Source organism: Cryptomeria japonica, chromosome 1 (assembly GCF_030272615.1).
Source record: "Cryptomeria japonica chromosome 1, Sugi_1.0, whole genome shotgun sequence".
Lineage (NCBI taxonomy): Eukaryota > Viridiplantae > Streptophyta > Pinopsida > Cupressales > Cupressaceae > Cryptomeria > Cryptomeria japonica.
The window spans coordinates 653,940,008-654,012,096 of NC_081405.1; positions in this window are offsets into that span (position 1 = coordinate 653,940,008).

Sequence of the window (72,089 nt, forward strand, 5' to 3'; positions counted from 1 at the left end):
AAGAAACTCTTTAAACCCTTGATTGAGTTTAAATGAATAATTAACTTGATGAAAAGTGATGAAACTAATTAAAGTTAAGAGATTGATTCAGATGAAGACAAATATTAGCTTGATTTGAAGCGATGAAACTGATATGCCCCTAGTGATTGATTTGATTCAGATGATTAAAAAATCTCAACTTGATATAAACTAATGAAGTTGAGATGCCCCTAGCGATGAGGTCTTATTTGATTGATTTTCTTTAGTTGAAAAAGATTTTTTGCTTGACTTTCGATGAAGATTTAAAAAATTTCTTGACATTGAAGAAGATGTGAGGTCATAAGGACATGAGTATGCCCCCTCGGGAGCGAAATCGAAAGATAGCGAGGGTACGTAATGATAGGCAATTTTGTGCGATGATAAGTTGTTTTGAGCATAAATTGATTCAGAGGAATTTTTGAAAATTTTGCATTGATTGATAGTAGAAATTAAATTGAGATTCAGCATTGAAATTGAGCACAAAGTTAAAGAAAGAGCATTTGATGAAAAGTGCTAAGTGGTCCAAATTCTGAAATTGACTAGAAAAATGATCTCGAATTTCAATTTTGATCCCGAAAATGGAATCAGGATGGTCAAATTAGCTAAGGGTACAATTTTCATGTCCATTGGAGCAAGTTGAAATATTAGGTTTTTGGCTATCTATGGGACAAAAGTGTCATTTTCAATTCATTTTGACCCTCAAAGTTTGAAAATTCAAAAAGCCTTCAATGAAGAAAATGGTGGTCCCTACTCGTCAACATCGATTCGAGCACCAGAGGAGACATAATTGACCTCGAAACTATGAGCCAGCAGTAAGTGATTGATCTTAAGCCTGTTTGTGTTTCCAATTTGAATTTTTGTTATGCATTTTTCAAGTTTTTCACGGGTTTTGGGTTGGGTGTCTCGGTTTATCGTGCGAGACAGGATCCTATCTTGTACGAGAAACTGGTAAAAAATCTTTTGTCATTTGAGCCTATTAGTTTTATCGTTCAGGGGGTACCTATGTGTCCTACGACATGTCTGTAAAAAGACCATTTTGTCATGCAGAGTCTAATAAATTATCGTTTGAGATTGTTTTGTCGTACGACACCTATTCTTGACTCGTACGAGATGTTGCTTCTCTATGTTTTGTCATACAAAAGACAGTGAGCATTTTTGAGGGTGTAAACGTGAAAATTTGATTTTGCATTTGACTTAGTTGGATTTGTGTGATGTTTTCCTTCTCGTGTAGGCTCATTTGGAATGTTTTCTGATGCTTCATTGTTCGATTGTTGCAGGTGCGCTTACCTCCTGTGCTCTTTAGATGCGTGTATCCTCCCACTATGGAATTAGTTCGAGATTTATCTGAGGTTGAGCAGGCTCATGTTGATATATGCATCTTGACTCATCTGTTGAGGTTACCTGATATCCGTGTGAACCACGGGATTCTCACGACGTTGGTAGAGTGATTTCATTCAAAGCATAATACATTTCATTTGCTAGTTGGGGAGTTGACTATCACTCCTGAGGATGTGTATAGGATCCTTCGTATCCCTTTTGCTAGGGATAAGGTAGATTATGATACTGCGTTGTTACCTAGACTATAGGCAGTGAGGAATGTATTCAAGGATCCAGACATTTTGACTCATTCCATGAGTTGGGACATACTTATGAGCAGATATAGTGAGGAGTATCCCCTGGCATGTGTTCTAGCAGGGTTCATTGGGTGCTTTTTGATGCCGGATAGGGGGCAACAGGGTTTCTAGAGCGGATGGGGCTAGATGCTAGAGAGGTTGATAGAGACCCCTCAAAGACTTGGCTGGGGCTCTTGTTTATTGGCCCACATGTATCGGGAGATGCATGAGATCGTATACAGAGATGAGTGGAGCATGGCCGCGGGTGTGTACATTTTATAGGTTTGGACCTGGGAGCACCTTCTTGTTTGTCGGCCCATAGTAGCAGACAATAGAGAGCTTGAGCAGCTGATCATTTACAGGTATGTTGGATATATCACACAACCCCATCTGGGCAAGAAAGACTTCTGGAGATGGCAACTCGATGACTTGATAGCCATTGTATGGAGACCATATAGAGGGTTGGAGCCATGGGATGACTAGCGGCTAGTTTGCAGGGACCTGTTTGTTACACGCCCACTGATTGGGAGGTCACAGATTGTTGTGGAGAGATTCATTGTTTTGTGAGTGATGAGTCAGTATGGCTAGCCCTAGGGGATCTTGAAGGAGTATACAACATATGCTCGATATGCAGATGAGGAGAGATAGGGATGGTCTCCGTGGTTATCATACGTGTTGGCGATGCAGGAGTTGATAGGGTTACACCACCTGAGGTGGGATTGCCTGGATGATGTAGCAGATGCGGGTGTATTGCCCTAGTATAGAGATCATTTTTAGCAGCATCTGTTCCCATGTTTTATAGACCTGGGCAAGCAGGCTCCTCATATTGAGGATGTTGAGGAGGATGCCCCCACACCAACATAGGGACAGGACCAGAGACAAGGCCATAGGTAGGGTCAGGCACAGAGAGATGAGGCTCCGCGACGAGGTAGTGGTGATCCAGGTGCTAGCAGTAGTAGGGTACCAGCTAAGGGTGGGTAGTAGAGGGGTGAGGGTGGATCCCTAGGGCGAGTGGGTGGGATGGAGGAGGAGCGAGCAGCTCCTAGATAGGTGTGAAAGTGGAGGGAGGAGTAGGGTGGAGGTGGCGGTGGATGTGGAGATCGGGGTGGAGATGGGGGTGGAGATGGAGGACCTATAAGAGAGCAGGGGACAGATATTGGATGGTCGATGAGGGCACACCTTGCAGAGCTGTAGTCACAGTTGACAGTGGTGCAGACTCAGCTAGTGGAGCGAGACCGACAGCTAGCCGAGGTGAGGGCTGAGCATGATTGCCAGATCACAACATTGAGAGAAAAGTTGAGAGTAGAGATAGAGTCTCTATGACAAGAGGTCCTTCTCCAGAGCAGTAGGGCAGCGTATTACATAGCAGCGTATAGTGTTGTAGTTCCTGTTGCACAGCAGGTGCAACCCTATTCACAGTGTATGGCCTGATCAGAGGGAGCACGAGCACCTTGACAAGATCCTGGGCATCAGGCTCCTCCTCCTCCACCAAGCGATGAGAGAGAGGGTGCAACCTATATTATTCCTTTTTGTGTAGCTCAGATATTTTTTTTGTAGACACACCCATTTTTTTGAAGCCTATACAATTCTTGCTTCGATGGGAGTTTGTATATGTCATTTGACATCACTTTGTACTCTTATACTTGACATGATATATATACAAGATCTGATTTGACTTCATCATAATTTTGTTGATCCGCTTATGAAATGCCTTTTATATGCTTTATTCTATATGTATGCATTTCTTTTCAACATGAATGTATGAATGCAAATGGAATATGAATGTCTATTTTTCTTTCTTTTCAGATGCAAATAAATGATGATGTAGATGAGTAACTAGAATGAGCAATGCAATTTTTCTTCATTTTTCAGTGCAATAATATGGATGCAATGTTTTCATTTTTCAGTGCAATAATATGGATGCAAATGAATGATAGTAAATGTATAAATCTATATGTATGCAGCTAACATCTCAAAACACAAGTACTCGATCAGAGAAATGATGATGAAAAAGAGACCACTTAGCAAAGAAATAATGACACTCCCGACTCTCGTTCAAAAGATAAAGAGATCATTGTTATTATACTGAAATCACTCCAAATGCACAAAATGTAGGATGAAATGCAAGATGAGATGCAAAATGAAATGCAACCTAAACCTAGTCACTGGACTTTGAAAAAGCTTAAGTGTCATCATTGAGCATTTAATGATTATAGCAGGCAGATTAGAGTTCCTTTCTTGTCATGTGCAATATTAATTATCTTATCCGCAATGACCCTTTTTTCTCATTCATATCCTTGGACAGATTACGCATGGACGTGGATTGCATCATAAAGAAATTCCCTCAAAATAGACAAAGAAATGATATGGAACCTCCCTGTAGCATTCAAATAAGCGGAGTCGAGGTATGTGAGGTGATTCCACCTTGATGTGAAGGCTCTTATCATAGACACCCAGCTAATTTATATGTTTCTAGATCATTGGGATCATTCCTACAACCAGCAAACAAGAAAATATTATGCCCCCAATCCTTGCTTCTCTTAGTCACAATAGACTTCCTCGAGTTACTCAGAGGGATAATAATCGAAAACCAATATAAAAAGATAGCACACAAATAAAATTTTCATGCATATCTCAAACATTTTAGTGATTGTTTTCCATTATGTTGTTTTTCTTGCTAACTCAGTGATAAAACTCTTCAGTAGTCAGGAGACAGGTAACTGACTCGAAGTGGATGACCAGGTTTCACTGACGTAAGGTTGACTTGGTTGATACTGCTTAGGACATGTCATGTGCTCTGTTGATTACCTAAGACTAGGACATTGATCGATTTCAAGCCGTGAAAGTTCCAACAAAATAGGATGTCACAAAAGTGATTGAAATATGTACAAGTAAAAGTAAATGTGCAGGAAAGCGGAAATGCCAACGTTGCATTGATAGATGGAGTTCTTGAGTACAAGAGGTGCCTATTTACCAGGTTTTCACTTGCTTGGAAGAGATGCATATATTTTTTTTTTTACCAAGGTGCTTGTTTACCAGGTTTTCACCAGGGCATTTTCTCTCTTTTTTCCTTTTTTCTTCTATTTTTCTTTTTCTCTTTTTTTTTTGAATTTCTTCAGGACTTTTTCTGATTTTTAGGATTTTTTCAGTTTGTTTTCTGATTTTTAGGATTTTTTCAGTTTGTTTTCTGATTTTTAGGATTTTTTCAGGACGTTTTCTGATTTTTAGGATTTTTTAGGACTTTTTCTTATTTTTAGGATTTTTTTAGGACTTTTTTCTGATTTTTAGGATTTTTTTAGGACATTTTCCACTATAAAAGCGGTTGGAGCAGAGAATATTTAGGTGAAGAATTTATTTAGATGGATGGTGTTAATTGGTTCGCAGAGCTGTTCTCCTTCCGATGTTGAAAGTTGATATGCACCAGAGCCAAAAGTTGCAGTAATGATATAGGGACCCAGCCAGTTGGGTTCAAACTTCCCTTTGTTATCTCAAAACTGTTGATTTTTAGGATTCTCTCTTAGAACTAAGTCACCAACCTAAAATTCTTGGTGTCGAACTTTCTTGTTATATCCTCTGGACATTCTCTTTTGATACACTCTGAGATGATCAAATGCCACTTGCCGATGCTCATCCAGCAATTCGAGCTCTTGCAATCTAGATATTCTATAGTCTTCATCAGTAACAAGACCTTGCAAGGAAACTCTTAGAGATGGTATTTCTACTTCAATGGGTAATACTGCTTTGGACCCATACACTAAAGAAAAAGGTGTAGCCCCAGTAGGTGTTCTGATACTTTTTCTATAAGCCCATAGTGCAGGATTGAGTTGTAGATGCCAATCCTTCCTAGATTTGTTCATTGTTCTATACAAGATAGTCAGTAGGTTTTTATTAGATGCCTCTACTTGTTTGTTACCTTGAGGGTAATATACGGAGGACCAGTGTTGTTTGATTTTAAACTTCTCATAGATTTCATCTAGATCTTTGTTCTTAAACTGTCCTCCATTGTCTATTATAATTGATGAAGGTATACCATACTTGTAGATGATATAGTTAAGAATAAACACAGCTACTTGTTTTCAGGTTGCCTTGATGAGTGGAACTGCTTCTACCCACTTAGTGAAGTACTCAGTGGCAGTGATAATAAATTTATGTCCATTAGATGACGCAGGATATATTTGGCCTATCAGATCAAATGCCCACTATTGGAAGGGCCAGTGTGTCACAAAGGGTATGAGATCCCTTGCTGGAGCGAGTATAAGGTGCCCATGCAACTGACACTTTTCATAGGTTTTAGCAAATTTAATAGCTTCCTTCTCCATGTTTGGCCAGTAGTAGCTAGCCCTTATTAGTTTGCGTGCTAAAGTCAGACCATTCGAATGAGATCCACAAACACCTTCATGAACTTCGGATAATGTGCATTGAGACTCCTCAGTTTCTAGACATCTAAGCAAAGTATTATCTAAACCTTGCCTGAATAGGTTGTTAGCAATAATGACGTACCGTGATGCATTTTGGATTAGGTTCCTTTTTACATTTCGGGAAAGATTAGAAGGGATGACTTGGTCACAAAGGTAAGAGAAAATGTGGCTATAACGAGATGAGTCATGTCCAATAATAGAACAAACTACCTGAGACTTGGGAGAATCATAGGCAGGGTAATGTAACTCTTCCACTAGGAATTCAAAGCAAAAATTAGACTCTTGTAGCTATGGTATAGATGCCAAAGTGGCTATTGCATCTGCTGCTCTATTTGCTATTCTGGGGATCCGCTGAAAGGATACAGAGGTAAAATATTTCTTGAGGTCATCCACCATCCTATTGTAAGGCATCAATTTCTCATCTTTCATCTGATATAGGTCATTAATCTGGTTGATAATGAGTTGAGAATCTCCATAGATGTGTAATTCCACGATCTTCCAGTCGATGGCCAGCTTGATCCCATCTACCAAAGCTTCATATTCTGCAATGTTGTTTGTGCAAGGGAAGAGAAGTTTGTAAGCTTTTGGAATTGAGTATTTTTGGGGAGTAATAAATAGTATCCCAACACCAGAACCATGTTGAGTGAAAGACCCATCAAAGAACATCTTCCATGATTGTTCAGTAAGGTGCATGATTGATTCATCTGGGAATTCTATATGCAGAGGTTGATTGTCTTCAAGTGGAGCTTCAGCAAGTTGGTCTACAATAACGTGTCCTTTGATGGTTGTATGTTCCACATATTCAATGTCAAATTCTATAAGGACCATGACCCATTTGGCCAGTCTTCCTGTAAGCATTGCTTTACTGAGAAGATACTTGAGTGGATCAATATTGGCTACCAGCTTAATAGAGTGTGCCAACATATAATGCCTTAATTTTTGTGATGCAAAGACCAAAGCTAAGCATGCTTTCTCTATTATAGTATAATTCATTTCATATGACACCAATGTTCTACTGATGTTGTGCCAGAAGTGCCCCCAGTGAAGTATCTATAGCTGATATGTACATGATCAATGGCTTACCTTGAATCGGTGGCATTAATATGGGTGGATTAGAGAGATATTATTTGATATGTTGTAAGTGTCATTCACAATCTTTATCCCAGTTGTATTGAATCCCTTTCCTTAATACCTTCGTGAATGGTTGAGCCTTGTCAGCTAGCTGAGATATAAAATGCCTTATGGACTGAAGATGGGCTTGTAGACTTCTCATCTGGCTGATATTCTTGGGTGGAGGCATGTCCATTATAGCTTGGACCTTATCAGGATCAACCTCAATTCCCTTTTTTGAAATTATGTAACCAAGCAATTTTCCTGATGTGACTCCAAATGCACACTTTTTAGGATTTAATCAGAGCTTGAATCTTTCCATTCTATCTAGTATGAGGCCGAGTTCCTGAATATGCATAGATCTCTTCATAGTCTTTACTAGAGTGTCATAAAAATAATCTTCCATGTTTTTATGCATCATATCATGGAAAATAATGGTTATTGCTCTTTGGTAAGTTGCTCCCATGTTCTTTAGAGCAAATGACATAACATTCCAATAGAAGGTTCCCCATGCACATGTGAAAGATATCTTTTCCTAATCTTCAGGTGCTATCTTGATTTGATTGTAACTAAAGAATCCATCCATTAATGAATACATCTCATATCCGGTAGTCATATCTACTATCATGTCAATGTTGGGCAATGGAAAATCACCTTTCAGACATGCCTTGTTGAGATCCTTGAAATCTATGCAAACTCTAATAGATTTGTCTGCTTTTGATACAAGCACTATATTTGATATCCATTTTGCGTAATCTATAGCTCTGATAAACCCAACTTTTAGCAACTTCTCTAATTCAGCCTTGACTAGCAGTGCCACATGGGGATGCATCTTTCAATGTTTTTGTTTGACTGGTTTAACTCTTGGTGTGATAGAGAGATGATGCATGATGAGATCAAGATCGAGTCCTGGCATATCTGAGTATGTCCATGCAAAGTTGATCTTCTTTTCTAAAAACAAATTGCTGAAATCTTTTAACTCTTCTGCTGACAGTGATTGAGCTAAATGAATGATATGCGGTCTCTCTTGACTCCCAATGTTCGCTGACTGATTTGGCTCAATCAATATGGAAGATCTCTCCTGGAAGTGACTCGGTAGTATATCAAGTATCTCACCTTCAAGTGCCTCAGAGAGGTTTTCACCTTTAGGTACGTCCTTTATTTTCTCTTTTTTAGAGTCTGACACCACCACGATGTGGTTTTTGCCATCAGATCTTTTATTCTTATTTTTCTTGTTTTTGCAACTAAGATACTTGATATACGCTTCAGTCATGTTCTCACTTTGTTCGCTAGTGGAAGAGCACATGGGTTCAACTGCATTGAGATAGGAGGCTAATGTATAGTCATTGGCAAAGGTAGGGACATTCAAGGGTTAGTTATAAAGAGTACAATCAATCAGTTCTAAATGTATTAAAGATAAGGTTGGAATAGGCTCAAGGGAGTGTACGGTACTATCATCATGACTTCGGACTGACCAGTCAAGTTCTAGAAGACTACCTTGCATATGTGTCTCGAGACCAGGAAGAGTTACAACACGATTATCAAAATTCATGTTAGTATTTAGTGGACCTAACCCAACTGACCTACTTCTAGCATTGTCACCTACTTCAGACTAGACTACTACTATGGTGTGACAGTAGACAATATCTCATCATTCATGACAAAGTAGTCATAATGCATTGTTGAATAGTTGTTGTTATAAATAGAGCTCCTATCTGAGTCATCAAAGTCATAGGATGAAGTTGTTGACTTATCTTCAATTGGATTAGTAAAGGTATATATAGTATCAACACCCACATCTTTGATGCTGCAAGTCCCTTCGTGATTTGGTTCATTGATTACTTGTATTTGACACACTTGTGAACATAGCTCTGATGATTCCGTTAATCCCTATCATCTATTCCATTCAACTTCTTCTAGACTGATGACTGGTTATGTTGTTGTAGCCTCTAGTTCTTCTTATGTATTTCCGTACCTGACTTGTCTTATTTCATTAGAAGGGTTGGTAGGTGAAGGAATTGCTTGTGTCTGATCTTTCTCCAGCTATCGTTCATAGTCTTCTTGTCTCCTTAGTCTGATTTCTTCTATCTCCTTTTGCATTCTTAGGTGTATCAACTCTTGTGCGTCATCTGTGATATCATTAGATTCTTCAAGGGTTTTTGTAGTAGATGTATCTGAAATATGGTTTGGACCCCACTCATACTCATTTGAATCAGTTTCTGAATCCTCTGTTAGTTGTCTACCAGTATATGTGACTGGAACTTTTAGTGGTGCAAACAAATCTCTGATCCTATATACTTCGTCTCTCATATCCTCTAGGATTGCTACTTCCTATGGTATTACAGCCGATACAACTGGATCTTGACTATCATCTGTTTCCTCTTTCTGGGTGAGCAATCCTTTCTATTCATTGTCACACTCTTCCTGAGTTTGTTGGGTATTGATCTCTTGTATTGTTAAAGGTAGTACCTTTTTCTTCCACTTACGTTGATGGTGAGGCGTGTTCTTCTAATCTGATTGCCTTCTTGGATCATATCCCAGTCTAGCTTTATTATTGATAGACTTAGTTTGTAACTAAATGGGTTCAACAATACCTTGTTGATGCTTGCCTAGAGGACCAGTACCTGAATATCCCATGTGTTGAAGCATCTTGTATCCTGGACCATATTGTGTCAGAGAAATCTCACAATGTCATATTTCTTTGCTTGCACTGTCTTCTTTGAAGAGCGATTTGAGAACATCATCCTCTTCTATTTCACCTGCAAGAGAAGTAGAGGATTGTATAAAGGTGCCATCATAAATGACTTTTGGAGCTGAATTTTGTGGCTTCATAACTGGCTTTGATGGTTTTCCCGACTGTATTGGTGATGGAGGAAGAGACGTTAGTGAGAGTATACACTCTATCTTGTAGCCATCCATGCCAATGTTTGTGATTTTAAATTTCTTTTCTAAATCTCTCAGCAAAGATTCTGGACTTTCAGCTGTAGAAGTTGCTCTATTGTTAGGAACAAAAGCATAAGCACCCTGCATTAACGCATTGCAGGTATAGCTTGCATCGGCCGTAATACTGACTTCAACTCCATTATGACAAAATTTCAGGAATTGATGATACGTAGATGGTACTGCTTTCATGTCATGAATCCATGGCCTACCTAGTAAGATGTTGTAGAAAAGAGGAAGATCCAAGACCTGAAAAATGACATCTCTTTTCACAGGTCCTACTCTGATTGGTAATAGTACCAGACCCTTAGAAGTTCTTTCTTCTTCATCATAAGCCTTGATTGTTATCTTCTTTGTTGGATCAATAACATTTTCAGAGAATCCCAGCTGTGTCAATAGATTGTAGGTACAAATATTCAACCCAGTGCCTCCATCTATCAAAACACGTTTTAACACGGTGTTTATGAATCATGGCTTCTATGTGTAATGGCTAGTTATGTGGGTGACTCAGTGAGTTATCATCTTCTTCAGAGAAAGTGAGGTAATGAGGTGAGGTCAAGTGACCCACCATAGATTGAAACTAATCTATGTCTAAATCTTTAGGGACATTGGTGATAAGTAAAGCCTTGTCTAGAACCTCTCTATGAGCAGAAGAGATCTTATGCAATTCCAAAATGGAGATTTGAGCATTGGTTCTCTTCAATTGTTTGACAATACTGTAACTAGGAGAAGATGATGAAGCTAGTTGTTTTGATTTGGACGCGATTGTGCCTGTTTGTCTATTTGGTAGATTTGATGTTGTTTGATTGAACGTTGAGGAATTAGCTCCTAGGAGTGTAATTTTCCTTTGAGTGCGAGTCACAGCATTAGCGATTTGTGCTTGATTTTGGTGATCTTGGACTATGATCACATTGCAATGTTCAGTGTGAACAGATTCAATCATGTTGATCATGTTATCGTTGCTACTGTAGGTATAATTGACTCTAGCTCCTCCTTTGGATTTTGAGGAATCTCCTTGTTCATACGTTGGTAAGGGATCTTTAAAGGCCTTATGATCAACATGTATCACGTGATTTTCAACAACGATCTTGCCTACATCAATGAGATCTTGGATTTCATGTCAGAGTTTCATGCAGTTGTTTATATTATGCCCTTTGTTCCGATGGTAGTCACAGTATTCGTTTTCTCTCCACCACTTGGGTCTAATTTCTGGGTCATTTGGTCTAGAATTGTCTAGTAATTTTATCAGATTATTTGCCAATAAGGTTTTGAAAGCTGATTCATATGACTCATCTAGAGGAGTAAAATCACATTTAAGCTTTGAGACCCAAGGTTTGTCTTTAAACCACTCTCTTGTTTTCTTTGGAGGATTTTCCATTGTAGTTTCAACTACTTTGAGTGCTTGTGTGCCATTGGCCAAGTTAAATATTGTGGATTTTGTTTTTGCTTGGACAGTATCTACCACTCCACCGTTAACAATGTTCTTGTTGCTATCTATTCCATATTTCCAGTATTTGCTCTTTTCTTTAGAGTTAGAACCTTGTTGTGTTTCTTTCCAAAGTGAGATATCTCCCTTTTTGATAAGCATGTCTTCCATTCTGAGGGCGTTATCTACCATTTTGTTGAATGAGGGGTGTACTTGCATCTAGACACTGTACTTCAGTTCAGGGACTAAGTTGTTGACAAAGATATCCATTTTCTCAAGATCTGGGATAGCCCGTGAATATCTAGAGAACATCTTTCTCCATTGTTGGAGGAAAGTGAGAAAGGGTTCTCCTATCTTTTGTCTGGTATTGCAAAGCTCTATCATGGTGACTGGGTGATGAATGTTGTATGAGTATTGTTGCAAAAATAGTTGGATTAGTTCTTCAAAAGTTTTTATCCCTTTGGGTAGGCTTGCAAACCATTCCATTGCTTGACCCCCTAAACTTATTAGGAAAAGACACATGAGATATGTTTGATCATGCATGAATTCCATACAAGTGGCACAAAACTCTTCGACATGATCTTGAGGGTCTGAGGTACCATCATATTTGTCAAATTTTGAGATCTCGATGCGTGAAGGAAATGGAGAGATGTAAAGGTTTTTGTCAAATGGGAATGGGCATATTGTGTCTAGAGAGTATTGTTTTGGCGTTTTATCTCTATCTTCTATTCTTGTGACCGCAGTTTGTAATGCTTGCATTTGTTTGCTTATTTTTCCCCATGGTGTTTCTTCCTCTTTAGCAATGAGGGTCTCCACATTATAACTAGTAGAGAGTTTGGCACCTTGCTCTCCTAATTCTAGGAAATAGTCTTCTTTTTCCCTAGCCATGATGACCTTCATTATTTTTCGGAACACTTTATCATTCTGACACTTAAGTATTTCATCTTCAGGAGGTTCAAGGAGCTCTGATTCAGTTGAGGAATCACTATCAGTGGCATGATTACTAAAATCATTGTGAGTATCTCGTTTACTAGCTTCTCTTTCTTTCCTTTCTCCAGACATGGTGTGAGATTTGAGCTGGCCAAATATTGGTATGTCGTAAACTGGTATTTGTGATGAGGACGGTTTACTTTGAAAGAGGTTTCCTATGAAGAATGGATTCTCGTTAAGTGAGAAGGGTGTTTCTTTCTCTTTGTCTATTTTACTATGTGAGTGTCTAGTTTGAATAAGCATTTGTAACCGACAGGACCGAGAGCAAGATGTGTTGCAGAAGTCAAGATCAAATTGTAGCTAGTAGTTCGTTTAACGTAGTGATTTGAGGGAAGTAACTTAAGATCTAGTCTGGTTTTAGGAATGATCTATCTTGTGTAAGACATTATCTAAGTTATCTTAGGTTTGGTAAGATGTTTGTTTGAACTAGGTTAAAGATGATCGACAAAATCGTGCAACACAACGACAGAGGTACACTATCAAGGTTGTTTATGCTCAGGAGGATGATAACCCATTTTGGGCTGATTGTAAAACTGTTTTGGACAGGTTTTGATTGTTCAGGACTGACAGAATCAAAGACTCATACATCTATATTTTTGAAACTGTACAATAGTATAATAGGCTCAGGACGACAACAATTCTATTTCGTATGAGTTGTTGCCTAGTACCGTACGACAAATGGGTATGTCCCGGATGACAAATGATTCTATTCAGTTTTGTCTTGTATGACATAGGATATGGCTCAAGATGATAGACTACTAGGTCTCGTATGATAGAGGATTGGGCTCAGGACAACAATATAATATATTCGTATGACACAGGATTTGTTGTAGGACGACAATTCAGTAGACTCATATGACTGTTCACAGATCAGAGACTAAAAATTCTGGGTTTTTCAATGACTGGATAAGGCAACTGAACATGACCAATTTTGAGGTGGACTGATTTCTGACCAGGATAGAATAGTTTTTGACACGGATAGAGTTTTGATCACTGAGTTTGTTGATTTGTGTTCTCTAGTTTTAGTATTCCAGTTTCAGTTTGGGGGATGAAAACACACAAAATACGCAATATGAATAGCAACTCCAATCACAACATGCAAACACTCTGGAAGTTGGCTTAGAGAAGAAAACCTTTGTTTGTTGACTTAGGTGCACACCCAATAGCTAATTAGAATACAGCCATTGAGTCTCATGCAATGTATTCTCAACACCGTATTAGTCGACTCCAAATGCTAATGGGGGCACGATACGGCAAGTGTCTTGGGAGAGTTACTATCTCTCTTGCACAAAGATTATCAACCTTTCGGGGGTGAATCAGGTAGCTTCTATTTTTTATCGGATCTAGTAAGGGTTCCATTCAGCGCGTCGAGGTATAAACTCAATTAAGAGGTCTCCCAGTCTTGAAAACCAAGGTTTAATATACCCGAAGGTACTGAGGAGAGCTATTCATGAGCACTGTCATTGACTTGATTTTTATCAAATCAAGTTTATTTTATAGTGGGTTGGAGTACTTGGTATTTAGCCATTCCCACTTAGGTCATTCCCCTCTCACCGTCCATAAAGGATATAGAGTTATTATCTCTTTGGGAGGGCAGGCCTGCTAAAGATGTACAAATCTCAAACAAAGAAAAAGCCTCAAGGGTCTAGATTTCTGATTGTCTTAGAAAGACAAGAGCATACTCTCCTACCTCTCAAAAATTTTCAAAAAGACACAAAAGACAAATTTGTTCATTTACCCAGATAGCAAGTTAAGTGCCTAGAAAAATTAAGGAATACACAATGTTTGATTGATTTCTCCTTAGGCAAGCTACAAAAAACAACGCATCAGTAGTCATGTTGTTTTTTTTTGTTTTTTTTTCTTTGACAGGTGTATGTTTGCTCGATAAATTCTTTGACAAATGTCCTGCAAGAAACTGGTTAGGCTGTGAAAATATCAGGTAGACAGAAAATAGTTAAGGGTTAGCGTTAGCATAATCAAAATTTAATCCAAAAAATCCTAAAAGGTAGTCTGTTTTTAATCTATCAGAAAAAATCACACGACAATCTTCATAAAGAAGAATGACAAAAATCTTTTATCGTACGAGCTATAAATCAGCACAGAACGACAAAAGATATAACTGCTGGCAACATAGCTTTATAACAAATAATGAAAGATTGTTGTCATTTCAATAAGGATATTGAGAAGGTTGTTGATGATTATGGATATAACTGATTAAAGATGTTTACTATCTTGATATTATTATTTTGTCATTGATGTCAAGAAATTGATTTTCTAATTCAGTATGATGTTGCCATATCTTGAGAAGTATGATATGAAGAATATAAAGATGTCGGTAAAAGACACAGGAAAGAATATGATGAATAAGGGGAAGAATAAGGTATTCAATGGGCAACTAGTACCGAGTCAAACAATGATGAGATTATGATGTTTTAGATTGTTTTAACATCATACATATGTTGTAAAATGTAAAGGTTAATACTATACTATGTTATCAAGCAAAGAACCTAGTCGGTAAACCCTAAGGTTATCGCTATCAGTTAATGAAGGCGAAATGTCTACCGAGTGAATTTTAGTATTCACCGAGTTGTTACCAAGTTGTAATCGAGCTATAACAGAATCCATTAAATGTTTACATGCGGTATTTAATGAAGGAAGCTGATGAGCTAGAACTGATCAATGATTGGTGAGCCGTGAATGAAGTTTGTTAATGAATCTAAGGCAATGAAAAGTCGGCATGAAGATCTACAACTCAGATTGAACCGCAATACCCTAGCACAAGTTCCAAGAATAATATGCAAGTTCTAAGGTGGGGTAAAATGTTTTCAGATCAAAAGATGCATTGAACCTAGACAAGATTGAAGATCTGATGGCTATTATTGATCATGGGAAATGTGATCAAGGAGATTAAGCGGTTACCTGATTGTTTATAAATAGGAAACTATTGATAAACAATGTATGCGGGCAAGTGTATGCACAGGGATGCTACATAGTGATTACCGAGCACAGGAGCTTGAAGACCTATTAGAATAATAGAGTATAGAATCCTAGCAGATAGACAAGATTAGTTCTATGTCTAGATTGTATTGAACAAATAGGAATCTACTTTAGCATTTTAGATGTGAAGTTGCAGATAGATTTTATTACTGTTATTTTGTGAAAGTGACAGAAAATCTCTTAACTGAGTGGACTTAACAGTCTTATTTGTAAAACCCTCTAGCAAGGTGACATTTTGATTGAATGTTTGAAATCCTTTAACAAGGTCACTTCTAACAATGTGAAGATCCTAACAGATCTAATGGAAATCCCTTAACCAGGTCACATCTAGCAATGTGTTTGTAATCTTTAACAGGATTTTCTTTTAACCGAGCATACTCTAGAAGAGTATATTTCTTAGTGGGTCCAAAATCCCATAGTGGTTTTTCCCTATTTGGGTTTCCAGGTTAAATCTGGTGTTATGAGGTTTATGATGTTCATATGCTTTTGAGTTTGCATGTTTGACAGTTTTGGTTATATTACTGATATACATGTTACTGAGTTTGAATCTGATGTTTTTAGGGATGATTAAGTTTGTATGATTCACCCCCCCTCTCATCTTGTTGACTATTGGATCTATACTTATATTAAGTATCAGAACTATTAATTGGTATCAGAGCTTTGGACTCCAGAAGGAAAGTTTAAAGGCACTTGAGTTAAAGATCCAAAAATGTATAAGAGGGATGCACCGAAGCTGAACAAGTCAAGTTTCTCTACATGGCAAAAAAGGATGAAGCTACATCTATCAGGAGTTGGAGAATATGCCATATACTATCTAGAGAATGATTTTGTCACACTGAGCAACTATCCATTGACTATGGAAGAGATAAAGACAAAGCAAGAACATATTCAAGCAATGATTGAAATAACATCTTCATTGACCGATTCAGAGTTTAATGATCTAGAAGGCTACAATGATGCAAAGGCAATGTGGGATAAGCTCATATCAGTATATGGAGGAGATGAACATGTTCAAAGAGAAAAAGTAGATAGTCTAAGAGGACAACTTGAATCTATGAGGATGAATGAAGGTGAGAACATAACTCAATATAGTACAAGACTAAAGGAGATTGTCAATCAAATCAAAGGAGCAGGTGGAACTATTGAAGAAAAGGATATAACAAGTAAGTTGTTAAGAACCCTTCTACCAGCTTATGCAATCCGAGTCTCTACAATTAATGAATTGAGGTCTATACCTAATATGCCAGTTTCTTTAGATGCTACTATTGGTAAGCTACATGCATTTGAGTTAAGTAATTTTGATAACAGTGGATCTTCGGTAAATAAAGTTGAATCTATATATAGTTCTTTTCATCTTGATGAATCTAATGATTTCAATGAAAGAATGTATAAGTACTCTGAAGGAGATCACAGTGGAGCAAGTGAAATACTTCATAAGAACATGGAGGCAGTACACAAACTATATGAGGAAATCAGAAAGCAAGAAGAGTTTGAAGCACTATTAGCCAAAAGGTTACTGAGAGGCAAAGGTAAGTATAAAGGAAAACTACCTTTGAAATGTTTGAATTGTGATAAGATAGGACATATGGCTTCTAACTATCCTGACAAAGATTCCACTGAAAAGAGAGATTACTAAGATGACAGACAGAAAGATAACTATCACAGAGGACACCGAGACTTCAAAAAAAGAGATAGAAAGACTGATAACTCAATGATGAACCACTAGTACTGAACCGATACTAAGAGGGGGGGGGTTGAATCAGTACAAACACAAATACAATCCAAAACTGGTTTGACAGCAAATACTCCAAATGACTGATAAACAAAGATGTCGGTAAAATAGAGTGCAACCGGTAACATCCAGTATAGCTCAATCAGTCATGAACCGGTAACTCAATAAGCTTTTCTCTTAGCTCAATACCACATTATCATAATATTCACATGCATGAACTAGTAGACTTAACCATCAAATCTTCACAATAGTGAGTTCAATATGTTTTATAGACAGGCATTAAACATAGAACCTTCATGTGCTTAACAGATAAAACAGAGCATCACAAGACAAGAGCATTACACATGACACACATATTTTTCACGTGGAAACCCAACTAGGAAAAACCACGATGGGGATGAATACCCACAAGCTAATTTTTGAACTCTTTAGAAGTCCACTCTGTTAGGAGCCTTGTCCGGTTAAGAACATTACAATAGGTTTTGGTAGGAACTAATCCTGTTAAGGATCACCCGATTAAGGGATACCCGGTTAAGGGTTAAACCCAATAGGGTCACCTTGTTAGAGGATTTTAAGAACTCAATAGATGAAAGGATCTCCTAAGCTTCTCTAGCTTCTCTGAACTCATTAGCCTCGAGTTACCCAGTTAAGGGATTTGAAACAAGCCGGTTAAGACCACCCGATTTAAGGGATTTTGAATCAAGCCAATTAAGGATACCCTTAAGGGATTTTACAACTGTTGAAGTGGTTAGTGATCAATAGGAATTACAATGATCTATTAACAACACTTAATGCTAATGTAGATCCGTTTAGGCTCCTCTTTTCCTTTTGCACATTCACTTTGCAGGTATCTCTTCTCTCCTTTGGTCTGGCAAGAATCACATATCACTTTCCTTGGATACACACTCACAACTTTGCCAACGACCTCAGATAGAAACCCAACATCGACCTTATAGGAAACATACAGGTCGGTAGAAAAAACCCTAAACCCTAAACTTGTTAGGTTGAGAAATTCAAATGGTTCAATCCTGACCGTTGAATCATACTGCATTAAATGCACTAGTCTTGAATCGATCTCAAGACATTCTCCATTGTCCATTATCCACCATTTTCATGGTGGCTGATAACCCATCACGCGTTATCACCATTTGACAGACTTCACACATTCCCAAGGTAGATAGGAATAGTCATCTTTATGCAAGATCCTTCACGCACACAGAGCTTACATGGCAACATGATCTGTCCTCCATCATACTACTAGCTTATCACACAAAGATCACCGATTGAGTCACACAGACTTGAGGTATTCCAACCAGAAACCCCGAAGTGGAAGCTGCCTACCAACCGGTAGTCATACAGTGCTTCCATGTGCCGGTTTCCATAATTACATGCCGGTTCACCTTGAACAAATGTGTCGCTTCACTTTGGCATATACTGGTTCACACCTATGCCGGTTCCTCTTTCTTCACTTATCACATGTGCCGGTTCACACTATGTCTCATATTGACATCAATGACAACATACAATATCATTATGTCTTCATGTCAGCTCACATAATGCCAACAATCTCCCCCTTTGGCATTGATGGCAATATACAAAACATATCTTCTTTGCTTCACATCTTCTCCCCCTTTGACAACAATGCCAAAGTGGAGGTACAATCATCACTGTCTCATCATGTTGCTCCCCCTGAGGAGTAGCATCCATAAACACACCAATCAGCCAAAGATTTGTCTTTTCAGTACCTGAATGATGTGGAACACTCACTTTTAGTTCCCTTCCTGAAGGGGCAAGACCCCTAATTCACCTCTCAAATGCACAAATGTTGTCTTTGGAAGAGGCTTGGTGAATATGTCTGCTAACTACTCCTTACTGGACACATGCTCTAGTGCAATCTCTTTATTCTAAACCTTTTCCCTCAAGAAATGATACTTAAGCTCAAAATTCTTGGTTATAGAATGTAAAACCGGATTCTTTGATATATTGATAGCACTTGTGTTATCACAAAATATACTTACCGATTCAGATACAGGGATCTTGAAGCCTTCCAGTACATGCTTCATCCAGATTGTCTGAGTGCAGTTCATGAAAGCTGCAACATACTCCACTTCCGTTGTAGACTGAGAGATGCAACTCTACTTTTTACTCATCCATGAGACTAGTCTACCACCGAGAAAGAATGCACCACCAATTGTGCTCTTCTAGTCATCCACATTATCGGCCCAATCAGCATCTGTGAATACTTTCAGATTGAAATTATTGTTGTATGGGTACCATAATCCATAGTCAATTGTTCCTTTTAGATACCTAAGAATCCGCTTGACTGCACTCAAGTGAGATTCTCTTGGACTCTTCTGGAACCTTGCAGTGATGCCAACTACATGTGCAATATCTGGTCTGCTATGCACTACATAATGCAACTTACCAATCATTAACTAGTATTCCTTCTCATCAACCAGTGCAGAATCATCCTCCTTTGTCAATTTGCAACCGGTCACCATCGGTGTACCAACTGGTTTGCTATCTTCCATGCCAAAATTCTTCAACACCTCTTTGACATATTTGGACTGAGTGATGAAGATTCCACCTTTCATTTGCTGGATCCGTAGTCCAATGAAGAACTTAATCTCCCCTATGAGTGACATCTCAAACTCTTTCTTCATCTCATTAGCAAACTCATGACTCATCTTGTCATCTCCTCCAAAGATAATGTCATCAACAAAAACTTCACAGATCAGAATCTGATCTTCTTCAGACTTCAAGTAGATATTTCTATCTTCACTTGTTCTCTCAAATCCAGTCTTCACAAGATGGGAATTTAGGTGCTCATACCATTCCCTAGGTGCTTGCTTTAGACCATATAATGCTTTATGTAGCCTACATACCATGTCACTGTCTTCAGATTGGGTAAACCCATCTGGTTTCTCAATATATACCTCCTCTTCAAGTACACCATTTAGGAATGCAGATTTTACATCCATTTGATATACCTTGAATCTCTTAAAAGCTGCATATGCAAGAAGCATATGAACTCCTTCCAATCTGGCTACAGGAGCAAAGGTTTCCCCATAGTCTTCACCTTCTTCTTGAGCATATCCTTTGCATACCAGTCTGGCTTTATTCCTGATCATTGTGCCATCCTCATTCAACTTATTTCTGAACACCCATTTGGTGCCAATGACATTTTTATGCTCTGGTCTGGGTACCAAGGACCATGTACCATTTTTCTCTATCTGGTCAAGTTCTTCTTCCATTGCCTTGATCCAGTCTTCATCTTTATGAGCCTCTTTGAATGACTTAGGCTCAAATTCAGAGATCATACATGAGTTTTCTCTAATCTTTCTTCAGGTAAGGATTTCTGCATCCTTATCACCTATGATCTTCTTGGGATCATGATTCAACTTGACATACCGAGGAATGGTCTTAACTAGTTCTTCTTGCTTTTCTTCTTCATCCTCATCTTCATTAGTATCAGCATTCACCGGTTCAGGAACACTGTTACTGGTACTAGGTTGACTGACAACCGGTTCCCAGAAGGTTGCAACCAGTTCATTTACAACTTGCTCACTACTAGTTTTCTCGGTCTTCTTAGAGGATTCATCAACTCTTACATTGATGCTTTCCATAATTCTCTGAGTCCTATTGTTGTAGCACTTGAAAGCTTTACTCTTGGTGGAATATCCTAGAAATATTCCTTCATTACATTTAGCTTCAAATTTGCCCTGATGTTCACTCCTCTTGATGTAACATTTGCTACCAAATACCTTAAAGTAGTTTACCACAGGTGTCTTACCAGTCCAATACTCATAAGGAGTTTTTTCCTTACCCTTTTTAATGAGTACCCGGTTCATAGTGTAAACTATAGTGCTCACCGCTTCTCTACAAAAGGTGTGAGCAACCTTTCCTTGGATCAACATAGTTCTAGTTGCTTCAACCATAGTCCGGTCATTCCTCTTTGCTAGGCCATGCTGCTATGGAGTCCGAGGGGTAGACAATTGTCTCTTGATGCCAAATTCTTCACAATACTTGTTGAATTCACTGGAAGTGAATTCCCCTCCTTGATCAATTCTGAGACATTTGATCCTTTTACCGCTTTCCTTCTCCACTGATTCTCTGAAACCTTTGAATTTCCCAAAAGCTTCAGACTTGTCTTTCAAGAATGTGACCCACATCATTCTTGAGCAGTCATCAGTGAGAATCATGAAGTACCTATCACCCTGCACACTTCTAGTTTTCATACGACCACATAAATCAGTATGCACAAGATCAAGCAAGTTGTCAGCAGTAAAAGATTTACCTTTAAAAGTTGAGGAAGACATTTTCCCCAATTGACATTCTCTACACAAGGTATTATCTGATTTGCTGAGCACCGATAACCCTCTAACTGCCTTGATCTTACTAGCCTTTACAATGTTATCAAAGTTCACATGGAAGAACCTCCTATGCCATATCCAGCTATCATCAAGCTTAGCCATAAGACATGTACTTATATTTGCATTCAGATGAAATAGGTTACCTTTAGTCTGCATATCGGTGGCTACCAATTTACCATCGTTACCTTTGATTCTACAAACTCCATTCTTGAATTGCAGAGTGAGACCACTGTCATTTAGTTGGGCAACACTTAGAAGGTTGTGTCTGAGACCGTCAACCCAATACACATTGTCAGCACTACTCTTTCCATTCAAGGAGATGGACCCTCTACCCTTGACCATGCATGGTGCGTAATTGCCAAAGTGAACCACACCACCATCATACTCTTCTAGGCATAGAAACTTTCTCTGGTCACCAGTCATATGGTGAGAACAGCCACTGTCAATGATCCATTCATTGGAATCATTAAACTGGGAGACAAGAGCCTTCTTGTCTGCCACATCTTCCTTTACAGCAATGAACACAATGTCTTCATTCTCTTCATCTTCTGATTCCTCATCTATTACAAAACAATTTCTCCAGTTTCCTCCTTTGAATTTCTTGAACCTTTCTGGTTTATCCTTGTTGTCACTATTAGGATAGTTCATAGCAAATGTCCTATCCGGTTATAGGAGAAACATTTCAAAGGAAGCTTACCTTTGTATTTACTGGTCCCTATTGGAAATCTCCTGGCAAGAAGAGCTTCAAATTCCATCAAAAACTCTTCATCCTTCATTTCTCTGTTCTGATTAGGTTCCCCACTAGTGCTAGCCTCTTTTCCTTTTCTGGAAGGTATAGCAGAGGCTTAAAAGGTTGATTCTATCTTTTGAACACTACCATCAAAACTATTCAGCTCATAGGCTGTCAACTTGGCTATGATGGAGTCCAAGGATGCCTTAGACTTGTCTATTGATCTCAGCTCCTGAATAGTAGCAACCCTTATTGCATAGACCGACAACAGGGATCTTAGGACTTTACTTACCATAGTGGAATCTTCTATTTTGCCACCTACACTCTTTATTTCTCCAACAACTATTTTGATTCTTATTCCATACTGTTGAATGGTCTCTCTTTCAACCATCCTCATGTCTTCAAACTTTCCTCTCAAGCTCTCTTCCTTAGCCTATTTTACATGCTCATCATCACCATAGATATTTTCAAGAGCATCCCATACTTCTTTGGGATTTTCCTTGTCCTAAACATCAATAAACTCAATGTCAGATAGACTACTGATAAGGGCTTCCATGACTTGCCCATTTTCTTGTATCTCTCTCTTTTGGTCATCGGTGAGAGTACCGATAGGAACAACATAGGAACAACATATACATTTTCAACATAACTCCAGTGTTGAACACCCATGCTTTTGATGAATATCTTTATCCTGTCTTTCCATATACCAAAGTTTTCCCTGTTGAACTTTGGACCTTCCCTCTTCATCATTTGGCTACGATCTTTTCCTCAAGCGGTTAAGCTTACAACATAGAGGACCTGGAGCACTCTGATACCAATTGATAACTCAATGATGAACCACTAGTATTGAACCGGTACTGAGAGAGGGGGGTGAATCAATACAAAAACAAATATAGTTCAAAACTGGTTTGACAGGAAATACTCCAAATGACTGATAAACAGAGATACCGGTAAAACAAAGTTCAACCGGTAACATCCAGTATAGCTCAATCAGTCATGAACCGGTCACTCAATAAGCTTTTCTCTTAGCTCAATACCACATTATCATAATATTCACATGCATGAACTAGTAGACTTAACCATCAAATCTTCACAACAGTGAGTTCAATATGTTTTATAGATAGGCATAAAACATAGAACCTTCATGTGCTTAACATATAAAATAGAGCATCACAAGACAAGAGCATTACACATGACACACATATTTTTCATGTGGAAACCCAACTGAGAAAAACCATGGTGGGGATGAATAGCCACAAGATGCTTTTTGAACTCTTTAGAAGTCCCCTCTGTTAGGAGCCTTGTTCGGTTAAGAACATTACAATAGGCTCTGGCTCTGGTAGGAACCGATCCTATTAAGGATCACCCGATTAAGGGATACCCGGTTAAGGGTTAAACATAGAGGGTCACCTTGTTAGAGGATTTTAATAACTCAATAGCTGAAAGGATCTCCTAAGCTTCTCTAGCTTCTCAAAACTCATTAGCCTCGAGTTACCTGGTTAAGGGATTTGAAACAAGCTGGTTAAGACCACCCAATTTAAGGGATTTTGAATCAAGCCAGTTAAGGCTACCCTGTTAGGGGATTTTACAACTGTTGAAGTGGTTAGTGATCAATAGGAATTACAATGATCTATTAACAACACTTAATGCTAATGCAGATCCATTTAGGCTCCTCTTTTCCTTCTGCACATTCACTTTGTAGGTATCTCTTCTCTCATTTGGTCTGGCAAGAATCACGTATCACTTTCCTTGGATACACACTCACAACTTTGCCAACAACCTCAGATAGAAACCCAACATTGACCTTATAGGAATCATACAGGTCGGTAGTAAAAACCCTAAACCCTAAACCCTAAACTTGTTAGGTTGAGCAATTCAAACAGTTCGATCCTGACCGTTGAATCATACTACATTAAATGCACCAGTCTTGAATCGATCTCAAGACATTCTCCATCGTCCATTACCCACCATTTTCATGGCAGCTGATAACCCATCACGCATTATCACCGTTTGACAAACTTCGCACATTCCTGAGGTAGATAGGAATAGTCATCTTTATGCAAGATCCTTCATGCACATAGAGCTTATGTGGCAACATGATCTATCCTCCATCATACTGCTAGCTTATCACACAAACATCATTGATTGAGTCACATAGACTTGAAGTATTCCAACCGGAAACCCCGAAGTGGAAGTTGCCTACCAACCGGAAACCCCGAAGTGGAAGCTTCCTACCAACTGGTAGTCATACAGTGCTTCCATGTGCTGGTTCCCATAACTACATGCCGGTTCACCTTGAACAAATGTGTCGCTTCACTTTGGCATATACTGGTTCACACATATGCCGGTTCCTCTTTCTTCACTTATCACGTGCCGATTCACACTATGTCCCATATTGATATCAATGACAACATACAATATCATTATGTCTTCATGCCGATTCACATAATGCCAACAAAGACATGCCTAATAGCTAATGAGGAATCCAACGATGATAAATCAGATGAGACTGATATAGAGGAAGTAGTTTATGTGGCTATCAAGGATGGATCAAATGAAGAAAGGTATGAAGACAAAGCCCTAATATCTCACATAAACACTAATGATTCTTGGATTATAGATAGTGGATTCTCACATCATATGATAGGAGATAAACACAAGTTTGTTATATTAGAAGATTATGATGGAGGCTATGTTAGATTTGGTAATGATGCACCATGTCGAGTGAGAGGTAAAGGATCTATAACACTTCTTGATAATGCAAGATGCAATGATGTTTATTGGGTTGAAGGTTTGAAATACAATTTGTTGAGTGTAGCACAGCTAAACAACATAGGTTACCGAATAGAATTTCAGAAGGGAATTGTCAAAGTTCATGACAAGAATGGAAAGTTAGCTGCTATCGGGACACAAACAAAAGGTAACACATTTCACCTTGACTCAACTCAGAACAATTGTTTGCATGCAAAGTTAGATGATATCTAGTTATGGCATAAAAGGTTTTGTCATGTCAATTTTGATAATTTGATCAAAATAAGTAAGAAGCATAGAGTAAGAGGTCTACCGAGTCTTGAAAAACCTGAAAATGCTATGTGCCGAGGATGCCAGATGGCTAAGATGACAAGATCAAGCCTTACAAGTAAGTCTTACACTTCTAAGGGAATTTTAGATCTAGTGCACACTGATCTTTGTGGTCCTATGAAAGTTCAAAGTTATTATGGTGATAAATATTTCATATTATTTGTGGATGACTATTCAAGGATGATGTCAATAATGTTTTTAAAAGAAAAATCAGAAGCTTTTCAAATGTTTAAATGGTACAAGGCAAGAGTTGAAAATGAAACAGGAAGACAACTGAAATGTCTTAGATCAGATAGAGGAGAGTTCACATCTGATGAGTTCAACTTATTTTGCAATGAACATGGTATTAAAAGACAAGTCTCTGCACCAAGAACTCCACAACAGAATGGAATAGCTGAGAGAAGAAACAAATCTATTGTGGATTGTGCTAGAACACTGATGATTGAAAACAAGGTGCCACAAACATTTTGGAGAGAAGCAATAAGCATAGTAGTTTACACCTTGAACTGAGTTCAATTGAAGAAAGCTACTCTGAAGACACCATATGAAATCTGGTACGATAAGAAACCTAATGTTAGCTATTTTAAAATCTTTGGAAGTAGATGCTATGTTCATAAAGATGATAGAAATGGCAAATTTGATCAGAAAAGTGAAGAAGGAACATTTCTAGGTTATTCTTCTAGAAGAAAAGCATTTAAATGTCTGATCAAATCATCTAACAAAATAGTAGAAAGTGCAAATGTGAAAATTGATGAATTTGCAGAAAGAAATGATGAAGGAAATTCCAAGGAACCAGAAAACTATGATGAATTTGTCTATGTTCAACTGAGAAGTCCTACCGAGAAGACTGTTGAAGAAAATGAAGATAATATCCAGTTACTGAGTGATGAAGAAGATCATATAGAGCCTACCGAGCCTGTATTAGCCAAGTATGTCAGAAGACATCATGCACCAAGTCAGATTATAGGAGATAAGGATGATCCAGTGATGACAAGGAACAAACTGAGATAGAACACATGTTTGATATCTAAATTTGAACCGAGAATAGTGAAAGAGGCATTTAACAGTGAAGATTGGATAAATGCTATGATAGAAGAGATTGATCAAATCAAGAAGAATGACACATGGACACTAATCCCAAGACAGAAGGATAAAAATGTAATCAGTACAAAGTGGATTTTCAGAAACAAGCTAAATGAAAAAGGAGAGGTCATTCGGAACAAAGCAAAACTAGTTTGCAAAGGTTATGCTCAAGAAGAAGGAATTGATTATGGTCAAACTTTTGCACCTGTTGCTAGACTTGAAGGAGTAAGAACATTGTTGGCCTATGCTACTTTCAAAAAATTTCAAGGTATATCAAATGGATGTCAAATCTGCATTTCTAAATGGAATATTAGAAGAAGAAGTTTTCATTGAACAACTTGAAGGATTTGTTGAAGACAATAATAAAGATCAAGTATGTAAATTGAACAAATCTTTATATGGTTTGAAACAAGCACCAAGAGCATGGTATGAAAGATTGCACTCTTATTTGATTAAGATTGGTTTTATAAGGACAAGTGAGAACAACAACATGTACATGAAGAATGATGAAAATGGAATACTGATCTCAGCCATATTTGTTGATGATATTATATTTTGTGGAAATGACTCTTTATGCACGAACTTTGGAAATGAAATGAGCAAAGAATTTGAGATGTCATTAATCACTAAGATAAAGTAATTTATAGGTTTATAGATACTGCAACTGAAAAATGAGATTTTCATTACTCAATCCAAGTACATAAAGGAAATCTTGAAGAAATTTGGAATGGAGGATTCAAAACCAGTAAGTACTCCTATGACTACCAACTGTAAATTATCAAAGAATGATGAATCTGCATCTGTTGATGAGACACTTTACCGATCCATGATTGGAAAGCTACAATATGTTGTTCACAGTAGACCAGACATAGCACATGCAGTAGGTATAGTTGCAAGATTCTTTGCAGATCCTAAGGAAACACACATGACAACAATCAAAAGAATTTTTAGATACTTGAAAGGCACAGAGGATTATGGCTTAGTATATCAGAAAGGAAATGATTTTGATTTAAAAGTTTATACTGATGCTGATTGGGCAGGCAACATTGATGATAGAAAAAGCACAAGTGGAGGAGCTTTCTTTTTAGGAGAAAGACTAGTGAGTTGGCTTAGGAAGAAACAAGGATGTGTTTCACAGTCAACAACAGAAGCTAAATATGTTGCTGCAACATTGAATTGTACCAACATTGCATGGATCAAACAACTGTTTGAAGGTATAAATGAGAAAGTTACCAAGTCAGTAACTATATTCTGTGACAATACTAGTGCCATTAACATTTCAAAGAATCCTATTATGCACTCTAAGACAAAGCACACATCTATCAAATATCATTATCTTAGAGAAGAAGATCAAGAGAAGAAAGTGGTGTTGGAGTATGTTAGCACAAAGGAACAAATAGCAGATATCTTCACCAAGCCACTACCAAGGGACACTTTTGAATATCTCAGAAGTAGGTTAGGGGTACTACCCCTATCTTCTACTCACTGACCAAGTTTGATGAAAACATCAATCCGATGACTCTAATGAATATCTTTTGGGAGTTGGTGCTGATTTATACACTTTAGGATGTTTTTTGAAGGTATACAAGAAATATTATAGGGAATAGGAATTGAAGACAAATGTTTTGACCGAGACTCAGTTGATACACAACAGCAGGAAATAACTTCTTACAGAAAGTAATTATGTTTTAGTTCTTTACTTTTTGGCATTGTTGTCAAAGGGGGAGAAGACTAATATAGAGGAAGAAGACCTATCAGGGGAGAAGACTAAAAGAAAACTGAGCAGACTACAGATTAGAAAGAAGACTGAAACCAGGAGAAGTCTAATGTATGGGGGAGAGCATTTCAGCATTTCAGAATCATAGTAATCCAAATCTTTTAATGTCAAATCAATTGGTTTTGCCATCAATGCCAAAGGGGGAGATTTTTGGCAACATAGCTTTATAACAGACAATGAAAGATTGTTCGCATTTCAATAAGGATATTGAGAAGGTTGTTGATGATTATGGATATAACTGATTAAAGATGTTTACTCTCTTGATATTATTATTTTGTCATTGATGTCAAGAAATTGATTTTCTAATTCAGTATGATGTTGCCATATCTTGATAAGTATGATATGAAGATTATAAAGATGTCGGTAAAAGACACAAGAAAGAATATGATGAATAAGGGGAAGAATAAGGTATTCAATGGGCAACTAGTACCAAGTTAGACAATGATGAGATTATGATGTTTTAGATTGTTTTAACATCATACATATGTTGTAAAATGTAAAGGTTAATACTATACTATGTTATCAAGCAAAGAACCTAGTCGATAAACCCTAAGGAACCTAGTCAGTAAACCCTAAGGTTATTGCTATCAGTTAATGAAGGTGGAATGTCTACTGAGTGAAGTTTAGTATTCACCAAGTTGTTACCGAGTTTTAACCAAGCTATAACAGAATGCATTAAATGTTTACATGCAGTATTTAATGAAGGAAGTTGATGAGCTAGAACTGATCAATGATTGGTGAGCCGTGAATGAAGTTTGTTAACAAATCTAAGGCAATGAAAAGTCGGCATGAAGATCTACAACTCAGATTGAACCACAATACCCTGGCACAAGTTCCAAGACTAATATGCAAGTTCCAAGGCGGGGTAAAATATTTTCAGATTGAAAGATGCATTGAACCTGGACAAGATTGAAGATCTGATGGCTATGATTGATCATGGGAAATGCGATCAAGGAGATTAAGCGGTTACCTGATTGTTTATAAATAGGAAATTGTTGATAAACAATGTATGCAGGCAAGTGTATGCATAGGGATGCTACATAGTGATTACCGAGCACAGAAGCTTGAAGACCTATTAGAATAACAGAGTATAGAAGCCTAGTAGATAGACAAGATTAGTTCTATGTCTAGATTGTATTGAACAAATAGGAATCTGCTTTATCATTTTAGATGTGAAGTTGCAGATAGATTTGATTACTATTATTTTGTGAAAGTGATAGAAAATCTCTTAACCGAGTGGACTTAACAGTCTTATTTGTAAAACCTTCTAGCAAGGTGACATTCTGATTGAATGTTTGAAATCCTTTAACAAGGTCACTTCTAATAAAGTGAAGATCCTAATAGATCTGAGGGAAATCCCTTAACCGGGTCACATCTAGCAATGTGCTTGTAATCTTTAACAGGATTTGCTTTTAACCAAGCATATTCTAGAAGAGTATATTTCTTAGTGGGTCTGAAATCCCATAGTGGTTTTTCCCTATTTGGGTTTCCACATTAAATCTGGTGTTATGAGGTTTATGATGTTCAAATGCTTTTGAGTTTGCATGTTTGACAGTTTTGGTTATATTACTCATATACATGTTACCGAGGTTGAATCTGATGTTTTTAGGGATGATTAAGTTTGTATGACTCACCCCCCCCTCTCATCTTGTTGACTATTGGATTTGTACTTATATTAAGTATCGGAACTATCAAGAACGAGTAGTATGTTGTACGAGTTAGGAATTAGCACAAAATGATAGAGTATAAAAGAATCAGTATGTTGTACGAATGACAATCCTAATTCGTATGACAATTTAAAGGATATGATCTTGTTTCATACGATAAACTGCAAGTGTCAATATAATATCATACGATGCAGTGAAATTGCTCGTACGATATTTCACAGAGGTTGTACAGACGAAACCTGAAGGATAAAAAAATGATGATTTTGAGGCTTAAAAAGTAGTTTTCTGCCCCACGGTGGGTGCCAAAAATATGTGTGTGAAAAGTGGACTAAGAATCTGTATCTGCAAGACACAATACTTCAGTCAAGTCATTACATGCATTGTTAGATAGATATAAATATGAATATGAAAACCATAACAAATCAACCCATTGCCTTCTAAAAGATGCGAGTATAAGATTGCTCTCAGATTTGTATAAGCAATCCAGTGACTAGACAACATCAAGACGAAGAATTTTATCTATATGAGCATGATGAATGCTAGATGGATGCAATATTTGATCTAACAAAATTTAAGCAATATTAAGCCAAATGATTTAATCAATATGAAATAATAAATATGCAATATATCTCAATGAGTCTAGAGCAAAAATAATATAATAACAATATATTCTCCAGCCTCCTTAGAATGAGAGATGAGCCTAAATTTATAGAAAATTCAGAAAGAAACCAACAGCTAAGATCAAAAGATGACAAGCGGTCAAGATTTTCCAAGAGGAAGGACAATCCAGGTGAATTGATGTGATTGGATGCTTTTCTCAGTTTTAAAGGAAATTGAACTAAAATTAAGATAAAATCAAGAAAAACTGATTTATTCTCTATTTCATTCAATTTTAAGATTTAATTGTTTTAATTGCTTTCTTTGAGATTATCTATCAATTTTTAATTTGTTTTTCAAGATTATCTCCAATTGATTTCTTTTCTCAAATTTTTAATTCTTTTTTTGTCAATTAATTTCTTTTTTGATTTATTTCCATTTTTGAAGATTTGTACTCAATTGATTTATTTAATTAAATTCCTCTTTTTGATGATTTAATGGCAAATTGATTTATTTAATTAAATATGCAAGGATATTCAATTAAAATAAATAAGATAATTGTTTAAAATTATTTACTTCGAATGATCTAATTAATTAAATAAATATTTAATTAATATTGGTTGATTGATTTGCTATGTAACATTTGATGATTTAAAGAATTAATTGTGTGCTCAAGATTGATTTAATTGCCTTTGGTTAGGACCTTGGTGATGTTGTCAAGATTAGGGGCCCATGGTTTAGATGACGAGTTTTAGGGTATTACAGTAACCTCCTAGTTGTTTAAGCCTTATGAGATCTATCTGTTTTTATTGATGCTATCATATGTCTGTAATGGATCCGAGTCAATGCATCAAAGGTACACCCACCTAAGTTTTGCAGAGCTTGAAGAGTAGAAGGATTCAAATCCTTGTTATGTTGTCCAAGTCCTAAAGTTCTTCATTGTATGAAGTTGGCTATTTCATAGATAGATTGCAGGTGAACTTGGTTTGCTCATTTTTTAGAACAAAATAATATTTATATGGATTAAAACAAGCTCCTAAAGCTTGGTATGCAAGCTTGGATAAATATCTTTTGAAGCTTGGTTTTACTAAAGGTAGTGTTGATAGTAATTTATATTATAAAATCACTGATGATGATATTTTGATTATTTAAGTATTTGTTGATAATATCATTTTTTGAGGAGAAGATAAATTGTGCATGGAATTTGCTAACAATATGAAGAATGAATTTGAAATGTCCATGATTGGTGAGATGAAATTTCTTAGGTTTGCAGATTACACAAATTGACAAAGGCATTTTATCTGTCAAACTAAGTATCTAAAGGAATTGTTGAAGAAGTTTGGTATGGATAATTCCAAACCGGTAAGTACTCCTATGGCGACAAGTGAGAAATTATCTATCAAGGATACTTCTACACCAGTAAATCCGACAAGGTATAAGTCTATGATTGGTGGTTTTTTATATTTGACTTAGACTAGACTGGATATTATGAATGCAGTAAGTATTGTTTCTAGATATCAAAGTAATCCTAAAGAAAATCATGAATGTGCAGTAAAGAGGATATTCCGGTACTTACAAGGAACAAAAAAATATGGTTTATGGTATTCTAAAAATGATGATTTCACTTTATGTGCATATATTGACTCAGATTGAGCAGGAGATACTGATGACAGGAAGAGCACTTTTGGTGGAGCCTTCTTTCTTGGAAAGAAACTGGTTTCATGGATCAACAAAAAATAGTCATTCATTTCTTTATCTACTACAAAAGCTGAGTATGTTGCAACAACAACTAATTGCACTCAAGTCTTATGGATGAAGCAAATGTTGAAGGATATCAGGGTAAATTGTAGTGAACCGATAATTATCTACTATGATAACTTTGTAGCTATTGACATGTCTAAAAATATGGTATTTTACTCTAAGACTAAGCATATATTAATAAAGTATAAATTTCTGAAGGACAAGGTAGAAGGAAAGGAAGTCAAATTGGTTTATGTGAGCTCTAAAGTATAGATTGCAGATATATTCACTAAACCATTGTCTAAGGAATCATTTGAGTATTTGAGAGAGAGGTTAGGGGTTTTTGCCCCTCTCTCTAGACTTGATTGATGCAGTTTTTCATCAGTCTGACATGCATTATTAGAGACATTATGAGTGGTGCTACTACTCAAGGGGAGTAGTCAGCTTTGAGATTTAGAGGTTTATATTCTTACTTTGATATTTGTGTCAGATTTGTGGCATTGATGTCAAAGAGGGAGAGATAGTGATGTGAAAAATAATTTCAGAACCTTACAGAGATATCATTCACAGGGGGAGAGTTACTGATATTCAGGAGATTGTTGGTTGTCTTCCACAGGGGGAGACTTGTTTGGCATTTCTTGGTACTTAGATATTTTTCACATCTAGTGTTGCCATCAATTCCAAAGGGGAAGATTATTGGAATTATGGATGAATTGATTATGTGTTGCATTGATGTTTTGTCATTGATGTCAACACTAGTTGTTATGGTTGGTTACCGGCAGACATGTTTTGGTTACTAGTAGAAGATCTAGTGTTACCGATAGAAGAGACTATTTGTTGAACACTTCTGACATGTTTGGATCAATGGAGTATGTTTGATTTCATGTGTTACATGTTCCTTGAGCATGTTTTGGTCAGTTGGTATTGACTTGGTAATCAAATGCTATCATACACTCTTGTAAACCCTTATCGACATTGGTTTAAGGTTTAATCAGCAGAGCTTTCATTGAGAAATCTTGACAGTATGCATAAGTGGTGTTGGTGTGCCTTCTACATGGATTTCAGGATGCTGAAGATGTTCTTTGATCGTGCTTCAACTGCTTGAAGATATTGCTTTGCCATGGTGGACCCAAAATAGGTCTGGTGCCTATCTAGGTTATGGATCGGTATTATGATAACGTGTTCTCTACACGTTACCAAGATGTTTTAGGATGTTCTATGGATTGATTGTTGTTGTTTTGGTCTTAAGCTAACATGGCATATCATTGTAATATTGATTTATGTAATGATCTTATTGTAATATCTTTTAGGTGGCTGACCTATTTGGTTTAGACCTTATGGTTGGTATAAAATGATGTAAGATCTCATTGTAGAAGATAGGATGGGAATGAAAATATATTTGTGGTCTTGAAATGCAATATCATATGTGAAGAAGATTTGGTCGATCATAGGTGATCAAATTGGGATTAAAGAAGAGGTCAAATGCCTCTGGTATTATTTGCACTCTATTCGAGAGTTTTAGTTGAATCCTTTAGGGTTTCTTGGCGGGGCATTACATTTGGTATCAGAGCCAAGTTGCAAACACTGGGATCTTTGGTGTAGCTTGTGCCCTTAGTTGGTGTGATGTGTATAATCTTTACGTTTTATGCTTGTCCTCTTGTTTTATGCATGTGGTTGAGGCATAGGATCTTGAAGATCTTGAGAACTCGTGCTCTGTTCTTTTTTCTTATTCTTGCGGAAAACCCTAATTGTGTGTAGCATGTGTGTTCACACCTTTCTTTCACCTTCTTGATGTTGATGATTATTGAGTGATTTTATGTGCTTTGATTAATTAGTAGATATCTTGGTCTACAATTACTCTTATTATAGAGAGGATCGTATGTACCTCCCAAATTGATGTTGTATTCTCTAGACTAACCCATTGGGTTGGACAGTGCTTGTCTTGAATCTGAAAGTATGAAATGTACTTGTATTGTAATTATGATATGGCCTAGTGTCATGATCTTGAAGAAATTGTATGGTAGATGTTGAGCGCATATGATGTAGTAAATTGAATGTATATCAACCTTCATCCTCTTTCTCTCTAGAAATTAAAATGTTGCTATATGTGTATTTATCGCTTGTGTATGTTTTCTGAATGTGAATGAATGTTGTGACTTCATGAACCCGTGTGTGAGCCTAATGATTCTACTATGCATTTGGATAATAAGAGGGCTATGCATTATAAAAATCATAATGGATATTGGGAGGAAATTGTATGTTTTTCATAAAGGAATTCACCATGTGTATTGTAGGAGTAACATAATGAATTTATTTCCTAGGCATTGTGCGATAATGTTTGTACAGTTGATATGTGAAACTGACTTGTTTGTACTAAGATGTGTAAAAGGGAGTATGTTAGAGTGGTTAGGATGGAATTTATGTGTTTTCATTAAAGATTTCATTATGTGTTTCATAATACCAACTCAAATGATGACCTATTTGAACAATACAATAATGTACTTGTGTTTGGATATATATAATTGACTTAGTATGAATAGAAGGTGCAAATGAAACCTATGTTTGATGTGTATGCATAATTAGGTATTATTTAGTTGTCAACTCTTCTTCCACCTTCATCTTGTACTTTGATTTTCAATGAAAGGTTGTAGTTAACGATGTATTTCGTATTAATTAGGAGTATTGTGTGTTTCACAAGAGGTCTTGCATGAAAGAAAAGATTGTTTGTCTTGATTTCATTTTTGGAAAATTAGGACATTCTGTAGCATCCATAATATTTGGAAATGTCATGATAGGCCAATTGGTATTCTTCTAAACGATATTGAAATGAAAATCATACAATAAAGATGATAGGCATATAAAGAGAAATTTAAGCATGCTTGTGTGATCTTGTTGATTTATGTGCATATGTATGAAATGAGTTGACTATCAAACTCTCTCCCTCTTCTCTTTATCTAGTTATAAAGATACAAAGAAATGCTACTAAATAATGCATTGATTTAAATAGAAGTGTTTAATTGCTTGTTAGTGAATATTATAGGGCAATAATAAGGAATGTTTGATCAATTCTGCATTAAGAATCCAAAGTGTTACATCGCATGTAGGATATCATGAAAAGTATGTTTACAAGTAAGTGGAATACTTTCTGCATATATATTGTTAGTCGTATGATTTTGTCACTTAACATATCATGTTAGAGAACAATTTTTTATTGAAATAGAATTATGCATGACGTGTAGTATGTGTATAAAGCATATGAAATTGTATTTTTGTGTTTTGGTTTCATGTGGAAAGATGGAAGTCCTAAGCTTAGTAAAGAAAATTTGCATGGTTAGTAATGTGAATATGAATGCTAAGTGGAATTAGTGAAAGATATAGAAATGATGATACTTCCTTATTTAATTTGAATTGTAAAGAATGTGTTATTTAATGAAAATCCTAGTAGAGTGGATAAATAATGACAAATATAGTGCATCCAAGTGTTATTTATTTTATTGTGAGTTTGGAAATCATTAAATGATTTGAAATTTATACTTAAGAGTTGTTTGAGAAGGGTAATGTTAGGAATGTGATTACTTTATAATTTGATATCATGAAGAATGAGATTTATATAATGAATGTATTCTTTGTTTGTGTGTAATGACATATTATTACCTCCCAACATATGTATGCCTACATAAAGGATAGTTGGATGAACTTTCATGTGTATACAAGATTGCATTAATAAAGAAATATAGCTAGTGTAATAGCCTTAAATGTTTAAATTTTCACTCTCTATTGCATTCAAGACATGTGATCTTGGGTTTTGTGTGGCGATTACTCCCTAAGGTGTGACTAAAAAATGGTCACCTTGTTTTGAGTTTTGATTGCGATAGTATTTTGACTATCTTTTGACTAGTGTTATGTGACTATGGGGGCTAGCATTTTATTTTTAGATTTCTTATTAATAGAATGACCACTAAATTCTCATTTCTTTTTATTTTAATTATGACACTTGTCATGTACTCGATTTTGTTGAATTTCAATTTGTCGGCATCTTAATTTGTTTATTTTGGACTTGGTGATTTTAATTTTGAATCACTTTCGTCTGAGGTGTCAGGTGGTCATTCTGAGTGTTTGAATTAGCTAGCCCTAGTTATGTGTTAAGTGTTATTTCTATCATGTTCATTAGAACCTCTGATAGTGTGTTAAAGGAGAACACCGCAGAGAGTGGATTTAGACATAACGAGGTAACCAATAGTGTTATATTAAATTAAGAAAACTAAAAGTATCTTTCTATGATGAAACTCATTATAACCATTTGTATCCAAGATTTATTAGATAGAAGTGTAAACTAGATTTAGTGAATTGTGCAATATGCCTTGGATAATTGCGAATGATTTGCAAACTCATTGCTTGACGAATGTAAATTATATTCACTTGCTCGCTTAGAATGAGATTGTATTATGCCTTAATTTTTTATGTTGTGGTGTTACCATTGTTTTAGTTTTATATTATGAACCTTTATGCTTTCAATGTCTATACATTATGGACCCTTAAGGTAGTATGCTACCCTTTTAATGATAAAATTTGTGTACTTAACCTTGAGTATGTTATGCTACCTTAGTAATGTAGGAAGGAAAATATATGTGTAAGATGATATAGCAGATGTGAAATTATCAACATTATGATGAGTGTTGATGTGATAGGAGTGTTTTTCATGTTTGCGTAGAGTAAGTTATGATGTTTGTACTCTGTGTTATATGCTTTGGATAAGAATTTCAATAGATATTATATGAATTATGCAAATAATTAATGAATTATGGTTCCTAGCAGTTGAATAAATAATTGGCATGCGTAACCTAGATAGTGAAATATGATGTGTCTATTGTCATGCTTGTGTAGCGCATTGTTTTTTTAGTAATTAAGGATTGTGCAAGGAAAATGTGTTGAAAACCTATTTGAGTTAGAAAAGCAATGAAATAAATTTTATTAAGATAGTTGATTTGAATGTTCATCTCGGTACGTTAGTGGGATTTTTTTTGTAGATTGTATCTTCCTAAAAGATAGTCAAGATTTCGGCTTATTTAATGTGAGTTCTATGACTTATTGTGTCCTTGTGCTTCTATCCCTAGGGGGGGAGGATGTAGTACCCCTTCCCAAATCTGACTATTTTAAACCCAGTTTGACCTTGGTTGAATTTTTAGTGGCTTACTTGGTTGGTTTATATACCATGTTATGATGTTATTTTCCGGTATTAAGCTTGATGTGTGTATCGGTGAATGTTTATTACATATTAATTCTTATGTATGATTAGATGTTAATTTGATTTATGTGTTACTGACCCTGGACTAACACATTTATTGTATACGTGAGTTGCGTTATATGCATGTTTCATGTTTGTGAGTGTATGGGGTGAGAGGAGATGATTTTCCTTCACTCATTTCGGTGAGACAGGGAACGTCACCATTCTCCTTCACTGATGTGTCTACTGTGTTTGTATTTATATGCATATGAGGCACGTTGATGCAGGATATTGCAGGTACAAGTACCATGTAGGTACAAGGTATCGTCTCTACCTGGCTTCATAGGTCTGAGCATGCCTTATTGATCGAAGGAGATAGTTATAAGGCCCTACAATTACCGTAGTAATATTCAATAGTGAGCATTGTCAGTTGTCCGTTAGTTACCTATGTCTGGTATGTGGGTCATGAGTTTATCTGGTTTTCTTGAGTTGTGTTATGCATTTGTGAAATTAACTATTAAATCTTAAGTGATTAATTAGTTAAATATGTTTATCGCGCATTCGTAAATAAAAACGATTAAATTAAATAGGACCCCTTTTTGTGTGATCAATCAATAAATCAAATTGTTTAATTCGTATTTCTAGCAAGTTTGATTAATGATTATTTTCAAAATGGTGAATTAAACAAGTATATGCATTTTTAATAGAAATTGTGAAAATTAGCTATGTATATGCATTTTTGTAAAAAGGTAAAATAAAATTGGAAAAGTAAAATAATAAAAGCTTTTACCCTCATTGACTTTTGAAATAGAATTGTTAAGTTTTAATTTATTTAAGAAAATTAAACGAGGAAGAGAAAACATTTTTTTGAATATTAAATTTTTGGAAATGATTTAATTGGTTAAAAATAATTTCAACCTAAAATAGATTCTTAGGTCAAAAAATTATTTTTTTAACTGATATTTTTCATGAAATAGGGGGAGAGTTTTTTTGTTTTGGATTGGAAATTTTGGGGGCATCTTTGTTAGGAGAAATTCTTTCAAGTTGGGCTCTTCTTCAAATTGCTTCCAAGATTGCTTTTAGAGGTTGGTTTCTTGATTAATTCTTTATTTTAGAAGAAATTTATTTGATTTGAAAGAACCCTCTGTGTGTGTTTTGAAAAATCATTTAAATTTGTCGAATAAAGAAGAGTAGCAATTATATTTGAATTTAGATCCTCATTGGTTTGAAATTAAAAATTGGGTGTGGCTATTCACAGTGAGTTTTTGTTAAAAATTTCATATCGATGCTTTCTAATTTTGTTTTTGAACTGAGAAATTAGATTAAGTATGGTAAAATTGGAGTGAGGAATGTTTGGATATTGTTAAAATTCACCCCTGTATGTATGCTGGTAAAATTTTCCCAGTTTTAGTTTTCTGAGATTGGTAATTTTCAAAAGAAAAATTGCATTCCTTCTCATTTTCTGAGTTTTTATGTTTTGAAATTTATGATTTAAAAAAAAAAAATGTATTGAATTCTGGAAAGAAAAACTTCCCAAAGATTTTCTAAAAATAAAAAAATAAAAAAAAATCTGAGTCTGTGTGTACAAGAATGGGGGATTGTTTTAAATTGTTTAAAAAAAAAAAATCAAAGTTTTCTGAGTTTTGATTTTACTGGAAGGTGTATTTTTTAAAATACAATTTAAAAAAGAAATAAAAATTTTATATATATTTGGGGGCGGTGGGGGAGCCGTAGCTCAACCCCATGCAGCACCCCTTTCCTTTCATGGGAGTTGCAGCATCCTACGTGGTGCTGCAGACCCATATACTTGGGCTACAACCCACCACATGGTGGAGTTGCAGCAGCAAGTGGGTGGGGGTATGTAAAAGTTTTAAACTTTATTTTATATAAAAAGTTTTAATTTTAGTTTATGTTCTAAAAAGTTTTTTTTTAAATATTAATTTCTTTTATTAAAAAAAAAATATATATATATATATATATATAGTTAGTTTTGTATTTTTTTTTTATGCATGGTAAATATATTGTTGATTTGGAAAAGATTAGATTAGATTAGATATGTTATTTTGAATATATATATATAAAATGAAATTTGATTATTTTGTTTTGAAAAATAAATATCAATTTTAGGTTAACTATTGTATAAATTAAATTATATTTTTATATGTATAGCATATAAATATAATTGCATTAATGAGATTTTGGTTTAAAATTTATTGTGAAGTATTGATATTTATTTTTTGATGTAAATTGAAATATAGTTGAATTAAAGAACCTTGGTCGACATGTATCCTAAAAGAAATGGAAAGATTGTTATCAAATTAGATTAGCGAAGATGCGAATTTATTTATTGTATTCGCATTTACTTCCAAAAACTGCAAGGCCTTGATTACGAGTATTGGATGTTGTCATGTGGTTGATTCGTAACTGGTCACGTCTCTAGTCAAAGCATTGTCAGTTGGTTATCTGTGGGCAAGGGCTTGTTTGGCCAAGTGGTTTTCTATTGCTTTGGACTTCGTATACTATTTCTTGTTTATACCTTGGTTTTGGGAGTTCATTTGATTTGTGGTTAAGTGTCATATGGGAAAGTGGCTTTCAAGTGGGGGTCGCACCCAAAGTGGTAAGCAGGATAACCCATCGAAAGTTTGTCTAAGAAAGTGATAACTTAATAATTTATTAGGGGGTTTGGTAGATGGTGTAATACCCTAAAAATGGTTATCTAAACCATGGGCCCCTAATCTTGACAACATCACCAAGGTCCTAACCAAAGGCAATTAAATCAATCTTGAACACACAATTAATTCTTTAAATCATCAAATGTCACATGGCAAACCAATCAACCAATATTAATTAAATATTTATTTAATTAATTAGATCATTCCAAGTAAATCATTTTAAAACAATTATCTTATTTATTTAAATTAAATATCTTTTGCATATTTAATTAAATAAATCAATTTGCCATTAAATCATCAAAAAGAGGAATTAATTTGAAAAATAAATAAAAATTGTCATAAATATTCAAAAAAGGAAACAAATCAAGAAAGAGGAATTGGAAATTATGAGCACAAATCTTCAAAAATGGAAATAAATAAAAAAAAGGAATTATTGACCAAAAAAAAGAATTAAAATTTGAGAAAAGAAATCAATTGGAGATAATCTTGAAAAACAAATTAAAAATTGATAAATTTTCTCAAAGAAAGCAATTCAAACAATTAAATCTTAAAATTGAATGAAATAGAGAATAAATCAGTTTTTTCTGATTTTATCTTAATTTTAGTTCAATTTCCTTTAAAACTGAGAAAAGCACCCAATCACATCAATTCACCTGGATTGTGCTTCCTCTTGGAAAATCTTGACTGCTCATCATCATTTGATCTCAGCCGTTGGTTTCTTTCTAAATTTTCTATAAATTCAGGCTCTCATCTTCATTCAAAAAAAAGATCTTGGAGAATATATTGTTATTATGTTGTTTTTGCTCTAGGTTCACTAAGAATATTGCATATTAATTATTTCATATTGATTAAATGATTTAGCTTAATATTGCTTAAATCTTGTTAGATTAATCTTGCATCCATCTAGCTTAATATCATGCTCATATAGATTAAAATCCTTCATCTTGGTGTAGTCTAGTCACTGGATTGCTTATACAAATCTGAGAGCAGTCTTATACTCGCATCTTTTAGAAGGCAATGGGTCGATTCGTTATGGTTTTCATATTCATGCTTATATCTGTCTAACCATACATGTAATGACTTGATTGAAGTGTTGTGTATTACAGATATAGGTCCACTTTTCACACACACATTTTTGGCACCCACTGTGGGGCAGAAGACTACATTTTTCAGCCTCCAAAGACTGACTTTTTATTTTTGTTATTTTTTAGGTTTTTCGACTTTTCAGATTTTTGGTCGTACAACCTCTACGTCATCTCGTACAACATTTCTCACAGGCTAAAACAACAAACTGCAGGTGTCGTACGAACTGAAATCCTCTGTTGTTTAAGCTAGAAATCTTATGTCATACGAAACAAAACTCCATTGAATCTTTTGTCGTTCAGGACCTACCCATTTGTCGTACGGTTCTAGGCAGTAACTCATACGAAACAGAACTGTTGTTGTCCTTAAACTATTATACTATCGTACAGTCTCAGAAATTTTGTCATACGGGTCTCTGATTTTTCCAGTCCAGAATAGTCAAACCTGTCTAAAATAGTTTACAGCAAGCCTAAAACTGGTTATTATCCTCCGGAGCATAAACAACCTTGATAGTGTACCTCTGTCGTTGCATTGCATGATTTTGTCGATCATCTTTAAGTTACTTCAAACAAATATCTTATCAAACCTAATTTAACTTAGATAACGTCTTACACAAGATAGATCATTCCTGAAACCAGACCAGATCTTAGTTACTTCTCCTAAATCACTACATTAAATGAACAACTAGCTACAATTTGATCTTGACTTCTACAACACATCTCGCTCTCGGTCCAGTCGGTTGTAAATGCCTATTCAGACCAAAAGCTCTTCTATTTTTTTTTGACAAAAGTAAGAATCTCATGGATACCTTAGCTCCAATTCCCATGGCTACCTTTGCTCAAATATTTCAAGATATCAAGAAAGAAATATATGACATGGAAATCCAACAAAATAAATCAATGACTCCATTTGAAAAACAAATGCATGATATCAAGAGTGAGAAACTTCAAGGAATGCTAAAACAATTATATGATTTGACAATCAAATACCAACAAATAATTGACAATCAAAGACCAAATCTCAAATAAGCTCACAAGACACCTTCACCAAGACATAAAGACATTTCCTCCAAATATTCCCTAGATAGATAGTTTACACCTTCGGGGCAATCTATTGAGTCAGCTTTGGAAGAGCTTCTTAAGAACAATCTTATCATATTACCTAAAAAGACCACATGGGGATGGGAATTTTTGAGTAAGTATTGTGCATATCATAGACAAAATGAACATAAGACTTCACATTGCATAGAATTAAAACATAAGATTCAAGATCTCATTGTTAATGGTGTCATTGAAATTGAAGATCCTAATGACTCACGTAAAGAAAAAGAAGGAACTATTTCTAAGAATGATCAAAATCGTGAACCTATGTCTAGCAAGGCTCCATATGTAGCCTCCATCCCTTCCATGATGCCTTCATCTCCTAAGACTTCTCAGCAACAATCCATACCATCTCCTTCAAACAATGAAACTTCTCATGTTGACCCTCAAGGGCTATCTCCTATGGAAATCCAAGTTAATGTCAATATTGATACAAGTTCCTCTAAAGATTTAAAAATCCCATATCCTATGCCATCATGCACTCCAATTCCAAATATACCCACTCCAAAGAGTCCCACTCAAAATGCTTCCCCATCATGTCAAAATATGGAGACCTTCCAAGAATCCCCTATGCCTATGAAAAATCATATCCCTTCCTTAGAAGTGACTCCATGTCAGGAGGATAATCTAAAAAATGAAGAAACAAGTCCTATCATAAATCAAGATCAAGACACCAAAACTCTCCAATCCCATCCAATGATTGAAAAAGATCCTATTTCCCTAGAATCCCATGATGATTCCCTTATACCTTTCCATTTCTTCCAAGATGATCCCCTTCCATCTCAAGAACAAAGCATCCTTCCAAATCCCATTCCTAATCCACTTCCTAAGCAAGATCATGATGCATCTTCCACCTTTTCAAATGATCCTATTCAAAATGAAGAGTCAAACACCCTTCCTACTCTATCCAATGGTCCTCTTCCATGTCAAGATCAAAGTATCCCTTCATTTCCTTGTCATAATCCTCCATGTTCAGCTCAAGGATCCATCATGCCTACAAATCCCCTCCGTGATCCTATCATTCATTACATTCCACTGCCATCTCATAATGGACTCGCACCTTCTTTCCAAAGCAAAATTTATCCTACAAGTCAAAATATTTATAAAGGCAAAGGGGTAGATCTCCACAAGCAAGAACCCTTCCGTATTAAAGAAAGTGTTAAAGGTCATGGCCTCAGGGAAATTTCTCAAGATGTTGGTATCTCTCATAAATCCTACATTTCTCCGATTAAATCCAAATATACGCTTTCCCCATCATTGCTTCCATCCATTCTAGTTCCCTACATCCCTCCATCCCTTATGAAGGATCAACAAAGGCACACATTTTCAAGTACCTTCCATTTATCTAAAAGACCTCCATACCATTCCTATCTATCCACGCATCTCCCTCCATGCAATTTGGATGCCAAGCATAAAAGTCATAAGTCAAGCAATCCACATGTATTCAAGGGTCAACATGTCCCATCTAATCGACATGACAAAACAAAGAAAAATATGATCCAAAAAGAAAAAAGAAGAATACAAAATGCCACAAAGGCCCACAAAGAAAGAAGAAAAGTCAAAAGTTATATGGGTTCCTAGGGCACTTGTACAAGCAATGCTCTCTAAGGAACTACAAAATCATGAAAAAATAAAAAACCATGTGGATCCCTAAGCGGCTGGTTGAAGCACAACAGTCTAAAGAAAAATCAAAATTGGCATCCAAAACTATTGTTCCTCCATCCAAACCTTTGGATTTTATTCCTCCATCACCTCCTTCATCCATTTTGGGTTCTTTTACCCCAAAATCCATAACCTTTCCTCCATCCAAATCTCAAAATTTGAGGTTCACTTCTCCTCCATATGTCCACCATCCTTCAAGGTGTGTGCCAATGTTGATCTTTCCAGATTTCCATCTATCCATACATAATTCTTCCAACATCCCATCCATTATCCAATGCCTCTTTTTCACCCTTCCATCCCTCTTATCCAATCCTTTGCATAAATCCTTGGCCTAGTTTCATTTCATTATCCTGCCAACATCTTTGAGCATACCTTCATAGCCATGGTCTATTGCAACTCATATTCTAAGGGTACCATCCAAAGCAACAAAATGTTGGGGCCCTTCTTCCATTCCCTATCATGCCTCCATTATCTTTAAAAAAAAAAAAAGTAAAGAGAAATAAATTCGTCCACGAGTGAAAACCACTTCTTGTGGCACCTTGGGCAAGTACCATGATGAAAACCTGGTAAACGGGCATCATGTGTAATCCATTATCCTTTTGCACTTTACACTGGGGACAAGTTCCATCCATGTACATCCATCTATTATCCTTCTTCCTCCATTATCCTTCATCCTCCATTATCCCTCATTCGCTCTATCTACATTCATATCCATTTTCCACCTTTGATCTTGACAAAGTTAAGGATCTTTACATGTTTTGCATGTGTCCTATATATTGCACTTGATCCAAACCCTTTAGCTCCTATCCATTGCTCTCTTACATCCTTCATTACTCCCTTTTGATCCTTCTTATCATATTTGTCTCCTATCCAAATCTATCCCTTGATCTTGATCAACACTATGGACAAAATGGAAAAACATGCTTTCCACAAACCTCTTGACATGGCCACTTCTTTGGACCATATGGCTTTGTTACGCTATATCCTTGCTTTACATTACTAAAATCCTTTGTTTACATTTCTATATCTGGACCCTATGCTTGGATTAACATTGTGAGATAGTCCTTGAAAGCATCCACCATCATTATCTTATCCATTCATGTACTCAAAATCCCTTTTGCCTTGCTAGACACTAGGGGAAAACATTGAAAAATCCTAAAAATCAGAAAAAGTCCTGAAAAAATCCTAAAAATCAGAAAAAGTCTTGAAAAAAATCCTAAAAATCAGAAAAAATCCTGAAGAAATCATAAAAATCAGAAAAAGTCCTGAAGAAATTCAAAAAAAGAAAAAAAGAAAAAGAAAAACAGAAGAAAAAAAAAAGAGAGAGAGAAAATGCCTTGGTGAAAACCTGGTAAACAACCACCTTGGTAAAAAAAACAAGGAATCTTTGCCAAGCAGGTGAAAACCTGGTAAACAGGTGCCTCTTGTACTCAAGTGCTCCATCTATCAACGCAATGTTGATATTCCCGCTTTCTTGCATATTTGCTTTCACTTGTACATATTTCAGTCATTTTTGTGACATCCTGGTTCGTTGGAACTTTCACGGCTTGAAACCAATCAATGTCCTAGTCTTAGGTAATCAATAAAGCACATGACATGTCCTAAGCAGTATCAACCAAGTTAACCTTACGTCAGTGAAACCTGGTCATCCACTCTGAGTTAGTTACCTGTCTCTGGCGCTTGAATCGATGCTGACGAGTAGGGACCACCATTTTCTTCATAGAAGGCTTTTTGAATTTTCAAACTTAGAGGGTCAAAACGAATTGAAAATGACACTTTTGTCCCATATATAGCCAAAAACCTAATTTTTCAACTTGCTCCGATGGACATGAAAATTGTACCCTTAGCTAATTTGACCATCTTGATTCCATTTTCGGTATCGAAATCAAAATTCAAGATCATTTTGCTAGTCAATTTCAGAATTTGGACCACTTAGCAATCTTTTCATCCAAAGCTCATTCTCTCTTATAATAGCACTCAATTTCTCGCAAATCAACGCTGCATCTCAAATTAATTTCTACAAATCAACTTTGCACTCAATTTCTTATCAATCAATGCAAAATTTAAAAAAAAAAAAAATTCCTCTGAATCAATTTGTGCTCAAACAACTTATCATCACTAAAGAAATAGCCTATCATCATGGACCCTCGCTTTTTTTTCGATTTCACTCCCCATGGGGCATACTCATGACCTTATGACCTCAAATGTCGAGAAAATTTTCAAATCTTCATCGAAAGTCGAGCAAACATCTTTTTCAACTAAAATCAATCAAATAAGACCTCATCGCTAGGGGCACCTCAACTTCATCGCTTTATATCAAGTTGAGATTTCTGAATCGAATCAATCTCTAGGGGCATATCAGTTTCATCGCTTCATATCAAATTGATATTTGTCTTTTTATCTGAATCAATCTCTTGACGTTAAGGAGTTTCTTTGATCATGCTAAATCTAAGCAGGTGTTCAGTTTCATTTCTTGCTCAAGCTGAACAGTTTATCTTCATCGTATCTTGATCAATCAAGTTCAAGATCGATTTTTTTTTATCATCACTCACTGTGTCTAGATCAGTAAGATCTGTTTCTTGATCAATCAAGTTCAAGTTCAGTATCTTTTGTTTTCTATCATTCCTAGTTCAATCAAGTTTGGGATCAGGATTGGTATCGCTTTAATCAGACTTCATTCAGCTTTGTCACTTCGAATAAGCTGAACACCTCGCTTTTAATCTAGTTCGTCATCAATCAAGTTCAGAACTGACATCTCCTAGACATCAACTATTCTTTGAACCAACGCATTGCTCACACATTAATTCAAAGAGGGGCAAATGTAATACCCTAAAAATGGTCATCTAAACCATGGGCCCCTAATCTTGACAACATCACCAAGGTCCTAACCAAAGGCAATTAAATCAATCTTGAGCACACAATTAATTCTTTAAATCATCAAATGTCACATGGCAAATCAATCAACCAATATTAAAAAAATATTTATTTAATTAATTAGATCATTCCAAGTAAATGATTTTAAAACAATTATCTTATTTATTTTAATTAAATATATTTTGCATATTTAATAAAATAAATCAATTTTCCATTAAATCATCAAAAAGAGGAATTAATTTGAAAAATAACTAAAAATTGTCATAAATATTCAAAAAAGGAAACAAATCAAGAAAGAGGAATTGGAAATTATGAGCACAAATCTTCAAAAATGGAAATAAATAAAAAAAAGGAATGGTTTGATATCTAACTTATACAATGATACATTATTTGCTTTGGTTGCTCTATTAGACCATGTATCACCAAACTGTTTGGCTACAACTGTCAATATATTTGCAGGAATTCATTTTCTCTTAGAATCAATGTCCACTGTTTGCTCTTCACCAGTTTGGGTTTCTCCTATTCAGATGGTGCCTCCTTCTTCTCCACCATTGGAAGGGCCTAGTTATTGGTCTTCTATTCCTTGACATTGTGTTCCTAGGCTTCTACACTTTGTTCATGCCTCTCAGAGCATTTGAGTAGGTGGTTTTGGTCTGCAGGTTCTTGAGCAGGGCTCTGGTTTAATCTGTCTTCTTCCTTCTTTTGGCAAGCAGAATTATTAATTTGTGGGAAATCTCCAGTGGATTTGTATGCGCCATAAGATATTATGTAAATTCTCTTTCACATGTGATCGCATTTTTTAAGTGGTTGATTGTATATGTGACCGCATTTTTTAAGCGATTGGTCTTATAAACTCTTAGAATAGGTCTATTTTATGAGCTATGACCAGAGGTTTTCTTTCCAGGGTTCTTTCCTCCAGTATGCTCTTCGAATCCTGTGTAAAAAGAAAAAATGATAAATAAAATTTAGTGGAGTATTCCACTTTTATCAAAAAAAATAAAAATAAAGGAATTGTAAAGCGGAAAATCGCAATCGAACCCTAGTTGCTCTCCCCTCTTCCAACTCCAAGGAGAGAGAAGGGAGATTCACTAGGGTTGATGGTTTTCACTTAGGGGAGAGACTTTACATTCAAAAGAGGGGTTGAAACCCACAAGATCCAATCCCATGCAATGCAAGATTGGATGCTAAATGTGTTTCAAGGGTTAAGAAAGCAAGGCTACCCTCTTTTGTAAAGAATGTGCATAGAAGAATTAAGCTAGGAATGCATAGAAAGTGACAAAGATTCGCTTATAAACTGAGATAGGGATATAGGATGAAGCTGCGGACCTGGAATTAGCAGTAAAATGTCGATACGGCGCTGTCCTACAAATTTGAGCGAAAGTTGCCGGGACGATGGTGCCCGAGCGCCACGGTCCTCCGAAAAATCCGCGAAACGAAGGGGGATCTGTTCGTCTTTGCATAAGGATTCCAGATCTTCAATTTCAGCCGTGTACCTGCAACCTACACACAGAAAAGCGAAGACGATTGGGGGGTTAGGGATTAGGGGTTTGCCTTTAGGTCAAACCCCGGTTTTGGAATTAACCAAGAAATGAGCAATGCTGTAAATGTAAATGTCTGTAATGTAAAACAAGTACTAATACCTTGTTGTAAGGATGTTTGTATCCTTATGTGCGAAGGTATAGATGTTGTATGTTGTATGTTGTAAGTGATCTCCTCTTCAATGGTTGAATCCTTGTCTTGAATGCAACACTTAGCCTTGAATGGAGACTTGAAATAATCAATTGCTTGAAGGAATGCTTGAATGCTTGAATGCTTGAGTATAGTTTCCACGCCTTTTCCATCATATCGAATGAAAGAGGAAAATGTAGTTTATATACTTGTCAATTAGGGTTAAAAGACTGATTTTTCTGACCTTAGGCCGACCAGGAAATATTATTTCCAATTTGCAAACAAAAAGACCCTAAGTCCCATAGGAGACCGGGCCCAAAATAGGGCCAGGGACCAGGGCACTGGGCGCTCTGGTCCCACCTCCCGGGACAGCAGGGTGCAAAGGAGGTTCAGGCCAGGGTGCTTGAAAATGCAGTTTTTGGTGTCATAATCAAGTTTCAAGGTCTCCATTCAGGTTGTGTGTTGCGTCGCCATCGTGAAGACCGAAATGCAGTCAAAATTGCAAGTGTCACAATTTTAGGACGCTACATTTAGCCCCCACTTTAGCGGGAGTATAGGAGTATGCTCATACTTCCGGTAAAGTACAAGGAAACAACATTGAAAGACTTTCACCATGTCAAGGAGGCAAGATACACCAAGCCCCCAGTGGACTAAGAATCTTACGACTTCGATTGACAAAGTAAAAGGGAAGATCACGAGGGAGAACCATGACTGTCAGTAGTAAGGTTCCCTCACTATGAGTCATGCAAGAAAGATATCAAAAATTTTCAAGGCAAAGCTGAGTTCTCCAAGAAATTTTCATGTATCCTGAAGGGATAGACAGGGTGTATGCCCCCTTACGTTAAAGCGATCACACACACCTCAACGGGGGTGATTGTTTTAACGTAGTGATACACATAAGAAATGAGAAAGGAAAGGAGCATGTTATCGCAAGGATTTAGCCCCCAAGTGTGAGATAAACCCAAGGATAATAGACACAAAACACAAAGCATGAGGTGACTTCACTTTCCTCGGGGTCAGTATGCTGTATGATAATTCATGTATATCATATGTATGTATGCATAATTGTTCTTCATTCCCCAATCAAGGAAGGTCACCTAGAAGAAGGGAACACATGTGTCTTTTGAGTCAACATGAGAGAGACCAAAAGAGATCTCAATGTTTTGCATCGTCCTCAAGTAGACAACACTAAGGACAACAAATAGAAGAATGAGAATAACATATAGAAGAAGTAACACAAGAGAGAAGGAGAGAATCTGCTATGCTAATGTAACTAGTCTAGCACGTCATCTACCCCCCGATCTTGCTGACCAATGTTTCGGGAAGGTAGGGAACACGCTAGAGGAGGAACATCCAACACAACAGATGGAGCTATCACAAGATCCAAACAAGGGCTATGTTCATGTTCCAAGCCACGTTGTTCTTGTCTAGGAGCTAGGATAAGTGCTTTAGAAAATTCATTAGATAAATGGTTATCAATATCAACAAGTTCATATTCACTATCAGAAGCAAGAGAAGTAACATTTTCATCATGAATAACATTTTCATCTATAGCATCATCAAGATTTATAAAAATAGGGTCTTTAATTTGCACAGGATCAAGACCATCATGCATCTTATGTTTAGGAGATTTTGGAGAAAATGGAATAATGCTTGTTGAAGGTGTTTTTGGAGATTGCAAAGTTTGAGAAGCAGCAGCTTGAGCTCTAAGACGACACTTTCATCGGCGTTCACGTGCAGAATGATTTCGTCTAGTCTTAGTAGGAAGTGAAGAAGATTGAGGAGGAGGAATGTTCTCATCCTTATCACTTGGGTGTTTAGGTTGTGGTCTCTTAGGCTGGATAATAGGAGAAGAAGAAGGTCTCTTCTCTCTATAAAAAGGAGGAGGGACTGCTCCATACAAAGGAGGAATATTTGGTTTAGGAAGAAGACCAAGTCCATCATGACGAGGAGGTATAGGTCTACTTTTAGAAGGTTTATTAGGCATAGACATAATCACATCCATGGGAACGGGTTGGGAATCTTCTTGAGGAAAGACATTAGTTTTATCTTTCAAAGGAAGAACTTCCTTCTCAAGAATGATAGGAATATCAAGTTTAGGTGTTCTAGGTTCACTTAGAGATAGGATCATATCTGTTTTCCACTTTTGATAAGATTTGAAAAGATGATCACTTTGCGGAGGAAGAGATTGGAATTGTTTAGGCCAAAAGTAATCAATAGGAACGCTAGAAGTTCTTTCAGCTTGTTTAAAGAGACTATGATTGACAGTAACAACTTCACCATTATGGGGAAATTTCAAACACTTGTGAATAGGAGAAGCAATAGCTTTCATGGAAGATAGCCAAGGATAGCCAAGCTTCACACGAAATTGTTCGGATGATGGAATAATAGCAAGGTCCACATCAAGGGATTTGTTATGGACCTCGATAGGTAATGTAATAGAACCAATTGCAGGAGAAGAAAATGCATCAAATAGTTTCACAATCACATCTGTTTTGTCATAAATCACTTGATTCAATTGCAAAGTAAAAAGAAATTCTTCAGTAATAACATTAACCATGCACGAAGGATCAATAAGCACTCCACGGCAAGGTGTATTCTTGACTTTTGCAACTATGTATAAAGGACCATTAGGTGCCCTAATGGTTTCACTGGAATCAAATGTGATGGAAGGTTCTTTAGGGTTTTCTTGCTGCTCTACAAAGTTAATCACATTCGGAGTCATAGACACAAGTCCATCAGATGAGAGAGAGGAATCATTAGCCTTAATTGCATTAGAGGTATGAGAAGGTAATGGATCAGTGAAAATCTGAAGATTTTGATTAGGAGGAGCTACAGATGTATTGCCTTTATCATTCATTCCAGAAACAGAAATAGTATTATTATCAATCAAATCTTGAATTTTACCCTTTAAAGAAAAACATTTTTCAGTATCATGCCTAGGCTGACGATGAAATTGACAAAAAGCTTTGTTATCAAAATAAGGTGAAGTAATCTTTGCAGGATCAATTTGCCTTATAGGAGGAAGAGTAAGCACATTTTTTTCTAATAACTTATTCATAATACTATGCAATGATTCATTCAAAGGAGTATACTTTCTTTCTTTCTTGAAAAATTTAGAAATAGGAGGCACACCTGATGCTGCATTCACATTGTTGTTGATGATGTTTTCATTGAATTTGATGGAATCTCTGTTCGGTTTAAACTTTCCAAATGGTTGTTGACTGCTATCACCCTTATCACTCGGAGCCATAGGATGTGATTGTTCCATTTGACTCACAGTCAGTTGATAATTGTGAAGAGTTGCACACAACTGTTGGAAAGAAGTAAACTCAGAAAACAAAAGTTTGTCTCGAATATCTTTTTGTAAATTAGAAATAAAGATTCTTTGAATATCATTGTCAGGCACTGGGAAAGAAATTTGAGCATACAAATGCTTATATCTACCAATGAAATCAGTCACTTTTTCTTTAACACCTTGTTTACAATGCATTAAATCAATCAAAGTAACTTTAGGACTTATATTGTTTTGAAATTGTTGAATGAAAGCATTTGCAAGTTGTTCGAAAGAAGTAATAGAATAAGAAGGCAACGAGCAATACCATTGTAGGGCTTTGTCTCTTAATGTTCTAGTGAACAGTTTTGCAAGCAACCTTTGGTCATAAGCAAAATCGGTACATATTGTTTGAAAAGTCTTAACATGTGTTAGAGGATCACCTTTACCATTATAAAGCTCCAAATGCGGGATTTCAACATGTTTAGGAGGGATAGCTCGAACAATGTCAAGAGAAAGTGGGCTCGCAACATCAAATGTGGGCACACTAAACTTAGATTGATTCATAGAGGCAATTTGTTGCTGTAAAGAAGAGACAGTTTGTGCAAGATTGTTAGTGGTCGCTTCAGTCGAAGAATTCATATTAGATGTGTTAGACTGAGATGGAGGTGTTATGTTATTGAAAGAAGGTAAAGAGTAAGGTGGTGGGACTCTATGATAATTAGTCATACGATATGATTGGACAGGAGGAACACTACAAGGAGGAATGGAATGGTTAAACGAATTGCCCCCTTGCGTCATGTTCATTTGTGGAGATATAATAGGGACACTCATTGAAGGAATGAATGAAGAAGTTGGATTAAATGAAGGAAGAGGGTTAATTGAAGAAGAAGGATTGCCCCCATGACTGGTGATCACAGGAGGAATGTCTTGTGTAGAAGTAGCCATTATGTTTGATGTAAAGGTAGGTACGCTAGCAATAGAAGTCATCAAAGGAATAGAATGATTGTCTTGAGTAGGAGGTTGTGTATAACCTAAGGTTTCGGCACAAATTTTCATAGGCATCACATTCAAATCCACAATGTGTGCGATACCACGCAAAATATCAATTCCATTCTTATCACTTTGAAGCATATGTTTTAGACCCTCAATTAAAGGAAGAGCTTGACTATCAGGGTATTCTTGAGACATCCATTGTCGAAAATCGCCAAATTGGTTATCCAATTTTGAAAGTTGTTCTTCAGAAACCTCATGGAGAGCTTCTTCATCATTAGGAGGATTAGAGGAATTACCCATGTCCTCGTTAAAAAGGCTATTCAAATTAGGTTCCATCTCCTCGGTAATTAAACCTCGTAAAGACTTAATTCTACGGCTTCGTCTAACGGGAATAGTGTAAGTAGGGCTTATTATTGTAAAACTCATGCACTAAAGAGGGAGAGAAGATTTCAAATTTTAGAGGTAGCAATTTTCAGTAAAATCAGCCAATCTTTTGGATTTAAGCTGTTAAATACAATCAGGACAATCTCCCAAAATTTCAGAAAAAATGTCAGGGACCGTGGCGCTTCGGAGTGCACACGGTCCCGGCAACTTTTTTTGAAATTTGCAGGGATGAAAGTTATGATGATTTTAGAGCTAATCTGAAAAAATTGAGTGATTTTACGATCTGTAGATAGGCCAAATTAAAGTTGCAATCTCAAAATTGAACCCTACCAAGATTGTCGAAAAATGCAAAATTTGAATTTTGAAAAAGAGAGGGAAACTGAAATTTTGAATTTTATGATTTTAGAGGGAATACCAAAAGCAATGTAAGTTTCGAAATTTGAAGGTTGATTCAATTTCACGCAAAATTCGATTTTGGAAGCGGAAATCAAAGTTGTTGTAATTAAGCACTTAATTTCAAAAGTCACAAATTGTAAGAATTTGAATAAAGCACTGAAATTTTTAATGAATGCAAACACACTTTTCAGATTTAGGACAGTAAGAACACAATTTTGACACAAAATTTCAGTTTCAATGATTTTTGAATGATTAGAAGCGTTAATCCAAGCAATCCCTAGACCAACTTTGACTTTAATTTTGAAAGTGTTATAATTGATAAAACCAGCCAAAATTCTGGATTTTAGCAGGAAAATACAGTAAGATCTAGCTCCCGAAATTTCGGAGAAAATGTCGGGGACGATGGCGCTCGGAGTGCACATGGTCCTCGCAACTTTTTTCCAAATTTTCAGGGATGAAAGATATTGTGATTTTATTGCGGAATCCAAAGTTACAGCTGATTTGGAGATGTTTTGATCAGTGAAATTGTCAGACAAAGGTTGAATCAAGAGGGTTTCAAAAATTAGGGTTTTGACACTTAACCACTTAATTTTCAAAATTAAATCATAGATATGAATTGATAATTTGTAATAGAAGGGTAAATCTGAAACAAGCATTAACATTTAGACATTTCACAAGCTTAATTACTAAAAAGAAAATTTAGGGTTTTTATGCAATTAACCTCTAAAATTTTGCAAAAGATCAAACATGGAAATGTAATCAAAGAATCCAATTTTCAGATCTAACCATGAATAATCAGAAAGGATGTTCACGTCGGGTTCACCAAAATGTAAAGCGGAAAATCATGATCGAACCCTAGTTGCTCTCCCCTCTTCCAACTCCAAGGAGAGAGAAGGGAGATTCACTAGGGTTGATGGTTTTCACTTAGGGGAGAGACTTTACATTCAAAAGAGGGGTTGAAACCCACAAGATCCAATCCCACGCAATGCAAGATTGGATGCTAAATGTGTTTCAAGGGTTAAGAAAGTAAGGCTACCCTCTTTTGTAAAGAATGTGCATAGAAGAATTAAGCTAGGAATGCATAGAAAGTGACAAAGATTCGCTTATAAACTGAGATAGGGATATAGGATGAAGCTGCAGACCTGGAATTAGCAGTAAAATGTCGATACGGTGCTGTCCTGCAAATTTGAGCGAAAGTTGTCGGGACGATGGCGCCCGAGCGCCATGGTTCTCCGAAAAATCCGCGAAACGAAGGGGGATATGTTCGTCTCTGCACAAGGATTCTGGATCTTCAATTTCAGCTGCGTACCTGCAACCTACATACAGAAAAGCGAAGACGATTGGGGGGTTAGGGATTAGGGGTTTGCCTTTAGGTCAAACCCCGGTTTTGGAATTAACCAAGAAATGAGCAATGCTATAAATGTAAATGTCTGTAATGTAAAACAAGTACTAATACCTTGTTGTAAGGATGTTTGTATCCTTATGTGTGAAGGTATAGATGTTGTATGTTGTATGTTGTAAGTGATCTCCTCTTCAATGGTTGAATCCTTGTCTTGAATGCAACACTTAGCCTTGAATGGAGACTTGAAATGATCAATTGCTTGAAGGAATGCTTGAATGCTTGAATGCTTGAGTATAGTTTCCATGCCTTTTCCATCATATCGAATGAAAGAGGAAAATGTAGTTTATATACTTGTCAATTATGGTTAAAAGACTGATTTTTCCGACCTTAGGCCGACCAGGAAATATTATTTCCAATTTGCAAACAAAAAGACCCGAAGTCCCATAGGTGACCGGGCCCAAAATAGGGCCAGGGACCAGGGCGCTGGGCACTCTGGTCCCACCTCCTGGGACAGCAGGGTGCAAAGGAGGTTCAGGCCAGGGTGCTTGAAAATGCAGTTTTTGGTGTCATAATCAGGTTTCGGGGTCTCCATTCAAGTTGCGTGTTGCGTCGCCATCGTGAAGACCGAAATGCAGTCGAAATTGCAAGTGTCACAATTTTAGGACGCTACAGGAATTAATTGACAAAAAAAAAGAATAAAAAATTGAGAAAAGAAATCAATTGGAGATAATCTTGAAAAACAAATTAAAAATTGATAAATAATCTCAAAGAAAGCAATTAAAACAATTAAATCTTATAATTGAATGAAATAGAGAATAAATCAGTTTTTTCTGATTTTATCTTAATTTTAGTTCAATTTCCTTTAAAATTGAGAAAAATGCCCAATCACATCAATTCACCTGGATTGTGCTTCCTCTTGGAAAATCTTGACCGCTCATCATCATTTGATCTTAGCCGTTGGTTTCTTTCTGAATTTTCTATAAATTCAGGCTCTCATCTCTCATTCAAAAAAAAGATCCTGGAGAATATATTGTTATTATGTTGTTTTTGCTCTAGGTTCACTAAGAATGTTGCATATTAATTATTTCATATCGATTAAATCATTTAGCTTAATATTTCTTAAATCTTGTTATATTAATCTTGCATCCATCTAGCTTAATATCATGCTCATATAGATTAAAATCCTTCGTCTTGGTGTAGTCTAGTCACTGGATTGCTTATACAAATCTGAGAGCAGTCTTATACTCGCATCTTTTAGAAGGCAATGGGTCGATTTGTTATGGGTTTCATATTCATGCTTATATCTGTCTAACCATACATGTAATGACTTGATTGAAGTGTTGTGTATTACAGATTTAGGTCCACTTTTCACACACATAGATGGAAACACTAAATAAGATAATTGTGCCTCAATCATGGTTGAGTGCTAGTATAGACTCAAGATGCAATGAGAAGGCCTAGAATGGGAAACCAACAACTTTGTTTTCACGAAAGGATGTGTTGGGTCCACATAAGACTTGGATGGGACCGGAGGTTCGGGAGAGGTTACCAGGGTAACCCAGCGGATGGGGGCCGGGACTTATGGAGGCCTGCCAGGGTAACCATACCAAGCTATGTGATGACACTCTTCCCTTATGTTCACTAGTGTGTAGTTTGTGTTGATTTTGCTTGGAGAACTATTGTGGGAGTCATATTTGGTTGTTTATGCTTTTTGTGAGTACCTGATATTCATGTTAGATCATGTGACACTTATGATGGAATGCAAGGATTTAGTTTCATTGGTGCTCCAATTGTTCCCTTGTATTTACTGCATATCATGTTTCAAATGGATCCTCTTTCTTCTTCTTGGATCAGTCATATATCTCTTGGACCCTATGTGGTCATATGTATCATTTTTTTTTGTATGCCTTGATGGTAGGATGTAATTTATGTGAACCTTATGTATTTTCACCTATTATTTATTAGAAGGGTCTTGCATTTGAAGTAGACCCAAAGATGTAGCCCATTAGGGATGAACTCCGGTATCAATTTTGGTGTTGTATGGTGTATGTGTTCATTTGGTTCCTTTTTACTTTGGATGTATGATTGACATTATGGTTAAAATATATAATGTGATATAGGTGATATTAATCTTAATTGTATGTATGAGGCTATTAATTAAATGCAGTAATATGGATTATGATGGATGCGGCTTAGTGTTGTAATGTAGCTAATGTCAGATGTATATATTCAATCATGTGAGTTTAATCTCTTATGGAATTTTATGGCTATTTTCAAGTGGTAATCATTCTATCATGAGTAGGTTTAATCAATCTCTTTGTTAGTTGGATTAATCCACCTTAATGTTCATTGGATTAATATAGTAATCTTCGTTGGAAACCCTTTAGGTGTTTAAGTTAAGTCTTCCGCTTGTGCAAATGTTATTGCAATATTTAATTTAATGCATCTTTAAGTTCTTTAATGTTTTAAAAAAAAAATTGTTTGCACTTTATTCGAGAGTTTTAGTTGAATCCTTTAGGGTTTCTTGGTAGGGCATTACACTGTAATCAGGCATGGTAGATGTTATCTCTGGCAGTTCATTACTCTAGATTGTTGTCCATTTATCTTGAGGTGGTTATAACCTCTTTGTAGTCAATGGGACTCTTTTATAATGAGTACGCTCTAGGCAGTTTGGCTTCCTGTATGTGCTTCACTATGGGTAGGCTTCCCACCATGGTTTTTCCCTTTCTAGGTTTTCTACATACAAATCATGGTGTTATGTGGTATGGTTTCTTTGCATTGATTATCTATTTAACTGTTAAGTTTTATTATTTACCAGTATCTCTTTCTACTTTACTGATACTTAATCTGGTTAAAGGTTATTAAGTGGATTAAATGATATAATCTGTTAATAATTGATTCACTCTCCCCCTCTTAGTTGTTCACTAGTTATCCTAACAGGAATAACATGATCATTATGTTCAGGTTATTCTTCTTCATTATCACCATCTTCTTCTAGATCTACTTGTCCTGGTTGAACTGATACAACAACATTCTTTTTACCAGTTTCAGGCTTCACAAGTTCTGGTTCCAAATTCAAAATGTAAGGATCTTCATCCTTTTTCTCCACACTGGTTTCCCTCAAGACTTCAGGATACTCATCCACTCAAACATTAGCACTCTTAATAATTCTTTGTGTCTAGTTGTTATAACATTCTTAGGCCTTACTCTTGGTGGAGTAACCAAGAAATATACCTTCATCACTTTTATCCTCAAACTTACAAACATAGTCACCTCTCTTAATAAAACATTTACTACCAAATATCTTCAAATAACTGACATGAGGTGATTTACCATACCAATATTCATAAGGAGTCTTATCCTTACCTCTTTTTACCAATATCTAGTTCATAGTGTAGGCAGTTGTGCTGAAAGCTTCTCTCTAGAAATATTTTGCTACACCTCTTTGTATCAACATCGTTCTAGCAACTTCAACAAGTGACTGGTTGTTCCTCTTTGCAACACCATTCTATTGTGGTGTCCTCGGTGTAGAAACCTTTCATTTGATACCATTTTCTTCACAATATCTAGTGAATTCCACAGAAGTGAACTCACCACCCTGATTAGTCCTCGGACACTTTATCTTCTTGCCACTTTCCTTTTCAGCTAAGGCCTTGATTGCCTTGAACTTACTAAATGCTTATATTTTATCCTTCAAGAATGTGACCCACATCATTCTTGAGAAATCATCAGTGAAGATCATAAAATATCTGTCACCTTGAATACTTTTGGTCCTTATTGATCCACAGAGGTCTATATGAACCAAATCTAACAGATGTTCCACTGAAAAAGATTTGCTCTTAAAAGTTGAGGATGTCATCTTTCCCAACTAACAATCCTTACACAAAGCATTAAATAGTTTTTCCAACTGAGGCAAACCTCTCACTGTCTTGGACTTACTCACTTTAAGAAAGTTATCAAAATTTATATGACAAAATCTCCCATGCCAAAGCCAACTATCATCTATTTTAGCAATTAGACAGTTGTTGACTTTATGATTTAGGTGAAACCAGTTACCTTTAGTCTGCTTTCCAGTTGTAATCAGTGCATCTTTGATCCCATATATTTTGCACATTCTATTCTTAAACTCCAATGGATATCCTTTGTCATGCCCAACTTTTGGGCAAAAAACGGAACAACAACTTTTTTTTTTTAACAACATAAATTCATTAAATAATCTACATTATAATGGAATCAAATAAGTTTTGTCTTAACTAAGGGTTAACTCTGGGTTGAATAGAATCATTTACTAAAGTTGATTTGATCAACTAAATCAATATGGTGACAATAATTAGAGAAGACTAATTTATTTCCTAAAAGGGTCATCTCAACTTAATTAATTAATCTAATTAAACTAATTAATTTTCTCTAATTAAAATTGAGAGATATTAATTATCTCAATAGCATTTAAAATATTCAAGGCTAAATAAAAATAATGATAATGTTAACTCATATTAAAATTAATTAATTGAACGTACACAATTTCACTTTTAAATATAACCAATAAGGTTAACTAATTCAATTATGATATTTGCCAAATAAATATATTATATATTAAAGTCAATTTTAAATCCCCTAAGACATTTAAATTTCAACTATAAATAATTGGCCAATAATGACCTCATAGGCTAGAATTTTACATAAAACAATTAATAAATTTCATTAATAAAATTCCCCCAAAGAAATTTAGCCTAACATCCATATTTAATTAGATATGAAAATAACTATATAATATTCCTCATTAATAACCCTAGATAATAAAATTAAATCAATTATGCGATTAATATAGTTATATAAAAATTAATCCCCAATTTTAATTATACCTTGATAATAAAGAATATATTAAAATTAATCAATTTTCACCTTAGTCAAAATAAGGAGTTAAAATTAATCCCACATATGGCTATAGTTAAATGGGGGAAATTCTTTTTTTCAAAATTTAAAAAACGAATTCCCCCTCATTTCATTTTAATAATATTTAAATTTCAAACCCTAATTAGGGTTGAGTTATCCCTTTTATTTTATTTTAAAAACTAACCTAATATTTCATTATTTCTAAATGCTAATCCTAACCCAAATATGGGCTAGGGTTGCATATCTTATTTTTTTCTTTTTATTTTAAATGCTAACCCTAACCCGAAAATGGGTCAGGGTTGCATATTTTATCATAACTTATTCTTTTTGTTCTTGTTTGCCCCTGTGTGTGTGTGTGTGCAAGTTTAATAGAGGCGACTGAGGAAGGGCTTTACGCAAGGGAATGGTCGCAGGTTTATGGAGGTGACAGTGATGAAGCAAGGGAGAGTTGTAGTGTAAAGGAGGCAGCGGCACCACTGAGGAGGCCACCCACAATGGCGTCATGGGCATCCCTACGAGTTTCGGCCAGTTGTGGTGGCCGTGGTTGCCCCTGAGGGTCGCGGCCCACAGTGGTGCTGCGAGCATCCCTGCAGGTCTCAGCCCACAGTGGTGGCTAAGGCCACCCCTATGGGTCGCGGCCTGTAGTGGCACCACAGGCGCCCCTGTGCATTTTGGGCCACAAAGGGGGCCTGAGCCGCCGACTACGAGCTCGCTAGGGTTTCGGGGGAAGGTTTGACCTCCCTCATTTTACTGTCAATTTTTTATTTATTTAAATTTTTATTTAAAGATCTTTTTTTTATATATAGTTAAAAGATTATATATATATATATATGAGCATGTTTATTTCATTTATTTACAGCAACATACATGTCTATTTTATCCTTCTTCTTTTTTTAACAACAACTTAGTTATAAAAGATAAAACTGCATGCATTATCCCATATATATATATACAGGTTTAAAATTGTATTTACATTGTTTAGAGCAGGTTTTAATTAATAAAACATAATGGATTATATTTGATTTTCTTCCAATAACATGAAGTTCTTTTCTTTTTGAAATTGAAATAATTAGATTTAAATTACCATTATATGTGCATTTCCGGAATTATAGCTTTAGCAGAAATGATTTATTTTACAACTCCAAATTAACCTTTCTAATTTATTGATTTTCTACTTAACATGCATTTACATAATATATAAAAAGTAGCAGAAATAAATGTAATGACAACTGCAACTAATATTTTCTAAAATCCATTGAGTAATAACAACAAGATAAAATGCAGTATTAACTCTAGATTTCTATTTATTCCCCCCCCCCCCCCCCCCCTTTTTTTTTTAAGACATAGAAAACAGAAAATAATTTTCATTCCTTTCTGCATTAATATTTTAAAACAAAATAAAACATCATTTTTCCAACAACTGTAACAAAACAAAAATTATCCAAAATCCATTCATTTTATTTAAAGGATCAATACTTCAAATAAAATATATTTTATCACATGGTAATACTTAATCAATAATACATTTTCCTTTTCTACAATATAAATACAATAGAAAACTTATTTTTCTTTCTTTTCTTTGCAACTAAAATACAATAATAAACTCTTTTTCTACAACTAAAATACAATCAACAATAGGATCATCTCCAAGCTTTCCCTTCCAAATCTTTTCCAAAGCAACTTGCAATAAAAACTTGAGGTTGTGATCATCAAGGCTCACCTCCCAACCTAGGCTTACTAGAAGCCACCCCCGAGCTAGGAGAGTCAAGGCTAGATGGGAAACACACATACAAACACATATATACAAAAACTCATAACAACAAAAACACTCCCAACCCAAGGTTTAAACAATGTCACTTATGTGACTTTCAAGTGGGGTGAAGGTGGACTAGGTACCCTTGAGGAGAATTCTGCAAATAGTGAACATAATGTCATAACAAGGCTGCAAATATAACACATCCACAAGTTCTAAACTTGTCCCTATGATTCCTTATGACCCCCAAGACATACAAGCCAACAACTCCCCTTATGACCCCCATTGCATAAACATAATACTATGCAACAAGGGTCACAAAAATCCCTTGAGAACCACTCTCTTCCAAAGAGAACCTCTCACTCAAAGCCTGTCAAACAACCCTTCACCCCAAGGCCACTCTACCCTCCCAAGGGTGAGTTTGGCCTTGAAAAATCCCAAAACAAGGAAACATAAAAACACAACAAAAACACATAAGGAATATTTCTACTCCTTCCTACACAAAAAATAGCAACCATGGAAAAACAAAAACAACCACAATCTTTTCAGAAGAAAACAACATCATACAATAGTTAGGAATTCAACCAACCTTAATCTGCCAAAAAAAAGGTAAGAGAATTTGTAGGAGAGCTACCCAAATCCACAACTTTTCTCCTTCCAAACTTAGCCCAAAAATCTTCCCAATACTTGCAAAAATTCTAAGTCTCCAAAATGGAGAGTGGGTGATCAAATCTCTCCCTCCCAAACTATTCCCTATGAAGCCACACCTCACTCTTTCCAACCCACTTGGGAAGGGTGAAGGATTCTCATTGGTTGGTCTTCCCAAAACCTTACACACTCCCTAACCAAGACACCTCAAAAAGGGGAAATGGAATGGAGAAGAGAGATGACACTCATGAAGTGGGTTATCTAACCTAGGAGGGCTCTTGTAAAGATGAAATTCGGCCAACTTGGGAAACTCAATTTTTGGGGAGGTTAAACAAGCCCTAGGGAGTGGACACATGGCTAAATTTGGCCTTCATCCATACGTACTGTAGCATAGGAATTTGGAAATCATCACAAACACATAAAAACTAATCTAGCTCAATCACGAAAGCTTAAATGTAATGATCTATCCTAAACACACTCAATAGAGACATGAAAATTGAAACATTCAAAAAGATTATGCAAACCAGATGTAAATCCAAATGCTTCCTTCATGCGGCTCCATTGTCCTTCTTTCTTCTCCAAATAGTTTTGTTGTGGATCTCACCTTCAAGTGCATAAACCTAATGTGAAAGCAAGATTGACATTGGCATAAGAGTACTCGAAGTGTGATTTGATAGAGTGATTAGAAATTTGATGATCTGATTAGGGATTTGATTGAAGAAATTCATCCAATTTATAGACAAACTGGATAGATGAATCAAATTAGCATGATTCAAATCAAATAGAAATTGTAAATCAAAAATGTCAATTATGACAAATTTGATTGATTGATGATTATGACAAAATATGACAAATTTCTATGTCAAAATTGATTAATTGTCAATTATGACAAATTATGACAAATTGAAATGTCATTCCCATGGAATTAGGAGATGAAATAGGAGGGAATAGAAGTTAGATGAATTAGAAATTAGAAAATTAGAAAAAGAGGAAAATTAGGAATTAAGAATTAGGTAAATTAATTAATAATTTGTCATTTATTAATTAATTCACAAAAAGAGGAATAATTAGCCAATTAAATGAACATTTAATTGTGATGAGAATACTTAGGATAAATAAATAATTTATTAATCCTAGAGGAAGAAATGACACACAAGGTTAAATGATTAAATCATGAAACCCTAGAAGATGAATTAGCAATGCGAGAATGACAATTAGGTCTTGATTGAAGATAATTGATATCGATCATGATTTTGAATTGATAAATGACCAATGTGATAAATGATTTGATTGATTGACAAACTAACCAAGATTGATAAAGAGACCAAATTGATAGGCACCAATTGACGAAGAAAAATGACTAATTGATCCAAATTGACATGATTGAAAAGAATGATGATTGATGACAAAATAGATTGCAAAACGACAATATTGAAAATGACCATGATCGATGACAAATCGATCGCAAAATGACAAGATCGAACATGACAATGATCGATGACAAATCGATCGTTAAAATGACAAGATTGAAAATGATAAGGATTGATGATAAATCGATCACCAGATGACAAGATTGATAAGAGGACAAAACCCTAATTAGGATTGACGATGTCCAAAATGATGACAAATGAGCACGTACATTGATGCGATAGGATAAGATCGACCAAAATCATGATTGAAGATTGTTGTCGACAAGACCAAATTTGAAGGTGAGATGAATGAAGAATGTAGAAGAATGACTCGATACTTGCAAATGATAAAGACCAAGTGCGAATCATAGGAGAAATGTTAATGCAACGCAAAAACCTAAAATGAGGCAATGCGCAAATGTTAAAGTATGATTCCACAAGCGTTGACCATTTTTAGGTGTCTACATTTTGCCCCTCTTTGAGACAATGTGATTTTAAGCATTGTTTCAAAGAACAATAATGAAAATGCCCCAGACAATAATAATGACAAATGCATGCCCCCTCGAGGAATTGGCCAGAAACATGCAGAAAAGAGGCCAATTGATCGATAAAAATGATAGAAAATGATAGGAGCAAACAGACTGACAATTGAAGACCAAATGTACGAAGGACAAGCAATCAAAGATGCAAAAGACCATGACCAACATAAGATGGAGAGGGTGCACGTCCATCTATACACTAACAAAGATCTATAAATGAGACCAAGAGAGGGAAAATTGCTCATTTGCACTAGACAAAGAGGAGGATTTGTTGCTCTGGACAAGGACACTTGCAGAGAGATGGCGAACATTCCAATGGTAGATCACCTCGGAGAATGTGTATGCACATTCAGACGACCGGATGATGTAGGAGCAGCGGTATGTATCTCAAAAACTCATGTTTTCAATTTCATGAATTTAACTTGCTTGCAGGACATTGCGGGGCCCACAGGGAGTGTAGAAACTGACTTCTGCGCTTGTGTAGGGTGAATCCTATGCTTGTGTGAGATCTTCTATGCTTATGTAGGGTACACAGGCGTAGGTTACATGACACAGGCACAGGTTCCTTGACACAGGCGCAGTTGTGCATTGGCAACCCTAATTTTGGTCAAAACAGCATGCAAATGATCTAAAAAGGGGGGATAAGGGTAGGATAGGTCAGAATAGCTTAAAGAACACCTTGATTTGGCCATGAAATGAGGAAATGCAACCCGTAGGAGAAGACCCTAAAACTGACAAAATGTGCCCCAATTGTGATGCAGAGTCGACAGTATCCAGTGATCACACAGGAGAACCGACCGAACTGCTTCATGCTACGACATAGACTCAGGAGCACAGACAGAGATACATTAGCAGGACTTGGGATATACTATGTCACATTCATGCCCGAGATTAGGGCAAACATAGGACTGCTTACCACATTGGTAGAGTGATGGCATTCGGAGACCTCCTCGTTCCATTTGGTGACTGGAGAGGCGACGGTGACACTGGAGGATGTATGGCGTATCCTCTGCATTCCGATTCATGGAGAGATGATAGAGTATGACCCAGTGATAGGGAGAGATGCATTGTGCAGATTATTTGAGTGTGACGCAGATGATCTGGATATCATGGAGAGAGAGATTGGCTGGGAGACCATGGCATCAGAGTATGATCGACGATATGTGGTGATAGCCATGGTGATAGCATGTCTACTAGTAGGAGACAGACAAGGACATGGATTCCCTATTGGATGGGGAAGAGTGCTAGAGCGGATGGTGATAGAGGGGATGGTGTACGCATGGGGACCATGTGTGCTGGCTATGTTGTATTTTCAGTTGCATCAGATAGCATATCAGGGAGTGCAAACTTTGAGCTATGGAGTCACATTGTTACAGGTATGGGCATTTGAGCATATAGCCATATGTCAACCGATTACAGATAGATAGGTAGTACCACATCAACCATATGTGTAATGCTATGGGGGAGCACTGAGACAGGGTCCTTTTGGATACATATTGTACTGGCGACATGAGCTAGATAGACTGAGAGAGTTCACATGGAGGCCATATCGTGATTGTTCGGGATGGTCAGATGATAGTGATGAGCTACCTTATTGTAGACAGGAAAGGTACCTGATTGGGCAACCAGTGAATCGCCAGAGAGTGATTGAGTTGTACCTGCCAGAGAGAGTCAGACGACAGTTTGGAGAGAGGCAGGATGTACCTAGGAGGACTACACACTTTGCCCGATCTCACAGAGAGACGAGTCAATGGGGGAGTATGATTCAGCCACACATAGCATATGCTGACTTCTCACAGCTACAACAGAGACAGTGGGATTGGAGATCAGATGTAGTGGATGCCGAGATGACAGATGAGTATGAGAGATGGTTTGCATGACGACGGCCAGTGCCATTGATAGATCCAGATATTCCAGTACCGAGACGACAGGAGGACTTCCCACTCACAGGAGAGGAGGAGGGAGATGATGAAGACGAGGAGGATGAGAGTGGTGATGAGGAGGGTGATGATGAGGATGACGAGGATGAGCTAGATTCAGGCAAGCATGAGGCATTGTAGGATATACCCATAGAGCCGGAGACAACTAGGTCAGAGGAGATGGAGATGTGTAGGGCTACCATAGCGAGTCAGCAGGATCATATTGCAACTTTAGAGAGAGAGCATGAGTAGTTCAGAGTGGAGATAGCCAGACTCACAGCGGCTCGAGATACAGCAATAGCTCAGGCATAGCGAGAGGAACAAAGAGTCACTGAGTATATTGGGTCGATTCGGGATGCCAGTGTACGTGAGATGGCACAGATGCTGGTAGAGACCGGAGAGGAGATACACCATTGGAGGACACTATATGAGAGTGCAGTTCCACCAGAGCAGAGAGCACCTTCATATCGGGCACGATCGAGGACAGAGAGCAGGGCACACTCTCGGAGGTCATTGAGCAGCATGGGGGTGAGTGGACCTATGAGACCACCACAGCCAGGACTAGGAGGGACATCACCCGTGAGACATGGCAAGGATGAGGAGGACAGAGGGAGCACCCAGTGATAGAGGCATGTGCTCCTTAGGACAGGCAGTGGACATTATGTAGTTTGACATTTTGTAGTCAGCCTGCGGGCCATACTTAGGATAGACAGTCCAATTTTGTACTTTGATATTATTGTGACATATGATATGATATGCATCGATATGATGGGATGCAATGTGTTATGACTGATAGCTATAGTTTTCATGTATGGATGACTTATGCATTGTTTATGTACCATTGTGGAACATGTATGGATGTATTATTTGTTTTTTTAATGTGTTTTTGATGCATTTATAATATGGAATGGACAAAATGCTTGATCTGAGACTTGATATAATGCAAATGTACTAACCAAATGGATGCAGGATGCAGCATATGTGTGCGGGGAAATTGGAGCACTAGATCGAACTGATGGAAGAAATGTTAGTAAGAAGAAAATGAGATGGAGGATAGTTAGAGATGAAGAAAAACTTGTGTAGTCACATAAATCTGTCCACTTAATTAAATGAATATTTAATATTTATTTGATTATTTAACCATCAATTAATAATTAATTAAATTAATATATTTAATTAATTCATCTTAACCCTCTTCTCCTATTAATTAAATAAATTATTCAATTTATTTGATTTAATTCACTTAACCAAATTCAGACCATTAATTAAATAAATAAATCATATTTATTTAATTAAATATTTTCTCACATTTAAATAAATTAATATTTATTTAAATCCCCCAAAATCCCACCTCTCACATTTAAATAAATTAACATTTATTTAAATCACCTTTATCCTCTACCCACTTGCATTTTCCTACAAATACAAGTTGCACAATTATTTTAAATAAATAATTTATTTAAATCACCTTTATCCTCCACCCACTTGTATTTTCCTACAAAAGCAAGTTGCACAACTATTTTAAATAAATTATTTATTTAAAATCCTATTTATCCTCACCCACTTGAAACCTTTAATGGTTTCCCTTAAAGTATTCAAACTTGATGGCTTTAAAGTCTTCAAACTTGATGGCTTCCTTCTATAGTCTTCTTAAGACTTTAATGGTTTTGCTTAAAGTCTTCAAGCCTTTAATGGTTTCCCTCAAAGTCTTCAAGCATTTTAATGCTTTATCTTTATTTTTCTCATTTAAATAAATTAATATTTATTTGAATATTTATCCAAATGCAAATTACACCATTTAATTGAAATAAATGATTTTATTTTAATTGAAAATACCAAAATTTCTCCCACTTGCATTTTCCTACAAAATCCACTTGTATGCCTAAACCCCTTCTAGATTCTTCTAAACCCTTCCTAATTAGCCTAATCCATCCCCTAAATATTGTCACATTTCTAAGCAAAATGGAGTCACTTCTCAAAGCCTAAAAGTCTTTGATAACCATTAAAGGCTTTCAACCTTCAACCACTAAATGTCTCAAAGTCTTGGATAACCTTTGAAAGCTTCCAACCTTCAACCACTAAATGGCTCAAAGTCTTTGATAACCATTGAAGGCTTTCAACCTTCAACCACTTAATCCCCAAAGTCTCCAATAACCATTAATGGTTACCTCAAACCCTCCCACATGGTTAAAACATTTGTTTTGACTCAACCTCTACCCAACCCAAGGGTCTCATCAAGCCTTTAATGCTTTGACCATGATTATCTCTTAATCATTTGCACAAAGGTTTATCCTTGCATTAACTCTTAATCCAATGGGTAATCTTAATTTAGACTTGACCCTTACCTTCTAGATAACCATGAGGTCTTCTCAGGCCTTTAATGCCTCCAACCTCTTCTCTCAACCCAATCCTATGTTGACACTTGTCACCATTTTATTGGTGCCAATTGTGCACATGGATCCCCAACTTTCAAACTTGGCCCTTGATTAAACCATTCAATCTTAACCCTTCATTTCCCCATTTCTTCTATAAATAGAACCCTTCTCCTCAAGCAAAAGAGGAAGCATTTAGAGTATTGTTGTTATACTGGCATTAGCATAGAGCTTTTTCATAGCATCACTATCTACTCTTGCATAGTATTTGCTTATCATATTCAACCATCTTGAATCTCCATATGGCATCCATGGCTAGTGCTAAAAGCTGAGAGCTACACTCATTTGGGACGTGGAGAGGAGAGGAACAAGGGAGGAGCAACTATGAGCATCTTGATTAGCTATTTCATTCTATGTTTATATGCTTTCTATTTCATGCTTAATATCTCTCTTGATATGCCTGTTTAGGATAATCTTTTGTTGCTAACACTAACGTTTGTTTCTTGTGCTCTTGTGTGTGTTGCCATCAAACAGATTTTCTAATCCTTTTTGCAGAGCATCATTTGGTGAACCCGACGTGAATCCAAACACCAAAAAGATCAACTTTTTTTTTTTAACCAATAACATGTTTGAATGTTGAAAATGTCACACAGGTTGCGCTTTTGACACTGTTTTGGTGCGTTTGACATTATTTTGGCGCTATTCACCCTGTTTCAGTGCTTTTTTTTCCTTCTCTGTCTTTCCCTTTCTTTTAGTGCGTTTGTGTTAAATAGTGCCTCTGTTCAAACGCAGACTAGCGCTATTGTAACAAAACGTTGTACAAATCACCTTGTAACCAAAAATAAAAATAAAAATTAGGCTTGTAGAAGCCCACCAAATAGGTGGATTTTACTAACTATTTTTCTCTTTTGTGCAGATTTAAATTAGATTAAAAAGTAGATTTATATTTTTTACTAACTTGTTTTTTGAAGTTGGTTTTAAAAATGAATTCACTTTTTATTTTGGTTTAAAATTAACTTCACATTTCAAATTTGGGCTTTTAAAAAAAGAATCACACATTTGTTTGGGGCTCTTAAAAAGAATTTCATTGTTCCAAGGTAAAAAGAACCACAAACTTATACAAAAACAACTTTTTTTTTTTTTGCAAGTTAGGAAACAAACTTCGTTTTGGTGCTTAAAATCAACAAGGCAAATTTTATTTCTTGCATCAAGATAAAACTCACAATCCACACTTCCATTTTTGGTGCAAATAAAATTCACAATCAACTTGTCTCATTTTCAAAGCAATTTTACTTCATGCAAACATGTTTTTCATTAAGTTGACCAGGATTTTCAAATTCTAGTTTACTCAAACAATTGCCTTTGAAAATTAAAAAGAACACCATGATTGTTGGAGCAACATCTCCAAATAGTTAGATCACATTGCAATGATAGATTAAAAAGAACAAGTGTTTTTCGTGCTTGGCACACTTGTGCAAAGAGTTGGTTGAGTGGTCCTACTTCTAACACACACTATCCTCTCCCTTGGCTTTCGTGGTCCTAGGTGCAAGAGAAAAGTGTTAGTAACACTCAAAATTTTATCTTTTTAAGAGAGGCCTGCCAAGGGATCGATACTCTTGGGAACGACCTCGAGCGGTAAATCCTTCGAGCCGCTATAGAAATCAGGTGAGAGCGAAAGCTGTAGCCTTGGGTATAGCTGTTCCTACAGTGTAACTGGCCGAAAGGACAAATGGGCCCCACCACCAGTTACAAGGCTCTTAAGTGAGTCACTGCAGAATGAACTTATGTCCAAAAACATCGAACATGACTAAACACCTTTAAGTAGTAGCCCACCTGTTCTATTGATTGAGGATATTTGCGATATAATTTAGTGCAAGAGCATAGATGGTTTTGCTCCCAAGATACTCACCATACATATTTCCTTGAGTAGAAACATAGCTTTTTGAAAAGTCACTTGTGGCTTGATAAAAGTGGTGACTCCCCCATCATAGGGATCATCTATTTGTTATGCTCGTGCAAGACTTAGTATATCACATCCTTACCTGCCACGGTGGGATTCATAAGGTATGTAGTACCAAAGTCGAAGAAATATCAAGATGTGGGCTAAATTTATCACAACTGGCCATTTGACCTTAGGGATAAAAAAGTGTTTGAAGTGTGTTCGTTTTACAGACCTAGTGCAAATTGAGCCGACTTCAGGCTTTGGAAATACACTTTAAAATAAATCTAAAGGAAGGGTCATAAACAAGTCCAAGAATTGGGTTGATCTAGACCCATACTTATTTGTGCCTTTGAGGCAACATTCTTGTGTTTGTGTGCTTGCTTTGTTTTCTTGTCAAAGAAAAATCAGAAAATCAATCCCAAAAACAAAGTATTCATCCAACATCTGTCAACACAACCAAAAATACCAAAAACAAAGTGCAAACAACACAAAGTCACAACTTTTATGACCATTCTCCACATCTTGCGAAAGAAGAAGTGTCATCAGAATATTACCTTGAAAAGAAGACCATTAAGCTCAAAGGCTTTGATCAAAAGGAGGAAATTATTCTATCTCAATAGACAAATCTTTGTCTCACATAGAGTCTTTCTACATCGCATGCGTCTCTATCTTCAAGGTAAAACAAACGAGTTTGATTCTGAATCATTAAACCGCAGAGCTTTTATGCAATATAGAGCTCTGAGTTATCACAAAAATCAAGGAGGAAAGATTAATCCCAATTTCTTCCCAAACATTTGTATCACCTACAACATAGCTCGAGAAGTGCCACCAACACCTGAAAGGGAAGAAGAAGAGTTTGTTCCATTTGTGACACAAAGTTTTTATTGAAAGTTGAAAAACAAAACATCCATCATCTCACTCATACATCATCACTTCATCATCAATTCATCCCAAAACTCTCAAAACATTAAGAGGTTCTTGTCCCAAGTTCTCTTTTAGATATTGCTTGAATCAAACACATCACATCACTTTTTAGATTGTTTCTACATCTAGGATAAGCTCATCCTAAGAGACACATCTACGCAGGTTAAAACTAGTTCATGAGTGAATCCTCTCATTGCTAGGTAGTCAAAATCTGTAACACATCTCAGATTTCTCTACACCTTATCACATCAAATCTTATCAAAACAAACAAGCAATTCAAAGAAGGAATTTCGGTTACATTTACCTTAAAGTGCTAGAGATCCCCATACAACACAAATCACCAATCATCAATCTTTCATTTCATCACCAACTCATCATCATCTTCAATCAACTTCAAAACAAACTTGCAAACAAAATGGCTCAAACCCGATCATGATCAAGGCAACAAGAAATAGAAATTGAGGAAGAAGAGGACAACCTCAATGAATTTCAAGAAGCACTTGGAGGAAATGTGAATGATGAAAACCCAAGTACTCCCACTCCTTCAACAATCGAAAGGGTTCAGCATAACCCTCATTTTAACAGATTATTTGATGAAATACTAAAGAGCAATGCGGATGCTCACTTCTTAAGACTTGCTCAAGAAGGAGCCAAACTCCCCTCTGACTTTGATCTCGCCCAATTAAGACAAGCATCAGAAAGACAAAGTCGTCATGAGGAGGA